General features: G+C 41.8%; 3 protein-coding genes across 4 annotated transcripts in view; all 3 read left to right on the forward strand.

Annotated features, from left to right (window-relative positions):
- POC1A (POC1 centriolar protein A) overlaps nucleotides 1–4,908 on the forward strand; it is a 16,706-nt gene extending 11,798 nt beyond the window's left edge. The window contains exons 9-11 of the mRNA XM_063427500.1: nucleotides 735–884; nucleotides 3,051–3,218; nucleotides 4,735–4,908. Coding sequence (XP_063283570.1) covers nucleotides 735–884; nucleotides 3,051–3,218; nucleotides 4,735–4,848 — 432 coding nt within the window. The 3' untranslated portion in view covers nucleotides 4,849–4,908. The remainder of the gene's footprint in view (nucleotides 1–734; nucleotides 885–3,050; nucleotides 3,219–4,734) is intronic.
- A 16,393-nt stretch (nucleotides 4,909–21,301) lies between these two features.
- DUSP7 (dual specificity phosphatase 7) lies at nucleotides 21,302–41,684 on the forward strand. Its single transcript, XM_063426651.1, has 3 exons — nucleotides 21,302–21,965; nucleotides 34,604–35,032; nucleotides 40,801–41,684. Exons 1-3 carry the CDS (start codon nucleotides 21,602–21,604, stop codon nucleotides 41,106–41,108), a joined length of 1,101 nt encoding a protein of 366 aa, XP_063282721.1. The 5' UTR covers nucleotides 21,302–21,601; the 3' UTR covers nucleotides 41,109–41,684.
- A 26,277-nt stretch (nucleotides 41,685–67,961) lies between these two features.
- The window catches only part of RPL29 (ribosomal protein L29), a 5,789-nt gene continuing 1,661 nt past the window's right edge, over nucleotides 67,962–72,089 (forward strand). The window contains exons 1-2 of one of the 2 annotated variants that reach the window (XM_063427501.1): nucleotides 67,962–67,995; nucleotides 69,645–69,689. In XM_063427501.1, the coding sequence (XP_063283571.1) occupies nucleotides 69,653–69,689 (37 nt within the window). In that variant the 5' untranslated portion in view covers nucleotides 67,962–67,995; nucleotides 69,645–69,652. The remainder of the gene's footprint in view (nucleotides 67,996–69,644; nucleotides 69,690–72,089) is intronic. The other variant, XM_063427503.1, reaches the window with a different exon arrangement.

Genomic DNA, 72,089 nt, shown 5'->3' on the forward strand with positions numbered 1-72,089 from the left:
GTTTAGTACTGTTGTCCTTGGGCCTAGTGCTCTAGAACATCTCAGACTGACCGTCTTAAATGTATGTGGTATTAAATGTCAATATGCTACATACAACTACACACTTTCTAACAAGCTCAAGCATATATTACCGGTACTTACTGGAAAATGCTTGCTGAGAACTCTCAGCCACTTCCTAGTTTTATATTCAAACTTTTTTTTTATGCTTTTTTGTAAAAAAAAAAAAAATATATTTTCTTTTCTATATGAGTGACTTGTCCACAAAACATGTGGATGAACAGGTAATCTTGAGGTAGCTTTACAAATCAGTAACTATTTGTGCAGATACAAAGTCAACAAATTTTAAAGACCAAGAAAAAAAAGTTTCCTGCGCTCTCTCCTTAATCCCTATGTATATTTAAACAAATGAAGGTCATTTAGTTACTCCAATGGCCACTGAATGGGATGCCGGCCTGCCAAAGTCAAGGCAGACCCCCCTAGACGGGTCCTACTCTGACCCTTCACCTTGCTTCCTTGAGCAAAGATATCTCTAATGAGACAGAGAGGGGTATTTTTATGAATCGCGTGTCGGTCGAAAATGTTAGAATTTCTTTCTTTTTTTAAATATATTATTTTGCCTTTATTTGCTTTTATAAGGATGTTTTAACATTGAAACCAACACAATATCTAGTTATAGGATATTTGTGCATAATTGTATATCCTGTATAATGTGGTGTTTGCTTTGTTACAAATAGGTAATGGTTTGGAAAACAAATTTTGACTCTGCCAGTTACACTGATGTGATTGCACATAAACAACGGACGTTTGCTAATGAGACACATGTCAAACCATCTGGCCAACTAAAAGACTTCCTTCAATCCGTTGCAAATGAACAAATTGATGAGGTTGTATTCTCTGATATTCTATATTTACTGGTTTTGGTGCTAAATATATGTTTGATATATTAAAACTAAAATGGTTTCCATGTGCCAATTGTGTAGTTTTTATAATTGTACTAATTTATTAAATTGCATCTCATTTAGTAGAATATATTATATTTTCCGATATGTGAGGGGATATATGTACAGATGTACAGTGAGCTGTATGTTGAATATAATCCATATTCAACAGGTGGGTATAGTGCAGTTAGAACAGGGGTCCTCAAACTCCGGCCCCCCAGATGTTGCTGAACTACAGCTCCCATGATTCTCTGGCTATCTATGTAATTCAAAGAATCATGGGAGTTGTAGTTCAGCAACATCTGGGGGGGCGGAGTTTGAGGACCCCTGGGTTAGAATGATTCCACTGTATCACCTGCCATGTGTAGGATAATTATGCTGAACTCTCCCTTATGTTCTTGTACATCATGCCATGTAGTATCTGATACACTTTTTGCCTTGCAGTAATTTAGCACTAGCCCCTAAACTGGCCATTCCAATTCATATATATATATATATATATATATATATATATATATATATATATATATAACACCACCAGCTGTTGTAGAACTACACCAGGGGCCCTCAAACTCTTTAAACAGGAGGCCAGTTCATGGTCCCTCAGACACTGTTGGGGGCCGGACTCTAAAAAATCCTATGCACATTGTGCACATGCATGCATAAACAGACACGGACATAGACATGCATACATATATACGGACATACATACTGAAATAAATATGCACACACTGACAGACACACATAGCTAATTTAGCTTACTTTTTTTTTCAGGAGGGTGGCTGGGGCTGATGGGAGTCGGCGTGGCTCCCGTGGCCTGGCTCTCTTCCCTCCCGGGCGAAGGGAGCTGAGAGAAAGTGGCAGTCACTTCCTCCCAGCACTACAATGCGGTTGAATTTTTTTTAAAGGGGCCTGGTCGCGCTATTGCACGTACACCGCACTGACCGGGCCCCTGAAGATACAGGGCCTGGCGGGCCGTAGTTTGAGAACCCCTGAACTACACAATCGGTTTACACTTTCCAAGCATCCTGGTGGTGTTAGTTCTTCAACACTGGGGTGGGGTCCGTCTTGAGTTTCATAGTGTATACACCATGATGGAATCACAACTTTGGCCTCAGTAATGATATTTTAGGAGCTCAGTACTATTCAGTACTGTGTATAAAAAAAACCAAAATGAGTTTAAAAAAAAAAGATATATTTAAACAAATTAATGGACATGGTTTTTTGTTTTTTTTTAGTGTATGTATATGTATATATGTGTGTATAATTTTATTTTTTTCCCCCCACTTGTTCAGTCTTTCCCTGTACATTTATTATCCCAACTATACTTTATTTCCCATGAAAATAGTCTTGTCTGTATATAGCTATACCTTCAGCTTTAAAAAAAAAAAAAAAAAATTGTTGTTGCTGATTTACAGATAAAAATACTATATATGAGTGTTAGAGAATTCTAATATGACATACCGGTAATACTTAATAAAGATATTAAATATTACTTATTATGCTCAGTCAACTTTATCGGTAGATTTGGCACTGCAACCATTTCCTATCTTTGAATTGTATTTAGTCAATGGAGTCCCCTGGTACTGTCCCTCCATTCATTGTTAAACAGTGTTTGAGCAGTTGGAACATGGATGAGGGTCTGTGGCCACTCAGTCTGACACCTACAGGAGGTATGGCGAAGACCGAGATTACATTCATCCTTAAAATTCATACTAAAAATGGGTGGCTGTGATGGGCTGAAAGCGGTCAGCTGGCACTCTCAGCCAGTCACCATTTGCTACTACATGTTAATTTTTCCTCGTAATCCCCAGCACAACACATTGGGTGGGCTGCTAGGGGCTTTTGTTAATGTTGAGCCATTCAAAGCTTTTTAACACTAAATTTGGGCGATTTGGGCACAGCAGTCACTAACCACTTCAATGAGATGAGGCAGGTACATTGTCCCTTTAAGGCATGTCTCAGTTAGTCATCACTAAACTTCAAGTTTCCAGCCAGCATGTATAGTCCTTAAAAAAGCCGATTTGAATTGTTTTCTAAACGAACATCTCTAAAAATGTTGTATTAAATCATGTTTTACTGAAATTACAATGAATGTATTTTACTCATCAGCCTGCAGAAATGGATCCGGTCAGTACACCTGTCCACGTCAAACAAATGAATCCTACTATAAAGCTGTACCCCACTGAGCAGCAGGAATCCCCAGAAAATGCAGCCAATCTACACAATGTGGCAAACACACTGGAGCATATAGTAGGGCAGCTAGATATCCTTACTCAGGTGAGAATCACATAAAGTGCTGAAACTTATAATGACCTCTGATGAAATAAGTATTACTGGAGTTTTTAATCTGTATAGTAGCAGTGTTTATAGTAACACAATATGCTTAATAATTTTGATTATCCTGTTAGTTGTTGCCAATCTGTTATAACAAGTGATTTTTATTTTTTAAGATAATGTTATTTGTAAAAATGTAACAAACCGTGTGAAACAAAGTGGCCCCAATAATTGACTTGCATCTAGTTTGCATGAAATGTTCTAAAAAAAAAAAAAAAACAACCCCAACTTCTTGTGAGATCTCATTTAAATTTAAATGGCTGCTGCAATTAATTGAACCCTCTAGGATGGGCATAACATAAATGTTGTACAAAAAATGTACAATTATGTGAATTTTTTTTTTTTTAATCAAATTTATATATTCTTGTATATGGTTTGTCCTGTTTATTAATGTCTAGCACTATTTTGAAAAATAGCTGATGTAATGTGCTAATCATACCAACATGATTGATGCTTCATTTCCATGCTGCTTGTAAAGAACAAGATCAAGCTGATGTATAAGTATTAATGATTAGGTAGGACATCTGTAGCCATTGTGGACCTGTCGTGTGCATATTTTAGAGAGATCTTATATTAATATGGACCTGTCACCTGCAAACATGTAGATGACTGTCTGCATCAAGAAATCACAAAATGTAGATGTTTGTTTACCGAATGATTGCAAATGGAAAACCACCTTACAAAAATAACTTATTTGGAAGGAATTCACTAATACAGCTAGTCTATTTTAGTTTACATTTTGCAAATAGGCTTTTAGTTTACTACAATTTTTGGTGTTTAGTGAACAAAATTCTAAAGTGCTTTGAATTAAATATTAAATAAACTTATTTTAAAGTTCAATTTTGAGTGTTATATGTGGGTTGAGTGTACACCCATAATTTTCCTCAACGCCAAACACTGCATCCCACAATGCCTAGCATATGACCGCACCCTAAGCATTATGGGAGAGCATTGATGCACATGCCCAGTCATGCAGTTTGTGGTTGAACTCTTTGCCAAAGTTACATGCTAAAGTTCAAATTGTAAAAATGATACATTTATCTTTTAATAGGGATTTAGCGGCTATCATTATATACTGCTCAAACTTATGTGTATAAGCTGCTACCCTATCATTAGCTTGACATTTGTGCTATAAAATATTGAGCTTCACGCACAGCAGTATAGTACGAGAGTCTGTCCGTTATTGAAGTTGGTGGTTTTTTATAGTTTTTATGCTTTTAAAGTTTGGAGACTTAAATAAAAAAATAACTATAAAAAAACATTATTTTTTTTTTTTTAAATATTCCACATATTAGCTGTATAAATCTAAAAATGTATTCTTAATCTAGCTTTTAATGTATTAAACAGAACTATATGTTATGGTTCTAAACCACTTGTTTCCTTGCTAAAGTTAATTAATGCTTTGTGGTTTGGTTTAGAAAAAGAAAAACAAATAGTTTGCTTTGTTTTTTCCTTTCAGACTGTAGCTATTTTGGAGCAGAGACTTTCTTTGACAGAAGACAAAGTGAGGGAGTGTATATCAAAAAAGCAAGTTACGTTTCCATTTGTGGACTCTGATTCACAGAAGTCTTAATTTCAACTGTGTGATATATTTTTTATTTTTTAATAGTGTTGTATTGCTGTATATTTAAAAGAAATAATAAAACGCAAATCTTTTTATTTTTTATTTTAAAGGCTGGTTTTTCTCCTTCCCTCTCTTCTAATTGTGCTTTAGGTAAGAATAGCCATATTGGTAATTGATGCTAAGATAACAAAATAGTTTTTACAAGCTCTCGTAATACTTTTTAATTTATTAATGTTATTTGATCAGAATGCTTTTGGGATTTTGAAAGCTATTCTTTAGGTCATTAACACCTAATGGGAGATTTATTTGCACATTACCTGAAGAGTTCCTGCCTTCCTTTATTTTTGAGTGCAGGGTTAAAGACACATTTTATTGAAGATGCAGAAGCATGAAACAAAATAACAAGTTATAGAAATAGTAAATCATAGTATGCTACACTTCTTTTTTTACGGGGGGGAAAAAAGAGATGTATAAATTGCTGAAAATCCACTGAGCGTAAGAACATAGAAGAAAATATATAAGACTTTGCGTAACACTACTGCTATGTTTGAAATTTTGTGAACCTCCACCCGATGCCTTCAACCAATGCCGCACACGGGCAACAGCAAAGCATCCCTGTCTGTAAGGGGTCAGAATGGTTGGGCTCCAGATAGTTGTAAGGGAGGCCCAGATTGTGCTTTGGGTCAATGCCTCATGTCCACCGATCTCCAGTTTTGTTTTGGAGGGATAATAGGTGCATGGGCACTTCAGATCATAGAGAACAGCTTGAGTGTCTGGACGTCGTGGTGGAGTCTGCTCCATGAGGGCCCTTAGCCCAGGGGCGGAACAGAGAGCATGATTCTGCTCCGGAGTTGCTTGAACGATGCGCTCAGGTCTGCAGCTTAAACTGAGCCAAAACTTCTGACAATCTTTGTTGAACCTGGCCTCACAGTCCTCCATGCATGCACTAGTCTCTGGGCTCACCTGGCACATGAGTATCTGCGGCTCAGTGGCCATCTTAAATGCTTCACAGCACTGGATTCGTGAGGAGCACAACTGTGGCAGACCGGGATAACACCCACCGATCCGGAGGGGCCAGTAGCGGGGTTGAAAACTGGTCACTTCAGGCTTTGTGGCACTAGCCAGGAGATCAGCTTGCTTCCCCAGCCAGCAATCCATAAGCTTCAGTAGGCGAAGAGCCCGGGTGTGCTATCCACGCATCCTAGCTGCCACTGAGATTGTACGTGTGGGCCTTCATTGCAGAGGTAAGTCTGCATATCTGTCGTTTTTGACAGCTTTAGTAGCGTGATATTTAGATTATTGCTCAGATCAGCAGGAGCTGCATGAAAATGCTTCTGGCCATGTTAGTGGTCAGTCCCCGTCCCAGAGTTCCTGCCTTCCTAATATTTGTCCAAAAGAATAAAGGATATTTGTTGAGTTTTTTGTTTTTTGTCTTTGTTTTTTTTATTTTGTATTATGTAAAGAGTAGACATTCTTTACTAATTTATAGTAGTTTGCTTGAGTTTTACTTTAGCGGGATTTGCTTAGAAAAACAAGCATCAGTACTATGTAAAGGGGCACTCTAAGCACCATAATCACTATGGCATGGTTCAGTGATTATGGTGCATGGAGTTCCTTGGAGGCGTTCTATTGTAAAATTCAGAGCATTTTTAAAACATATTTTAACACAAATAAGGTGGACTTATTTTTTTAAGTGTCACCCAGGCTTCCACAGTGCTTCACAAATCTTGCCAAAGGGAACGTTTCTACTTCCACATTAGCAATATAAATTTTATCTGAAGATGGACAGTGTTCTTCCTTAAACAGAAATGGGGATTAATGCTTTAAAGGTATCTGTGAAGAGCGACAAAACCGCAGACTCCTTGAGTAGCTAGCGAAGTGTCAGACCATTCAAAAAAAACTAAACATTTTAGTAATGGGAAACAGCCGGGGACACCTGACATAACTTCTACAGGCTGTATTGGTAATGATGCTTAACATGCATCTTTAAAAGAACACTATAGGCATCCCTACTACTTGATGTCAATGAAGTGCTCTGGGTGCCATGTGCATCTCTGTTTTAACCATGCAGCTGAAAACATTGCCATTCTGCCGTTAATTGTTGGGAGAGAGGAAAAAATAGCAACAATTGCCATGGAAACCAGTAGAATCAACAGGAACATTCCGTTGGTTTCCATAGTGGTTTCCCCAATTTAAGAACCACTACTTTTAGCAAGACTTCTTAAATCTACTCCAGGCAACATCTCAGAATTTCGTTCCTGAACAAACTTCAAGGTTGTGCCAGTGGATGGAATTGATTTTGCTCATGTACATGGACTATCCTGCAACACATGTGCATTTCATGGTTTGGTAATCTGCATCTGTTCATAAACCTTAGGAAAGCCCAGTACCACCCATGATATGGAGGGTGAATTCACATATGTGGAAATTAGTGTTTTGTATTGCCAAGTCTGACTCACACCAAGTCTACAAAACCTCCCTTATATGCTGCTTCCACCCACCATGCCCTAGTGACCCAGATCAGTAAACACAAGACCAACCTTTTCACATGTTCAGACATGAATCTTAGCCTTGTTTCAAATCCTTTATTGAAGATCTTGTATAGTGACAGTTTGGCAGTTTTGTCAGTAGTGTCCCAATGCGGAAATCAAGGTTTAGGCATTTCTATATCAATAAAACCTGTTGCTTTGTTCACAGTTCATTTTAGTTTGAAAATTCCCAAGAATATCAAAGCTAAAGTGTCTTGTCTAACAAGGAGGCCATGGTTACAGACAAGTGGGGAAAATTCAAGTGGTTTAAGCATGAGCTGGCCCTCCACTGCAGAGTTTAGCTTAGAGCTAAACAAAAGCTTTATGGATGAGCTTCCAGCTCTCAATAGTGGAAGGGACTGGTGTCGAACTGGCTCCAAGTTGCTTGTCAAACCTTTAGCAAATGAGTTGACTACTTACATTATTGGGGTTATGTAGTTGATGTAATTTTTTTTAAGTAATATTAGTACAGGAAAGTTGTTGTTTTTTGGTAAATAAATCTCTACACTCAAAAATCAACTAGAAATTTATTTAAGAACTTTATTATTTTCATTTATTCATTTCAATTAATAGGATCCGAAAGGAGGGACATCTAGGGGATTTGTAGTGAGCTTCTCTCTTCCCTAAAAATATCTTGGTTTGGAATCCTTTACTTATATTTGCATAATTATCTGCTCTTCTAATTTAGCTTTTAATGTGTTGGTTTTTTTTTTTGTGTTTTTTTTTTTTCCCCACACCCTATTTGTGTATCTCTACTACAAACCCCCAAATGTTGTATTCTCGTCTGTCATACATTGTTTATTAAATTGGCATCTAGGCTGAGTGATAACTGTGAAAGCCAATCTGTGTTCACATTTGACAAAACAATATATAAAGTTACTTGCACTCTATCCAAATATATATATATATATAGATATATATATATATTATTTTTTTTTCTTTCTTTCTTGGTACCACTGAAATGGCCATAAAAGCTCACCTGCCACGTACACGAACATGATCACCTTGCTGCTTTCAGCTAAAAGGCAAAATGTTTGAGAGATAAATGGGTATTCTTAAGAACAAACTAATTGCCCATATCAACAACTCCACACACCATAACCTCTACACACTGCCCTGTGTTTATGGTGCTTAGTGTGCCCCAGACAAACTAATTAACCCTTAATCGGGTACACCACCTAAGTGGTTTGTCTTCACATGGCCAATTGCGGTGATTATAAAATCTCCTTTTTAAATGTGATTTGGGAAAGTGTTCAAGTAGGTTGTTTGTTTTTTGGTTTTGTTTTGTTATATGTATTTGGGGCTGATGATTACTATAGCTGCCACCATAGAGTAGTAGAAGTTTGAGCGCAGGAATCACTTTGCTGTAACGAACAGCTTAGGAAAAAATTTAATGTTATGGCTGAACTGCCTCATTGCTAAGACAGCCATTAGTAGCCTACTATTGGATCAACGGCAAAAACCGGTGTGAGAATGGCTGAACTTGATGGACGCATGTCTTTTTTACAGCTTATATAACTATTGATCTATGCATCTCTGGTAGGCTGCTGGGCTTAGCTCATTGGCTGAGAGCGACCCTCTGACTAAGCCAATAAACTAGCCCTGCAGTTCAGGGCTTTACTCAGAAGAGCTAATGAAACTCCCATCTTTCCATTGGCAGTAGTGGAGGCAGTGAGCACCAGACAAGTAAGAAGTCAATAACTTTAAAATCGGTTAGGGATCGACCGATTATCGGTCTTGCTGATATTCTGTATTTTCAGAAATATCTGTATCGGCCAATAAAGATACCGATATTGCCGATAATGCAGAACAGGGCCGCCATCAGGGCCACCCAGCACACTCTTACTTACTTTCCCTTCAGCTCCTTTGTCTAACTCTCGCGAGTCCCGCGGCCGTCAGAGCACTGCCACAGGTTACCATGACAACATTTCGCGCGGCACGCTGAAGGGAACTGTTGGGAAGGTAAGTAGAAGTGTGCTTGGCACCCCAGAACTGCTGCAGACCCCCAATGAATGCCATATTCCCATGCCCCCCTTGTCGGGTAAGAAGCAGGTAGGGGGGATTAAAACAAAATGTAAATAAAAATGCCCTTCCCCATTTTTACACACATTACATATCTACACAAACACACACTCTGCATTCATTTTAAATATATATATATATATATATATATACACACACACACACACACTTATACACATATTGCATTCACTATATACACACTACTAGCATGTATATTTTGTGCATTTACTTTAATAAAGAAAATTTGCAAAAAAAAATAAACATGTTCAGTTAACAGTAGATTTGGGTAGAAATAGTTTTTTTTTTTTTTAAATGGTAAATATACAGAAGATCGATAAGTTATTGGCTACTGGCCTGAAAGTTCACAGATTATCGTTATTGGCTCTAAAGAAATCTATATCAGTCGATCCCTAAAATCGTGAGGGAGGGGGCTCACCAGGCACCATAACCACTAAGGCAAGTGCTTGTGTTCTGCTATTTGTAAAATAATGGACACATAGTACCAAATATGTGGTGACTGGAATTCCCTTTTAAGTTAAAGCTCAGCATGATGAAAAGGTTTGCACAACATTTACATAAGTGCACTATTGGATAGATATTTTATACAGCTGTATTCCATTGTTAAGGTACCACGTATTTGTGTAAAATAAATGTCAAATTTCAGGCACCTGCATAATGTACAGGATTTAATATTTCGGTTATTGTGAAAAAAATAATAATAATAATAATAATCTGGTTTAAAATTCAGGCTCACAACTGGCCAAATCTCCATCCTTCCCTTAAACTAAATAAAAGTCTTGAGAGTTTGCATTTTCATTTTGTCATCCAAGACAGTGTTGGGTTTTATGTCCTGTTGCGAGGGGTTGTATATAAAGTGTTTCTTGGTAGTATGTAGAATTCAAATGCTGCTATAGGTAATCACTTAATCACAGCTAGGATCAAACGGCAACTGCCATGGTAGTTTTCTTACGGCAGCACGTGAATTTCTTTTATTACTGTCGAAGCTGCCGCCTCTCAGCATGTGGAAATAATTGGCTGGAAAAACATGGCTCATTGAGACAAACTAACCAACGTATATGTTTTCAGAAGATCGTTTTACCTGAAATTGCCTGTAGTTACTAAAACCCACTGCTAAGGACATGTGTGTAAGGACATGTGCTTGTTATATAAAGGCTTCTCAAGTACAGCAGTCATTAAATAATAAAGAGACTACACCCACCTTTTATTTTTGTTTTAAAAACCACCAAGGTGTTGTTTATTTTTTTTCCCCTCTGTGTTTAAAGGCATACTCCAAGCACCATAACTACTTGTGATTTGAAGTTGGTGCCTTAAGTCTGTATGTGCAGCGTTTGGCTTTGAAATGCTGCACATGCATATGTAAACCCTTTACATGTCAGAGCAGTAACCACCTCTGGTAGCTTCATAAGCTGGTCTTGAACAAGTTCCAGTCTGGTTAATGTAAATTCTGTGCAAAAGAGGCACCTGATTCCCGCACAGAGAGCATGCTGGCGCTAGCAGCATGGCAGCCTAGCAGGTTTCCCCTAAGTCTGACCTCCCTCCAGGGAAGGGGAAGGATGTCAGTCGAGGAGAACGTGGACTCTCTGCAATGGAGCGGAGGTACGAGTTTGTTTTTTAACATTGGGAGGGGTGGGCCATCTCCGAAAGGGTTACGCAAACCAAACCAATATGTTGTACCATTTAAAGTTACTTCAGGGAAGCACATTTTTTATTTCCTGTAGCAAATCAATTTGAAACATTGTTGGAGGAAGAATAATCTTTTCTTTCTCACTTCTGGGTAGAACACCTACCTTCTTAGGGCATAGAATGTAATATTCAGTCCTAGAATATTGCTGGCTGTAGACCAGTTCTTGATTTTGAAATCAATTATTTCCTTAGACTGGGCCCTGGCTTTGTCTGATGTATCCACTTTTTTCCCTTTCTGCATGTACCGGTATGACTCTTTCACCACCTGGAACCTGTAGAACAAAACTACAGTTCTGAATTTCTCAATGGAAACTGTTACTGCCTTCTTTGATTAGTGATCAATACCTCAAACCTCTGTCATCAGAAAAGGGCTGAAATTGGTAAGGAAGACCTGGATCATGACTGGTCTGCTGGCCAAGGTTGCAGAAGAGACTCTCTTAAAAGTATGGACACTACACAGCTCTCTAATTCCTGCTGGTTTATACAGAGGAACATGAGATGTGTGTTAGATTTGTATTTATTTATGTCTGGCCTAGTAATATGCCTTCAGTTTTTTGGAGCCTAATCTAGCGTAAACCCTAAATTTCCTGCAGACAATGGGTGCATGCCCTAGAGACCCACAATGTTAAATGAACACTTTAGGCACCATAATTACTACAGTGCATTGGCACCTCCCAAGTGTAAGTAATCAAACCATTTTAGAATAGCTTGACTCTTACCTGGCATACTCTAAGCATCATTCCCCGGCCTCCTCTCTTCAATCTCCAGGAGAGCTTCTTAGCTCTGTCTGAGTTAGGCCTGGTGGTGCTTGGCTTAAGAGACCTAATGGAAGTTCCTCATAGGACCTTTTTGCTCTCATGGAGGTTGGAGAGCAGCTTCTAGCAGACCCCAGATAAGAAGTGAAAGCATTCTAAAATTTATTTGACAACTTTCACTGGGGGTGCCAGATGATTTAAAAAAAAAAAATTACAAAAAATGGAGTGAGTGAGAAGATGAATCAAGCACTGTACACTCTTCATCTTTCCACCTTGTGCATAAGAGCTTCTCTGGGAAGCTCCCACCGTACCAGAGTAGGATGCTCTCCCCAACTGTTCCCACCTCCGATCCAGTACCAGCACGATATTTTGCATACTGCAATACAAAAATAAAGTTGCTCAATCATAATTTTCCTACAGAGAACCCCAACTATGGAATAAGTTCACGGACACAGTCAAATCTTCATTCAATTTAAAGTCTTTTTAAGAGAATTATGGCAATATACCTCAATACAGAATACACCTGTAGTGATGTCCCGAACGGTTCGCTGGCGAGTAGTTCCTGGCGAACATAGCGTGTTCGCGTTCGCCACAGACGGCGAACATATGCGATGTTCGGTCCGCCCCTTATTCGTCATCATTGAGTAAACTTTGACCCTGTACCTCACAGTCAGCAGACACATTCCAGCCAATCAGCAGCAGACCCTCCCACCTCCTAGACAGCATACAATTTAGATTAATTCTGAAGCTGCATTCATTTATTTTGGTATTATTTTGTGTTTATTATACATTATCCTCCATAGCCAGTAACCTGTGTTTATTATACATTATCCCCCACAACCAGTAACCTGTGTTTATTATACATTATCCCCTCACAACCAGTAACCTGTGTCTATTATACATTATCCCCCCATAGCCAGTAACCTGTGTTTATTATACATTATCCTCCCCATAGCCAGTAACCTGTGTCTATTATAGATTATCCCCCCATAGCCAGTAATCTGTGTTTATTATACATTATCCCCCCCATAGCCAGTAACCTGTGTTTATTATACATTATCCCCCATAGTCATTTATCGTTGGACCTAGGCAGCATGATGTCTTAGGCCGGCCCAGAGAGTGAATAATATAATATATATGTTCAGAAACATATTAGTAATATATATAAATTGGGTTCATGCTAAGTGGGTGAAAAGGTATTAAAGAAAAACACACTTATTGCATCAAATTTACAAAGCCAAACTTTTAAAGGTTTTAAAAGCTTTCCTCATTTCTTTCTCGGGATGAGGAATATATCGGTTGTAGACTGAGGATTTCCATCTGCCCAATCTTTTAATAATATGCACTGGAGTGTCAGTGTTGAAGGAGACCGAAGCTGCCCCTATTCTAAATGAAAGACCCGAGACATGGATACAACCCAATCTTAGGAGTAGTGTTCTGATGTAGAAGATGAATTTAGCTGTAGTCAGAGGGATTCAGTGAGAGTAGTGGTGAAATGTGTGTGGCATCACTGAGTGTGGGTAAGTAAGAGTCAAGTATTTTAACTGGGCACTAGTTCTAGGTGGGATAAAGTGGTATATCGGATGGATGAGTAGTTTGGTTCGTTTTAGAGGTTTGTAGAGAAAGTATATAGTGATCATGATTTTTAACGATAGCCAAAATTTTTAAGGTGGTCCCAGTGCCACCACTCATATCTGGTGTCACAATAGCTTGCGTTTAATATAATAGCAGTCAGTTTCCTTCATACGTGTGCATTTCAGGGCCTGCCAGGGCACAGTATCACACCAGTGCAACTCATATCTGGTGTAACAGTAGTGTACATTTAAAAAAAAAAAATTGTCACCTTTCGGGGACCCTTGGTGTTGTACGTGGCTGGGTGGAGGAAGAGACCTTCAATGACATCAGTGAGGACAAGGAACGGGACATGGCTAGCTTGGTATCCAACCTTGTGCAAATGGGGAGTTTGCGGTTGTGCAAATGGACTGTTTGCGGTGCGTTAAACGGGGAGTTTGGTCTGTCACTGTGAAGCGGGCGTAACCCTTACACTACCTGATCAATACAACATCATACCTGATGTTTTAAAGCACGTTATTCCAAACAATTTAGGAATGTTAGGTGATTTATGCCCTTTATGGATTAAAACCAGACTCTGCATCAACTATGTAATTTTCCATGGGAGTTTTGCCATGGATCCCCCTCCGGCATGCCACAGTCCAGGTGTTAGTCCCCTTGAAACAACTTTTCCATCACTATTGTGGCCAGAAAGAGTCCCTGTGGGTTTTAAAATTTGCCTGCCTATTGAAGTCTATGGCGGTTCGCCGGGTTCGCCCGTTCGCGAACATTTGCGGAAGTTCGCTGTTTGCGAACGGAAAATTTTATGTTCGCGACATCACTATACACCTGTCATGGTTGACTTTATTTATTACCTATTATCTGTTAAAGTTTTATTTATATAATATATATATATATATATATATATATATATATATATATATATATATATGTACTTTTATTTGTTGTAATGTTGTATCCTATTGTAACTAATGCAGTGTTTTTTGGACCCAGGCCATACTTGAAAACAAGGGAAATCTCAATGTATCCTTCCTGGTAAGATATTTTATAAATAAATGTTACAATCTTGTTTCTCACAAATTCTCTATTACAAGGCAGATTGTACAATGGTCAATACTACTACCCTTATTTGGCAGATATGATCATTACTATAAGAATCTATTTTTTAGCCAGCTACACGATAATTCCACTGTAAATATGAGGTACACTATTCAGAAACCCGATTCATAAGATCATTTCCAAATAAACCCAAGAGTACTTCACATTTTCCTGTAGATGCAGTGTTTGTGTTTTGCAGTTTTGAGAGAGAAGTTCTTATTTTGCATTTACTGCTGATATTAAAAAAATTACGAACTTCCCCTGTTGAATGATACCATAAATGAAGCATAGAAGAAATAAGTACAATTTAAACTACAGTCTTGGTTATGATAAATGCTCTATTACGACAATATTGTTACTATTAGAACCAGAACAATATGTAGTTTTGTGTCTTTAATTTTTACCTACACGATATTTTACCTGTAAATGTGATGCATAATATCGAGAAAACATACAGATTTATATGATAATTTCCAAGTAATCTTACTCATACTACATATTTTCCTGTATATGCTATTTGTGTTTCACAATCGGGAGAGAAGTAAGCTCACATTGCGTTAATTCTGACTAAAATGACTAACTTCCTCCCCCATTGAGTGATACCATAAAGGAAGCACAGCAAGCACTTCTCTTAACCCCTTAAGGACACATGACGTGTGACATGTCATGATTCCCTTTTATTCCAGATGTTTGGTCCTTAACCCCTTAAGGACCAAACTTCTGGAATAAGAGGGAATCATGACATGTCACACATGTCATGTGTCCTTAAGGGGTTAAGGGGTTGATGAGAGATGACAGATATTTGATTGCAAGACAAAAAGAAAAAAAAGAGCTAATTTTAGATCACAGAACAAGAATTAAACATATAAAACCTTGGCCCTACATTATACTAAATGACAAAAGCAGCCTAGTTTTGAAACATACTAAAGATTGTGCCTATAAAGACCTCATACATTTTAAAAGCAGAACTATCACATTTAAGATTTTTGCACAACTTGACAGCTAACTAAAATTAAGCAATGGGTTGTGCAATTAAAAAAAAAAAAAAAAAAGAATAAAAAAAAATGAATGTGTGTACGTCACTTTGACCACTCATGCACATGTACTGTACTGAGAAATAACTGTTCCATTTTACAACTGAAAAGTCAAAACAATAAACATGTTTAAAGCAAATTTAAATTTATTCACTTAACCAGGAGTTTTGGAAAACCGATAGGACGAAATAGTCCTATTTGATCTAGAAGTTGGCTATCTGTCCAATTTTGTTATTTTAGTCTAAAATGTACCATTTCTTTATTAGTTTGCTCTAATTACTGATTTAGTAAGTAAACCACAATGCTAATATTACAGACATTATTAACAATGAGTGCAAGAGAAAAACAAGTCCATCCACATAAAACATTCAGCAAATAAGTCTACTGACTTACTGTTAGAGCCAGACATATTTGGAGATAGACAAGTTTTGTTATTTCGAGTGTTTACTAAAATAAATTCAAGTTACAGTTAAATAATGAATGGGCTTAAAGTACAATTTCTCAGCTTTAATTTGAGGGTATTGACATCCATATTGGAGGAAGGGTTTAGAAATGATGTAGTGATGTAGTCCCCTCTTCTTCAAGGGACCAAAAGTAATTTCACGATTAACTCGAAAGCTGTTTCCTGGACAGGTGTTGGCTATTCCTTTGATATTTATTCATCAATCAAGCAGGTAAAGGGTCTGACGTTGATTCCAGGTGTGGAATTCGCATTTGGAAGCTGTTGCTGTGAACCCACAATATGCAGTCAAAGGATTTCTCAATGTAAGTGAAACAGGCCATCCTTAAGCTGCAAAAAAAAAATTAAAAAAAAATCCATCAGACTGATAGCAGGAACATTAGGAGTGTACAAATGTACAGTTTGATATATTCTGAAAACAAAATAACACACTTGTGAGCTCTGCAACACAAAAAGATTTGGATGTCCACAGACAACAACAGTGGTAGTTGATCGTAGGATCCTTTCCATGGTAAAGAAAAAAAGTTTCACAACATCGAACCAAGTGAAGAACACTCTCCAGGATGTAGGCATATCATTATCCAAGTCTACCATAACGAGAAGACTCTACAACAGCAAATACATAGGGTTCATCACAATGTCGAAACCATTCATCAGCCTCAAGAAAAGAGAGGCCAGATTAAAAAAGAGAGGCAAATGTGCAAACCATTTCTGAGCCTCAAAAATAGAAAGGCAAAAAATCTTAAAAAAAAAAATAAGTCAGCCTTGTTCTGGAGCAGCAATATTTGGTCAGATGAAACTAAGATCAACTTGTATCAAAATGATGGGAAGAAAAAAGTATGGAGAAGGTTTGGAACGGCTCATGATCCGAAGCATACCATATCATCTGTAAAACACATGGGCATGCATGGCTTCCAATGGCACTGGGCCACTAGTGTTTATTGATGATGTGACAGAAGCTAGAAGCTAAAATACATATGTAGTTGATGCAGCTGTGGATCTACAAAAAGAACAACATCAATAGATCAGCATAGTTTAAAACAGTATAGAATAATAAAAACTGTCCTGATATACTCACCACACATTCTATGAGTGGATTTCTATCTCTTATGTGTCTCTCCCTTTAGATGTGTGTGGGACATTTCAGTTTCATATCCACTCCTGGCTGCGGTCTCCACATCAGCAACGATAAGCAAGACTCAGGATAGGTATCCAAAAACTGCAACATAACCAATCGGGCAAAAACTAAAATGGGCAACCCCTATATTTGACCATATAACTTTCAAAAACACCATAAAACATGTACATGGTGGTTACTGTTGTACATATGAGACTTCCCTGAACACAAATATAAGTATTTTAAAATAATCATATAAAATGATGATATCATCAGTAAAATGGCAGTTTATATGTGAAAAATGCACACACAAAAAAATAAGTGGCTACTGACAAAGATTGGACATACCCCATTTTGAATACCCTGGGTGGTCTACATTTGCAAATGGTATGCCTTGATGGGGGTAATTCACATTCCTGGGCTGCAATACGGTTTTAATGTGTAAAAACTGAAATGGGCAAGCTCTTTATTTGACCCTGTAACTTTCCAAAACACCATGAAACCTGCACATGAGGGGGCATTGTTGTACTCGTGGGACTTTACAGCATAATTCCCATATATGGGTTATATGAAATAGTTTAAAGAGACACTGTAGGTACTCAGACCACTTAAGCTCATTGAAGTGGTCTGTGTGCAGTGGTAATTATTGCAGTTTCTAAGAAACTGAAATAATTACCTCTGAGGGTTAACGCCAGCTCTAGTGGCTGTCTACCAGACAGCCTCTAGAGGGACTCTCTGAATTAAAATGGACCTTTGGTCCGGTATCTGATGCTGGACGTCCTCACACTCTGCATGAGGACTTCCAGTGTCAGATTTTTCCCCATAGGAAAGCATTGACCAATGCTTTCCTATGGGGGAAATCCTTATGCGAGTGGGGCCATTGACGCGCATGCACATTAGGTCTCCCCCACTGGCTTACGTTGGCAGGGGAGGAGCGTGGGCGAAGCCTGACCCAGCGCCAAGGGACATCAGCACTGGATTCAGGTAAGTGACTGAAAGGGTTTTAACCTCTTCAGCGCTGCAGGAGTGGGGACGCGAGGGAGATGGGCACTGCAGGAGCCTATAGTGCCAGGAAAACAGCTTGTTTTCCTGGCTCTATACAATCCCTTTAAGTGCAGACACATTTCTATCAAACAGAAGCAGAATCAAAAAATTTAAAGTTCTTATTGCCTGCTCTCTAAAGTGACCATACACAGAATGCTTCTGTGACGTCTAGCAAGCTATCAACAGTGAAGGGGATAATACATTTTAAATGAAATATAATTTGCAATGAAGGAAATATAAACATTAGCTGACTCTTTACAGGAAATGTTTAGGAAGGCTGCACACGTCACATGCAGGGAGGTGTGACTAGGGTTCATAAATAAAGTTATTTAACTCCTAAATGGCAGATAATTGAGCACTGACACTGCAGGGAAATGATCTATACACCAAAACTGCTTCAATAATGACCAATGTACTATGTCGAAAGTGTCTCAGACAAGCTAACACACAAGTAAAACGTATATCATAGCACCGATGTAATGCAAACGTTAGCGATGTATAAATGTACGTGTTATATTGCAAATTAAATATGCTAAACTTGGTCAATAAGCTGCTGCGTCAGCAAATGTATTATGCACTGGAGTACTACCCAAAACCAATAAAAAGGATATATGCAAACAAAAACAAAAAAAACTGCTTCAATAAGCTACAGTTGTTTTGGTGACTTTTAAGTGTGTAGCACTGACATTCAGTGTCTCCACTCTTTACATGGAGATGCTGAACTCTACCCCACCCCCACCTGCTTGGCCTAGGTCAGTGATGGCTTACCTTGACACCATAAATTGTTCCTGGACTACATTTCCCACGATGCTCAGCTAGCTTTTAGACTCTAAAAGCTAGCTGAGCATCATGGGAAATGTAGTCCAGAAGCAATTTATGGTGTCAAGGTTGGCCATCACTGGCCTAGATCAACACTTCTCATGACATCAGCCAAGGAGGCGGATCTCCGCGGCGCTGGAAATTAGGACAAATATTACTATATTTAGGGGGCCAGGTGAGTTAGATAGTGGTTTTAACATTATAAGGTCAGGAATACATGTTTGTGTTTCTGAACCTATAGTGTTCCTTTAAGGATGTTGGGTGGACCTCACTGTTAAATACTATTAATAATGACAATAAAATGAAAAAGGGGGGGTATGTATGATGTCAGTATGTGTGTACATTAGTCTTTGTGTGTGTATGTGTCTATGAACATGAATGTCTGTCTATGAGTCAGTGTGTGTATATGAAAGTGTGTATGAGTCTGTAATTCATATTAAAGGGACATTATAGCCACCAGATTCACTATACCTTAATGTAGTGGTTCTGGTGTCTATAGCCTGTCCCTGCTGGATTTTAAATGTAAACACTGCGTTTTCCGAAAAAAGGCATGGTTAACATTGCTGGCTGGTAATACCTCTAGTGGCAGTCACTCATACATCCACTAGAAGTGCTTCCTATCTCAGTGTGCAGCACCCACGCTCTGCATGGAGACGCTCAACATTCCCCATAGAGATGCTAATTGGCGCAACACAGCGTTTTGATGCACAATCAACTCCTAATGCTTTCTTATGGGAAAGCATTGGATTGTCAGTGATCATCTAGAACCAGACTGGTCCCCAGAGAGAGAAAAGGTTCGTAAAAAAAAACCTTTCCTGTGCGATCATACAAGGGCTGTGAAGCTCAACAACTAGACTATAGTGTCAGGAATGCATCTTTGTATTCCTGACACTATACTTTTGCTTTAATCAGGAAGTGAATGCTACATATTGCTGAACAGCTCTGTTAAAGGGACACTCCAGGCACCCAGACCACTTCTGCTCATTGGAGTGGTCTGGGTGCCAACTCCCACTACTCCTAACCCTGCAAGTGTAATTATTGCAGTTTTTATATAGTGCAATAATTACGGATCGTTTTCCTGGCACTGGAGTTTCCCTTTAATGTACCACCCTTCAGCAGGGGGAAGTTCTATATGTCCAAGATAATAACATGGTAAATCTGGCAATCCTATTCCAACTTCTCCACTGTGACCTTTTGTTGTGGGTTTATTCACTAAAGTCAAAGTTGTAGTGCATGAAAACCTAGCAATTTTTAACGTAAAATAGCTGATTCTGGACAAATTCGCAAATTCAGTTATAGTCAAAGTTTTGCTATTTTAGCCTATATTTTGTCAAATGGGTTTCAATTCAGAGTTTAGTGGAAAAAACCCTCTTTGAACCCCCTGGTTTAACCCCTTAAGGACACGTGTGACATGTCATGATTCCCTTTTATTCCAGAAGTTTGGTCCTTAAGGGGTTAAATAATGCAGTTTTACAGGGAGAGACATGAGTGATTAAGGTAACCAGGGAAAGAGTTACCAGTACCACATGTAATTTGGTATTTTAGAAAAACTGAAGGCAGGGAATGAGTTAAAACCACAGTACACACACTTATTTATATCTGGGGTAATTTCATGTTTTAGCAGAGCTATAGGTAAGGAAATAGTTAACAGTAGGTCATGGGCTTATATGAAGTAATTTGCCATTTTCTTTTTGCAGAGTTAAAGGAAGGAAATGGTTAACTGCACATATAATGGAGTAATAGGAGGTATTGCAACACTGCTGTAGAAGAGGAAAGCAGGAAAGGGTTAACAGCAGAGGGCACACACAAATTTATAGGAGGTATTTTGTCATTTCCCCAGAGCTGGACGCAGGGAAACTGTACAGCACAGAGTATGAGCTAGTGGGAGTCAATTAGGGACCAGTTTGACATTTTGGTAGACATTAAGGCAGAGAAAAGGTTAACAGCCCATGGCTGGGGCTGATAGCAAGCAGGAAATGTGGTTATATGAGCAGGACTATGCTCTGTGCTTTGGTAATGCCCTGTGCTGCCTGATTACATTGTATGTATGTAGCAACATTGTATCTGTCAATATAGAGCAGCTGCGTAAAACGTACTAAAATACCACATATGCCAGCTGATGTTAATAAACTACACTAAAACAAGATATTGCTGCTTCAAGCAACTCATGAATAACCAAGCTTTGGATAATGTGTCCTCTAGACCAGGAAGTACAAGTGTGTTTATTAAAGTCAAAGAATGGCATGTGATCTTCTCCTGGCTGTCCTGCCTTCCAGGCGCGCTCCCGAGGCTCACTGTGCACTCTCTCTGGTTATAATCACTTCCACTCCTTGTCTGCACCGCCTCCAGGAACTGGAGCAGAAGGAGGCACCAGAAAAAGAGAGGGGAAATAGTCTCTATGAGAGTCTATAAAGTGTAGAGGAATGTCCTGGGGACCCACAATAATTAGGGTATAACATCTGCAACCCCCAACTCTTGACAATACAGCTTCATCTGGGGTGAAAGACTGGACTTTGCTCCCCCTCTCCCTCCCTTAGTCTGTGAGTTTTGCTGGCAGTGCCAAGCAGGGTGCTGGGTCCGTCATCACTGTCACCCATGCCTGGGGCAGCATGGCTATGCCGAGTAAAAGCGCAAGGTGGTTGCAGGAGGAGCTGCTGTCCGGAGGTAGATCTTTGCTGCTGCTGGACTGTCGCCCCCAGGAGCGGTACCAAGTGTCCCATATTGAGATGGCCATCAGTGTGACTATCCCGAGCCTCATGCTGAGAAGACTGAAAAAGGGCAACTTGTCCATCCGTTCAGTCATCCCTAATGACCGGGACAAGGAGCGATTTGCCCGGCGCTGCCCGGCCGATACGGTGCTGCTCTACGATGAGGCCACGCTGGATTGGCAGGAGAAGCACGTGTCCGGCTCGGTACTGGGCTTACTCCTTCACAAGCTACGAGAGGATGGCTGCCAAGCCTACTATCTGAGAGGTAAAGGGGGAACACTAAGGCACTCGGTAACTGAATCGAATAACCCATTATCACCACTTTCTCTCTCTCTTTCACATTGCATTCGACACAGCTATTCTTTTATCTTTAAACAAAAACAAAAAAAAAAGGAGTGTGATCTTAGGATAAGGAATGTCACGGACAGACATTGAGATGACTTCAGAGTTATCTGTTGAAAAAAAGAGTCTGTCAAGGCATTGTACAGAGCATTGATGGTCTATGTTTGGCACGTCAGCTATTGTAGATTATGCTCCTCATCAGGCTTAGCCAGACAGAGATGACCATGAGGCTCAGTAGCACAACTAGCTACCATCGCTAGCATTGGTCTGTCTGGTATAGAGAGATATGGTACATGTTACCTAATATAGAATGTTTGCAGTTTATATTACAATTTAACACTTTTATAAGTGTCTCTGGCACCTGAAGGGTTAAGATTTTCTGTCCCTGGCACTAAGAGGGTTAAAACGGTTACTTTGGTGACCGTGACATGAATGGACGACTAATGACAGTTGTTTGGGTATGATTATCTTGTTTTCAGTAACTACAGTACAATTTAAATCCCCAGGATGTCACCCATTGAAATATATATGAATACACTACTTCTTATACTGATGGTGGGTACAAATATTTTTGTTTGCAGTGTGTTGCAGTACTTAATGTGTTGAGGAGGCTTCAAATAATCTATATTGTGGTGTACTAAAATTACTAAGAAACAAAAACACAAAACCAAAGAAACTATGCATGGGTGTTCGATCCTCTCCGTAGGCTCAATCCACCAACAATATCTCCTAAAGAAATGATCAATAACGTTAGGTAAAAGATATGAAAATGTATAAAGAACAATTAATGGGCAATGTTCTAAAAGCGAAAAAAAATTTACCATGGAAACCAATGCAATATTCCTGCTTTTTGCTCTAGTTTTCGTACCTTGCCCCAGAATTGCTCTCTATAAATAACTTACAGTGTAAGTCAGACATCAAGGAATTTCTGCATCTCTCCTGTTTAATACATAACATACACAGAACTGGCAACCTGCCTAACTACTGCTACATTATCCATCAACACTGTGACTGCAAACATTATTTTTAAAAATTATATTTAAGTTCTTTATTGTCAATAGTTTCCAATGATTTTGTAGTTTAAGAGTTAATAGCTACTGCCCACACATTTTGCGTGGGAGACTCATTTCATATGGAAATTCGGGGCATACACTAACAAGAAGGTGGAGTTGATGGCTTACATTTTTGTCCACAGCTCATCTGCCTCTTAACTTGTCAGATCATGTTCTTCTAGAGTAAAACTCTCACTGAGAGTTCCTATTAAATGCCTTTTTATTTGCATCAACCAGCTTCAACGTAGACTAAATGATAAATTGTTATCATAAACATTCAGTGGATCAAAACTGATTAATACTTCTCAAACCATAATGATTTACAATTGATTTACTATCTATCTATCTATCTATCTGTCTATCTATCTCAAACACAAAAGGACATGTTTTTTACATCTGGTTTCATATGTTTGTTGCAATAATTTAAACCCTCCTCTTGAAATTCCTGTTCTGTTCTCGAGAGGAAACACTGTTCCGGATTAAGCTATGTCCAGAGCTACAAATTTGGACTATTTCCAGCCAAATGTATTTTGTATCGAAAAGCAAAGGCCTTTTCCCCAGTGTCACTTAAACTTTGTATGTGGATGGGCATTGAACAGGCCTTCTCTCAGACTCAAATATATAGTATAGAAACTGTTGGAGTAAACAGGAAATTGAGCTAACACATATTTATAAGTACATAATCTAAATAGCAGCGTTAAAGGGTGTTAACTGGTAGAATAGATGCATTTTTGTGGTTAACAATTCTTAAAGGACCACTATAGTGCCAGGAAAACAAACTCGTTTTCCTGGCACTATAGGGTCTTTAGGTCCCCTCCACCCTCAGGGTCCCACTCCCGCCGGGCTGAAGGGGTTAAACACTTACCTTTCTCCAGCTGGGCTCCCTCAGCGCCGCATTCAAACAGTCCATAGGAAAGCATTTCTCAATGCTTTCCTATGGACGTCCAGTGTCTTCTCACTGTGATTTTCACAGTGAGAAGCGCGGATGCGCCTCTAGCGGCTGTCAGTGAGACAGCCACTAGAGGCTGGATTAACCCTAGTGTAAACATAGCAGCAGTGGCGTACACATGACCCATGGGGCCCCGGTGCGAAAATTGATCCGTGGGCCCCACCTCTCCCCCCCCCCCCCTCGCGCTTACTCTGCGCGGGTGGGGGCAGCAACACATGGCGGCGGGCACCTGGTCGCAGGGCTGCGACCGCGGTATGTACGCCAGTGCATGCAGATGCACACACACTTAAAGGACCACTACAGACACCCAGATCACATCAGCTCAATGAAGTGGTCTGGGTGTCAGGTCCCTCTAGTTTTAACCCTGCAGCTGAAAGCATAGCAGTTTCAGAGAAACTGTTATGTTTCACTGAGGGTTAATCCAGCCTCTATCTGGTGGCTGGCTCACTGACAGCCGCTAGAGGCGCTTCCACCATTTTAAGACACTGAACGTCCATAGGAAAGCATTGAGTAATGTTTTCCTATGGGCGGTTTGAATGCGTGCGCGGCTCTTGCCGTGCATGCGCATTCGGAGCTGAGAGGCGGAGGGATCCCCAGCGCCATGGGAGTCCGGCGCTGGAGAAAGGTAAGTGCTGAAGACACACACACACTCTCACGAACAAATGCATACACACTAACTAACGGACACACATTTACTGACAGAGACACACTCAGCGGCAGACATACACACTCACTTACAAAACATACACTCTCACTGACAAACACACACTCACTAACAGACATCAAACAGACTCACTAACACACACACACAAACACACTCAGTAACAGACACACACAGTAACACACTCACTGACACTCACTAGCAGACACACACACTCTAACACAAACACCAACACTCACACTAACACACACACACACACACACACACACACACTCTAACACACACACTCTAACACACACACTCTAACACACACACACACACTAACACACACACACTAACACACACACACACACTAACACTCTCACACACACTAACACTCTCACACACACTAACACTCACACTCACACTAACATACACACACACACACACTCTAACACTCTCACACACACTAACACTCACTCACACACTTACACTCACACTAACACACACACTAACACTCACACTCACTCACACACACTAACACTCACTCACACACACACTAACACTCACACACACACTAACACTCACTCACACACACTAACACTCACACACACTTACACATGTTTTTTTTTAAATTTAATCCCCCCAGCCTCCCTACCTTTTGGAGTGCTGAGGGGATTCCCTGGGGTCCAGTGGTGCTGCTGGGCTCCTGGGGGGGCCGGTCACCCGGCGGGCTGGCTGGTCCTGCGGGCGCGCGAGGGAGCACTCTCCCCTGAGTGCTTCCTCTTCAGCTCCCTCGCGCGCCGCGTAGGGATGCCGGCGCCGGAAGATGACGTCATCTTCCGGCTCCGGTATCATTGCGGTGCGCGAGGGAGCTGAAGAGGAAGCACTCAGGGGAGAGTGCTCCCTCGCGCACCGGCCAGCCTGACTGCCCGCCGGGTGTAAGCAGGGCCAGCCTCGGGGGGCCCGGAGGTGGCCGGCTCCTGGGCCCCCCAGGAGAAGAGGCTGGCCCAGTGAGTACATACCGGGTCGCAGGGACGGCAGGGCACCCTGGTGGGCCGGGCCCGGTCGCAGCCGCGACCCCTGCGACCCTGGTATGTACGCCACTGCATAGCAGTTAGGTGCCTATATAGGTGCCTATAGTGGTCCTTTAAATGTTAGGTAGGGCTGGCGCGTCCTATAGGCGACTTAGGCAGTCGCCTAGGGCGCACCGGCCCGGGGGGGCTAGATTAAGTTGACCTGTGTGCGCTTCCCTCCTGCCGATCACTCAATGTAGCGTGGCCGGGCGGCGCAGACCGTGGTACAGAAACTTCTATTTCCTGTACCAAGCCGCGAGCGAACTGACAGGAAGTGCTCACTCAGTGAGCGCTTCCCTTCAGTCCGCCAGCAGCCTGGTACAGGAAGTTCCTGAACTGCGGTCCGTGCCGCCCGGCCACACTACATAGGTAGGACAAAAGGGGGAAAGGACCACTGAGGGGGTGGAGGGGAGGAGGGGGAAAGGACCACTAAAGGGGTGGGGGGGAGGAGGAGGGGGAAATGACCACTAAGGGGGTGGGGGAGAGAAGGGGGAAAGGACCACTAAGGAGGAGGGGGAAAGGACCACTACGGGACTGGGGGGAGGAGGGGAAAGGACCACTAAAGGGGTGGGGGGGAGGAGGAGGGGGAAATGACCACTAAGGGGGTGGGGGAGAGAAGGGGGAAAGGACCACTAAGGAGGAGGGGGAAAGGACCACTAAGGGCCTGGGGGGAGGAGGGGAAAGGACCACTAAAGAGGTGGGGGGAAATGAACACTAAGGGGGGAAGGACCATTGGGGGGGGGGAAGAGGGTAAGGACCACTGAGAGGGGGAAGAGGGGAAGGACCACTAAGAGGGGGGGAGGAGGAGGGGAAGGACCACTAAGGGGGGGGGGAGGAAGAGGAGGGGAAGGACCACTAAGGGGATTGGGAGAGTGGGGGGAGATGGAGGACCACGTAGGGGGGAGGAGGGGGAAAGGACCACTAGGGAGGTGGGGTGCGGGGAGAAGGGGAAAGGATCACTAAGGAGGTGGGGGGAGGAGGGGGAAAGGACCACTAAATGGTTGGGTTAAAAGGACCACTAAGGGTAGGAAGAGGGTAAGGACCACTGAGTGTGGGAAGAAGGGAAGGACCACTAAGGGGGGGGGGGGGAGGAGGAGGGGAAGGACCACTAAGGGGTTTGGGAGAGTGGGGGAGAGGATGACCACTAGGGGGGGGGGGGCGGGGGGGAGAGTGAGGACCACTAAGGGGGGGGGGTAAGAGGGGGTAGTGAAAAGACCACCAAGAGGGTACTGCAGAGGGGCAGGGGGCCAAGGGAGAGCACCAAGGGACAGAAGGGGAGAGCACTATTAAAAATAAAGAGCTGCTCCCCTCTTAGTCCCTATCCTACACCACAAACCCTCTCTTTTACACTACACACATATACAATGCATCCCTACTCACACACAGACACACCGAAACACACACTGCATCCCTTACGCACACAAACAAACACTACATCCCTTACACAAATTGGTATCCCTATACACACATATTACATCCTCTACAGTAACACATAACACATCCCCTACACACATACACTCCACTCTCCCTGTGAGAAAACTCATGCGTGGGCCTTGTAGGCCTACTCATAGTCAGGCCCTGGGGGGCCCAGACCTTGAGCTGTGTAAGGGGCCCCAAAAAATGGAGCTGCTTCCTGTTCATTAATTGTTGTGAGCACTGTTACAAACAGTCTCCAGAGAGCCTCTTCTACAACAGACCTGTGGAGCCAGACTGCAACCTGAGCCCATCATCATCCTCTTGTCATCATCTGGTGGTAGGCAATCCAATATATTATTAGTGGCACTAATCTCTAATTTACCCCTTTTAAAGGGCCACTATAGTCACCAGAAGCACTACAGCTTAATGTAGTGGTTCTGGTCTTTATATCCTGTGCCTGCAGGCTTTTAAATGTAAGCACACTGCCTTTTCAGATAAAAGACACTTTGTGCAGAACTGGCATTGGCCCATATGGCAGAGCATATGGGCGGGGCATTGTGATGTCACATGGTGGGCAAGACATATTGGGGGGCAGCAAATTTGTTTTTGCCTAGGGAGGCAAAAGTCCTTGCACCGGCCCGGATTATAGGCAAAGGTTAGAATTTTTTATGGGTAACAATGAGTAAATGCAAGTTTTCAGGACTCATGGCATTATTTAACAAATCAAGCAGATATAGCATATTACGCGGTGTGCATCATTAAGTTAACCTCAGCTGAATAAACTATTGATTTCAAAGGCCAGTTTCTTGTTTATTAAAGGAACACTGTAGGGTCAGGAACACAAACGTAATTCTGACCCTATAGTGTTAAAAACACTATCTGGCCCCCAATTCCCCCAAAATATAGCACTATCTTATATTTATTCCAGCCTGCTGCTGTTGACTCTGCCAAAAATGGCTTCCTTGGCTGACATCATCTGAAGTGATTATCTCAGCCAATCACAAATCTTTCCCATAGGAAAGCATTAGATTTTCAATTCTGATGATCTCAGTGAAAGAGGCGGTCCAGGCGCAGAGCGAAACGCTGCCCTGGCCAGTTAGCATCCAATGCAGCCAATGCATCTCTATGAGGAAAGTTCAGTGTCTCCATGCAAAAGGTGGAGACACTGAATGCTAGTTCTGCTACACCAGGAACCACCTCTAGTAGCCATCTGAGGAGTGGCCATGGGAGGTGTCCCTAGGCAGTAATGTAAACACTGCCTTTTCTCTGAAAACACAGTGTTTACAGCCAAAAGTCTGCAGGGACTGACTATACTCACAAGAACAAATAGTGTAAAACACAGTTAACACTCCAAGGTTCTTGATGGTGAATTTATTAAAGGGTAAGTCTCCTCACATTAAGCTTTTGTTCTGGTGACTATAGTGTCCTTTTAATGGTACTCTTTTGAGTTTTGAGTTTAGGATTTGCAGGCAAATGCTGCATCTTTTTTCTGTTAATTGTAGATTATATAATTTCTTTGTGGACATTTTGTCATTCTAGTTAATAGGATACTAAAGGTAAAGGTTTACCCCACCCTATAGTTTGGATCATTTTGCCAATCCAGCCTTCTTACCAGTAGTGGGCATATTCAATAAGCTTCACACCAATGGTTTATGGGATATGTAGCACTCCTTTCTTTTAAGAGCCTACATTATGGTAGACCTGTCTGAGAGTAGATTGCTTCATGAAAGGCATGAATTAGGCTTTTCTTTTAACATTGCTTTATTAAGTGTGTGAGTCGCGTTATTCATAAATAGAACTCAAGTCTGCCATTGATGCACATGGCTAGCTGTCTCATGGAAATTGATAGGAAAGTTCTAAATATCTCATAAATCTCTGCATATGGAAGTAGGTGACAACACAGGGGTGCTATTTTGGTTCTTTGCCTAAGCTCTCTAAGGGACTTTCTCTCAGCTTTGTAGAGAACAAGAGAATACTGAGAAATGTAAACAATTCAAATAGCTTGGTGTTTGGTAGGCCTCGCTTAGTTCTCAAATTAGTTTTAGCTCAATTTATGTAATTGCCAAGAGTATTTGCACCATTTACATCAGATTGACCTCCCCCTGAAGGGCAGGCCAGATCCAAAATGCTCGCAGGCTATATCTGTGCTAGAAATACAGCAACCCCAGATGATTGTTTCAACCTAGTTGGGACTTGTCACTGAGATGTGACTGAAGACAATGTAGTCCAGGCACTCAGGGTCTTTTTCAAACAGCAGTTTTATTGGAGAAGCACAGCAAACCCAGCAACGTTTCAATACACACTTCGATCGAAACGTTGCTGTGTTTGCCGTGCTTTTCCATGGCCTTCACTATATGGAATAGAGATTTTCCAGCCCATGGTACAGTGCACCGAGGTGAACAAGTGATGAGAGTGCGGATCCCTCCTTTGTTTGCAATCTGAGATGTGACTGAGGCCCCTTTACTTGACAGAGATCATAGGCAGTTTACAAATAACAAAACAGAGTTAACAGAATCCTGAGGAAGGACAACAACTCAACTAACTTGCCCATTCAGTGAGTCCCTAGTTATTTCTTAAGCTAGTTTAGCTTAACTTCTTACAGAGAGAGAACCTGAACTATTTCAATATCAGGCTGATTCCACCCACTCTTGACTTAGCTTGGCAATATAAAATTAGTTACCTGCTCTACCTGCTAGGTATTGAACTCAAAGCAGTGTAAATGTTAAGAAATCTTTTATTGAGTGCAGGTGAGTCAATCAGTGGATTTTACTTTTGTTGACTCATGTTTGCTCAAGTGTATGGGTCAATAAAACCTCACCTGTACCCTAGTAGGAAGAAATCTTACACCTCCTTTCACTTCATTTGATGTGAGTACTTACAGCACTGCAGGATATCCTTCCTTGCTTCATTGTTTTTCTTATGCTAAATTAAGCACAGGTGTCATCACAGCCTTTAATAAGTTGTACCTGGTATAAATGGACGCGCATGTGTACTGGGACAGCAAACGCTCAGCCTAAGCATTCTGCTGCATTTATGTTTCTATTTATTGATATCAGTTATACGCATGCATGAGCAGCACTAATCATGTACCACCCAATAAACTGTGGAGACCTTTGTAGTCCAGGAAAACATCCCTAAGTTGACATTTCAAACCTAGCAGGGCAGAGACTATTACAAAATAGCCTATCTTGCCAATTAACACAATAACCTTGTTCAAAGATATCTACTCATTGTTAGATAACACAAGCCATCTCATAGGCGTGCGCAGCCTATTGCATTAGGGTGTGCACCCTAAAGCACAAACACACGCCGCATGTGTATATATATATATATATATATATATACACACACACACATACATACACTGCTGTGTGTGTGTATTTTGTTAGTGTGTGGTGTGAGGGTGCTGTGTGTGTGAGGGTGCTGTTAGTGTGATGTGTGAGGGTGCTGGTAGTGTGCTATGTGGGTGAGGGTGTTTGTGTGTGTGTGTGTGTGTGTGTGTGTTTGTGAGGGTACCGTGTGTGAGGGTGCAGGTAGTGTGCTGTGTGTGAGGGTGTTTGTGTGTGTGTTTGTTAGGGTCCTGTTAGTGTGCTGTGTGGGGGTGCTGTGTGTGTGATGGTGCTGTGTGTGTGAGGGTGCTGTTTGTGTGCTGTGTGTGGATGTTGTGTATTTGTGAGGGTGCTGTTAGTGTGCTGTGTGTGAGGGTGCTGTGTGTGTGTGTTTGTGAGGGTGCTGTTAGTGTGCTGTGTGTGAGGGTGTCGTGTGTTTGTAAGGGTGCTGTGTGTGAGGGTGCAGGTAGTGTGCTGTGTGTGAGGGTGTTTGTGTGTGTGTGTGTTTGTTAGGGTCCTGTTAGTGTGCTGTGTGAGGGGGCTGTGTGATGTGTGTGTGTGTGATGGTGCTGTGTGTGTGAGGGTGCTGTTTGTGTGCTATGTGTGGATGTTGTGTATTTGTGAGGGTGCTGTTAGTGTGCTGTGTGTGAGGGTGCTGTGTGTGTGTGTTTGTGAGGGTGCTGTTAGTGTGCTGTGTGTGAGGGTGTCGTGTGTTTGTAAGGGTGTTGTGTGTATGTGAGGGTGCTGTTAGTGTGCTCTGTGTGTGAGGATGCTGTGTGTGCGTGTGTGCTGTTTGTGTGTGGGTGCTGTTTGTGTGAGGGTGCTGTGTGTGTGTGTGTGATGTTTGTGTGAGGGTGCTGTATGTATGTAGGTGCTGTGTGTGTGTGCTGTGTGTGGGTGCTGTATGTTTGGAGGGATTGTGGAGGTGGGGGCAGATAAGTAAATATCCCCCCTTCTTACCTTATGTAGGGAGGGGGGATCCTTGCTGCCATGCGCCATCTCTGGTGGTCCAGTGGAGAGTGAACTCTAGCCTGCGGGGCTAGAGTTCACTCTCGCGAGATCTGAGCGTTGCCGCTGCAACGCTCAGATCATGTGAGAGGAACCTGGTGGAGCTGCTGTCTAGAGCTCCCCGGGTCCTCTCCTGCCTCCCTCCATGCTGCTGTGGGCCGGTGAGGCAGGGACGTTTTAGCCGCCCCCAAATGCCCAGGGCAAATGCCTTGTTAGCCTTGTGGCTAACTGACATGCTGGGCTGGCGGGTCGCGCTGGTGAGGGAGCACTTTCTTCTGAGCTGTCTGCTCAGCTCCCTCGCGCGCCGCAGAGTGAGGCTAGGAGCCGAAATATGACGTCATATTCCGGCTCCCAGCCTCACTCTGCGGCGCGCGAGGGAGCTGAGCAGAGTGCTCAGGGGAAGTGCTCCCTCGCCAGCCGCCCGCCAGCGCCGCACGCCCGCCCAGCACTGGACCCCCAGGGAGAAAGAGAACCCCCACAGCATTCCCAAAGGTAAGGAGGCTGGGGAGGGGGGGTTAAATAAAAAAAAAAAAACGTGTTAATGTGAGTGAGTGTGTGTGTATGTATGTTAGTGTGTGTGTGTGTTTCTGTTAGTGTGAGTGTGTTTGCCTGTGAGTGTGTGTGTGTGTGTCTGCTAGTGTGTGTCTGTTAGTGTGTGTGTTTCTGTCAGTGAATGTGTGTGTGTGTGTGTATTTAGAATGCGGGGCGGGGGGAAGGGTTGGGTGGGGGTGGTGTGGGGGGGTGAAGTGGGGCGCCTGAGTTTTGTCCTGGATGCACCACTGCGGTGAGGTAGATCTTTGATCTCCCCACCGGCCCATGGAAGCTTAGAGCAGAGCCGGCACGCAGATAGCGCCGGCTCTGCATGAGCCGACAGGGGATATCCGGAGATCTCCCCTGACGGCAAGGGTCAAGTACTGGGGAATCTCCCAAGATTCCCACCCCCCAAAAAAAATAATATACACGTGTGTGTGTGTGTGTATATGTACGTCCCCAGGACGTACTTGGAAACCAGAGTAATCTGAATGTACCTTTCCTGGTTAAATACTTTGTTATTGTTATTATTATATGTATATATGTATATATATATATATATATATATATATATATATATACGCGTGCACACACATACACAGACACACACACATATATATATATATATATACGCACACACTGACACACATACTCAGACACACACATACACTGGCACACATACACCCACAGACACACACATACTCAGACACAGACACACACACACTCACAAATTATTATTTTTTTATTAAAAAATGTCCACCCAGCCACCCTACCTGGAGAGGCATGGCATGGACCTGGCATGGACCTGTCCCTGGGGTCCAGTGGGTTGGGCGCCTGTCTCCATATCAGACGCGGCGAGGGAGCTGTGTCCTCTCTGCTCCCTCTCGCCGCACGGGCTGTGTACTGTAGCTGGGAGCCGGAATATGACATCATATTCCGGTTCCCGGCATCAGCAAACGGTGCGCGGTGAGAGGGAGCAGAGAGGACACAGCTTCCTCGCTGCGTCTGATATGCAGACAGGCGCCCGACAGGGGGGTCCATCATTTGCCGCCCCCTGAGTGCCTGCAGGAACAGCGGGAACGGCGTTCCTGCAGGACTCAATCCATAGGCGTGCCGCGGTGATTAGCCCAGGCACACCCGGCACACCCCCGTGCGCACGCCTATGAGCCCTCTATATTGGTTATGGCGCCAGAGTTACCTAGTGATGTCCCATGGACAGCAGTCAAACTGTCTATAAACGGTTTGACATATATCTGCACCAGTGGTGTATTTCAGTTTTGTGCTGCCCTAGGCATGACTAAACTCGGGCACCCCCACCCTAATTAAAATTTTCCCCATCCATTCCTATCAAGGCTGCACCTCTTCCTGTTTAAAACCAACACTCACTTTGACTGACAGACACACACACTCACTGATACATGCACTGACTTACACTGAAAGATAAACAGTGGCTGGCACACAGACTGTTTAACTAACACGCACCTTCACTGACAGATGCATTGACACACCTACTCACTGACAGGCACACACATACTCAACGATACAATCAGTGACAGACCCATACTGACATACACACACACCCTCACTGATTTGACCCGCTCTGACTGACACACACATTCACTGACAGACACACCCATTTACTGACAGACAAACACTCACAAAATATTTTATTTTAAAATTTTACTTTAAGTCCACCCAGCTTCCTGACCTTTGGTAGAGCTGGAGTGGCTTCTTTCCCTGGGGTCCAGTGTGGCTGCTGGGCAGGCTACTGGTGTGCTGGGCAGGCAGGCACGCACGCAATGGAGGTGGTGAAGGAGCTGCATTCTACTTGCTCTGCTCCCTCGCACATTGTTTAGTAATGCCGGGGCCGGAGTAACATCATATTCTGACTCCCAGCATCACAGGAGGGAGCAGAGTAAGAAGGGCACAGACGCCTGCCTGCAATATAAATGGCTGCCCACCTTGGGGAGGGCCCTAAGGTTGCCAGACGGCCAGCTGTTGGGCCCCTTATGACACGAGGCTAACAAGGCATCCAGTTCCGCATTAGCATTATTAGCAAAGGTTCTTGTTCCGCATTAGCAATATTAGTTTGCTCTATTAGGATATAATTTACATAGTGTCAGCTGAAGCTTTCAGCCATAATATTGCTAAAGCTGAATGAGAACTTCCTCTTTACTGATATCTAGAAGACTGAAAAGTCTGCAGATGTCCAATGGATCCAGATATGCTCAAAACCATTTTAAACCAGTTTGACTCCTTACAATGGACATGGGCCAGGAACTCTTGGCATCAAAACCACCACAGTGGGCTGTATTATTGTGTATAGAGCGCCGCTTTACTGTTATAACTGTAAATTGACAACTCTTTTACATAGAATAGTAAATAAATAAGAGAAAAACATGTTATGCTTTTCTGGTGCATATTTCCACAGATAAATTAAACTCTTTAAAAATTCTATATTATTTTTTGTTTCAAAATTTTTGTGTATGTAATTTATTTATCATGTTTTTTTTTCTCTTCGCTTTTATTTGCATTTATTTTTTTCTTTTCCATTCTGTAGGTGGTTATAATAAATTTCAGTTGGAATATCCAGAACATTGTGAGCCCGGCCTTGACAATGCTAGCCCCAGTGAAACGTTACCAGCACCAGTTCTTGGATTAGGAGGGCTAAGGATTAGTTCTGATTGTTCTGATGGCGAATCAGACAGAGAACCAAGCAGTGCTACTGAACCGGAAGAGAGTCCCATCCTCATGAACCATTCAACTTTCCCAGTCCAGATACTGCCTTATTTGTACCTTGGCTGCGCAAAAGATTCCTCAAACTTGGACACATTGGCTAAATATAATATCAAATACATCCTCAATGTGACTCCTAACTTGCCAAACATGTTTGAACATAACGGAGAATTCAAATACAAACAGATCCCCATCTCTGATCACTGGAGTCAAAATCTTTCACAATTTTTTCCCGAGGCAATTTCATTTATTGGTAGGTATTACAATTCAACAAATTAGCAGTTTGTGTAAATGGCAGGTTTTGTGTGATAAAGACCAATTTTTATCTGGTAGTGGTTGGGGCAAGGTGGAACAGGGGAATAAGGCATAGGAAGATCAAAATAAAGTTTTCCTTTTTTTTTTCTCTTCCATATACATAGATACTGAATGGATATAATTCCTGCCCTGCAGGATGAAACCTATATAAATGTCTCTAGCAAAATATGTTACTCAATTCCCCTTCCCCATGTTATGCAACAGTCTTGTTCAAACAAAACAACTTAATATTCCTAGAAATACAGGAAAATAGAACATCAGTGGGAGATTGCTTGAGGCTAAATCATGAAATGGCATAATAATCTGAGTACTTGTGGTGTAGTGTGACTAGAATCATGCGTCCGTGAGCTCCTACAATCTTTGTTCCTTGTGCCACCAGGAGAACACTCCAAGCACCTTAGCCGCTTCAGCCCACTGTAATGGTTATGGTGTCAGGATTGTCCTGGTGTCATCCCATGGTGAATAGTCAAACTGTTTTCGTATGGTTTGACAGACTACCTGGGCAATCTTTATGCCCACGCCACATGTGGCCGCCTTCTTGTGGAGACAATGGATGTCTCTATAGAATAAAGCTTTTTTTGACTACTTACCTTGGGATTGCTCCAGACCACACCTGGTATCATGACCACTAGAGCTGGATGTAGTGGTTTAGGTGGCTGGAGTGTTCCTTTATGACATATTCCAGTGTATTCTATAACAGTAAAAAGCTGAGAAGAGATGTCTGGGCTGATAAACGCCCCACTCAAAAAAAATGCAACCATGAGAGTCGATTACTAGCTGGTGTCGAGATGTAGAGTGACCAGTACTATAGGCCCATGACCTGCACATCCTTTCTATTGTTACTCCATTTTTTCCTCGGTGGCCTATCCATGAACGTTGTGCCCCAGGTGTATTTTTTTTTTGCATGAGTCTCAGAGTTAGAACATATCTCAGTAAAGTATATAGTATTATATAACTCGGAAGAGAGATCTGTGCTTGTGGTGGGAAGATCTCACTAGACTTTGAAAGATTGAATTAAAGACCTCAGGGTGACTCCACACCCAAAATGTTTGTAATTGCGAGGGTAAGTCAGCAGCTTAGGTGAAGATACACAAAATATTTTTTCTTTACCTTCCCACCCACCTTGTTTGATTATTTGACTGCATGAGAGGATAGACCAGTGAAATTCTTTGAAAGTTATTGTTTGTCGCTCTGGCATTCTTTAAAAGTTGAAGGTTGCCTTAGGTTGCCTAAGGTTTCTTTTGTGAATGCTGGTAAAACAAGTTTTTACTGGTACACATTTTAGCCATTGGTACCACTGCTTTATGAGCCAGGTTTCTCAGACTCAGATCTCTAGAATCTTAGGTTATAATGGTGCTCATATGCACAGTCCTGGCAAAAACCAAATGCACTCAATTGCCATAAAATTTGTGGACTCAGAAGCAGAACATCAGCAGTTTGAAAATTGTGACTGTCCCTCCATATTTAGGCCTGTTGGTACGTATGTACCATAGAATAACTCCTTTCTAGCTTGAAAGTATTTCTTTCCATAATCACATACAAGTCAGATGTGGAAATGTTAGTAGCCCAACCAGTGTTATGTATATGAAAAAGAGAATGGTCTGCTTATCTGCGAGATGCTATTTGTCATAGTTGAGTAAAGTAATGGAAATTTCCATGCTTCTGTTGATTCCTGCTATTACCTTTGTACAAGGACAATGTGCAATGTGACATATACTATATATATATATATATATATATATATATTGTCAATGATAAACAAACATTGTCAGGTGTTTTACTAAAGTGTGAATTCAAAGTGGATTTCGAATTTAAGGTCAAAATTACTGAAGTAGAAAAAGTCATGCTTTCACTTTGGCTATTTGGACCTCAAGTTCGAAATTCACTTTGAGTTCTTACTTTTGTAAGTAACCCTGTAAATCTTATCTAAGTTGTTAAAGTTCTAGGAAACTAAGGCAGCAGACCATCCAGTTTTTTTGTGTGAGACAAAAACAGCTGCTAATCATTACTTAAAAGGGAAATTTGCAACTTTCAAGGAACTCTTTAAATTAAGTTGTTATGGTGTTATAGGCCTCCGACACTCTCTTATCTTAAGGGGTTAAACGATTCTCGACTGTCTCCAGAGCAATCTCCAGGTTCCCCAGGCGGCATCAGCTTTGTATTCCTGGCACTATAGTATCCCTTTAATAAATACTACACACATTTTCCCATGTGATATGTTTTTTATGATTCTATTTCCTTCAGTTTACTTGCAACTACTGTATTATACACAGCCTTTTAGCACACACAAGGTTAAGCTTTTTTGGCGTAAGAAAAACTGAAATATTCCAAGAGGGTGTGTTTTTTGTTTTGTTTTTTTTGAATGGCGTGGCATATTTTTTTTCATGAAGTAGAGAAGTGTCAATAGTAATTGTTAAATACAGAAAGCATCTAAGAGTAAGGGCCCTGAGGCGAGTTTTGCAATCTATATGAGTCATCAGAATAAAGCAACAGTAAAGGCAAGATTTCTGTTTCCTTGACTTTTAACTTATTAATTGCCATGGTGAATATATCTGTATAGATGTAAAATAGCCTGTATATAGTTTGCCAAGTGGTTTAGTGCTGTGTCTTTAAATACTATAAGATAAAACGTAAAGGTCATTTTATTGATACTGACATTACTTTTTTATTCCGTTTTTTTTTTTTTTTCTCTTACAACCCACAGGGGATAGGAAAGGGTTAGAAAGATACACAAAAAAGGAGCTGGAGGGAAAGAGACACACAGAGTGGCTGGGGAGAGGAAAAATACGGAGGATATGGGGAAAGTGACACATACAGGGGAAGGGGAGAAAAGAAACACACAGGGGCTTGTGAAGGAGAAATAGACACACAGAGGGGCTGGAGGGGAAGTGACACACACAGGACTGGGAGAGAAAGAGACACACAAAGATGCTGGGGAGAAGAGAGAGCCACACATAGGGGCTGAGGGAAAGTAACAGACATACAAAATTGGGGTTTGTAAGAGACACAACAGGGGCTGTTAGACATACAAGGTGAAACATGGGGGATATGATCCACTAATGGGGGTGTTAGACACGAAAGAGGGGATAAAAAACACAAAAAGGGGTATAAAAAACACAAAAGGGGGTAAGAAATTCAAGAGGGGTGTTACAAATACAAGTAATAAGGGGTTTCTCAAACTTCCCTAGTCCATTAGCCCAATAATAACTAGACCAGGAGATGCCAGTCATTTGATCCTAATACCCATAGAACTATAGTATACCCTATATAACCCTAATACCAATATAATCTGTCTGATCCTAACACCAAAACAGCCCCCTTGTGTCTCTATTTTCCCCTTTTCGCAGCCCCTCTGTGTGTCTTTCTTCCCCACAGCCCTCTTTGTATGTCTCTTCACCCACAGCCCCATTTGTATGTCTCTTCACCCACAGCCCCATTTGTATGTCTCTTTCTCCTTCTCCAGGCCCTGTGTGTGTATCTTTCTCCCCTTCCTCAGCCCCAGTGTGTGTGTACATGTGTATCTTCCCCCACAGCCCCTGTTTCTGTCTCTTCCCCCACCAGCTGCTGTGCATGTCTCTTTCTCCCCTTCCCCTATGTATGTCTCTCTCCCCAGCCTCTCTGTGTGTTTCTTTCTCCCCTTCTTCAGCTTTTGTGTGTGTCTCTTGCCTACAACATTCCCTATAACAAAACTAGCCAATGGCCAGTCATCTTGTCCTAAATAGTTAAGACATAAACCTGCTACATAAACTCATGCCATGCTGGTTTAATCCCACGCTGCGCTGCGCCTACTGTATTTACCTCCAACTTGCAAAATTAAATCTGGACCCACTGTCTTAAAACAATGCACCCACAGCAATGCCTCCTCGAGATGTTTTGCTGTTTGGTGCCGGAATTTGCCACTGTGAATATGTTTCCAGTCACTAGGAATAAACATTCACTGGAAATAGAGTTACAATCAGAAAGGATTCTGTCTGTGAGTAGAAGCAGGAAAAAGCACATATGGTTTCTGGCTTCCAAGAATAATTCATTACGTTTCCTACCTAGGTTTTTATTGACATGTCTGAATTTATTATGATAAATAAAGATGGTTCTCATAACTTTATAAAAAAAAATAACACTTCTTTTTTCGTAAAGTTGTTCCTTTACCGTGACCTTCGGAAAAAACATCTATTACGAAGTAAATATAGACTGAGCAGTAATGTTTTATTAGGGATTAACATATTGCAAAGTGTGTTCACAGATGTCAAATTTCCCATGGAACAGCAAAATAACTAGTTTATCTGTCACTTTAACCCCTTAAGGACCAAACTTCTGTAATAAAAGGGAATCATGACATGTCTCACACGTCATGTGTCCTTAAGGGGTTAAACTTTACTGCCGTGTGGAATTTTTAAAGTTATTACAAATGCAGGGTGTAGCTATGTCGCAATACATGCTTTGTATGTGTACATAGAAAATACTACATGACACGTGAAGGGCAGTGAAATTGTTTGAATAGATTATTGCGATCAAATCAGACATTTTGTGCTTTTGTCCTTCCTCTTAAGATGACAACAGAGTTTTCTCAATCAATATTATGTAAGCTTTTTTAACGGAAGTTGTTTTGCAAGCGATGTGGGCAGTAGTTGTTTAATGTAGTTCTGATTGTTGATTGGTCACCATTTTGTCCCTTGAGTTTACTTCAAACAACATCCAGTGATTATTTTAATTGCAAACAGACTGAAACTGATTGTAAGGGAATCAGAATTAAAGAGCTTTCTACATTTTAAAAAGAACCTTTGCATCTTTAATGGTGCACCTCGAGCTGTCTGCTTGCGGTGTTATGAACCAGACTTGTTACCGACTTTTATGTCCGTAAATTAACTCCAGAATTTCTGGACTGAAAACCCAATCCCAATAATGACATGAAACCAATATTTCAATTATATGGTAATATGTTTGGCCACAGTTTTATTAACATTTTTAATATCACATAACCAGCAAAATATAACCAAAATCTACTTCAAGATTAAAGTACTTGTCATCTAAAGACGCTGTTATTACCATAAAAATCCCAGAATTTGGTTTCTGTGACACCATAGGCTAATACCGTACCGGAAACCATTTCTCTCGGTCTTGAGGATCTAATAGTGTTCTATTCTAAAAAGACAAAGTTATTTTGGCTATGATAATGCAGACTCTACAAAACATGTCAATGATGATATGCATGTTGCTGGAAGCATGTAACAAAAAAGAAGACTGCCAGCCTGGTGCAAATACAGACATACATACAGACATACCAGCTAGACTTGGGCATTCGTTTTCAGACGAACATGTTAGTGGATTTAAAATTTATGGCAAAATAAACAAACTGGAACAAAATCTCCGAGTCAGCTATGTTGCCAGTTCAGCTAAGTTGGTTAAAAGTGTGAAATTCACTTTGAATTCCCAACAACTCTCACTTTAGTGAATACGTCTGTTACCGTGGTCGCTAATTGGTGTTACACATATTTTATGCTAAGTTTTTACTTAGTTGTTGTCAAACAGTTGGAGATCCTTAAACAAGGCAATTCCCAGCAGAATCAAGCTAATTACTATTATTACAGTGTCATCGGCTCAATAAATTAGCAATATACCCTTGGGATGTTTGGTGTGGAAATGAATTGCATGGTAAAGTTGATACTCTAAAAGCTTTCTGTGTTAACATTTTTTTTTTTTCTCTTACAGACGAGGCTCGTTCAAATAAATGTGGAATTTTGGTTCATTGTTTAGCAGGCATCAGTAGATCTGTAACGGTCACTGTTGCTTATCTTATGCAGAAGCTTAACCTGTCCCTCAATGATGCCTATGATTTTGTGAAAAGGAAAAAGTCAAATATTTCTCCTAATTTTAACTTCATGGGACAACTGTTAGATTTTGAAAGAACTCTTGGATTAAAAAGTCCTTGTGAGATCCGATCTCCAGCCAACCAGCTGTACTTTACCACGCCAACCAGTCATAACCTATTTCAACTCGATAGCTTGGAATTAACATGATCTGAGGTGTAGGTATTAAAACAGTGAATCAAGTGTTTTATTGTAAATTCTGAACCTATGAAAGATGAATGATACTTTGCAATCATGAATGAAATGCCTGAATGGAAGGTATATTATTTGCCACTATGAAAATGTTTCCTCAATAATGGATCAAAGACCTGTTTCAGATATTGCAATGGACATATCTACAATTGCCAAAAAAAAAAAACATTCTACCTTCAGCTGAAATCAAGTCTAATAATCATAAATCCATACCAGCTTATTATTTTATTCATGATGGCTTATTTACTAGAGCAGAATCGCAGTATTTTTTTCAAGAGATAGTTTTGGCTTCTGCATAGACAATAAAAATCAGGCACGTCTCCAAACAGCAAAAATACATGATGAATTTTAAACAGAAAGTTGAACAGCAGAGCATAGAGAACTGTCTTTATGCTGCATTAACATTTTTTAAAAGCAGATAAGCGGTTATTTTTATAATAATATTTTCTTATAATTCTTCACTTTGCTCTATTTGTTGCATTGAGTCAGGGAAAGTAAAAAAAATAGAATGGTGCAAGGTTTACACCACTAAAACAGAGATTTGGAAATGGTTATGAGAGTACTCTGTAGATAAATTGTTTCAACAAAATCTGGAAATATATGTCAGAAAAAGAGAATTCCAATGACAAGAGGCCATAGCCTATAAAGGCGCGCATATATATATATATATATATATAAAACAACCTGCAAAAGTATTTTTTATTTTTTTTTTTAAATCATTAGCTTAGGATGCAAAAGTAAGGAATCCCCCAGATAATCAAGTGGGGAGGATGAGAGGAGTAAGATCACGATGGTGTAACTTTTAAAATCAAATGTTTAAGAAAAAACAACAGACAAAACACATTTTAGCCCTTTAAGGACCAATGCTTTTTTGTGATGCAACGCATTTGTGACCAAGGTCTTTTTGTCACTTTTACATGCATTCCTTCTACCACAATTCTCTTTTGCACCTATACATATTATATATAATTTTTAAAAAAAGAGAAATAGGGCTTTCTTTTGATATCCTATCTGTACACATAACACAATATTAAATAGGAATAAAATATTAACAATGGGAAAAAAGTTTAAAAAACAATTTTTTTTCCTCAGTTTTACATTTAATAATTTCTCCGCACCAAGTGCAAATAAAGAAAACTAACTCAAAATAGATTCACTAGTTAGTCCTGATTGTTAAAACGCCTAATATGTCTAGGATTTCAATACATTTTTAGAAGTTATAAAACTAATACTGCAAGGACTGAATTATGGTTTTAAAGCTAAATCTTTGCAAAATGTGGCATCATGAGATTACAATTATAATTGTAGTCTCACAATCCAAAACTACTATACCAAAGTATATATTTATAGAAAGTACACCCCCCACAGGCTACGTAACTAAGGGCATTTTTACACATTTAATTTAATCATTTTATCACAAACCTAGATCAATTTAGTTATTTTTTGTGTTTTTTTTCCCATACAGGTATTTTGAGGAAATTCACAGATATTCGTATTCTTCTACTGTTTTTGAATATGATACCCTATATCTATATCGTTTACCCTAATCCTGTCCCTAATTCTATCTCTTATACTATCCCTGATCCAACCCTTAATAGAACCCTAAATCCAACCCACAATCAAATTTTACCCTATAATCCTACCCATAATCTAATTGCTTTTCCTACCCATAATCTATCCCGAATCCAACACTGATGGTCATGACATCAGCAGAGGGAATTCCTAGCGCACACAGTACAGATGAACCAGTATTTAAAAGGGCTATAAGTCTGGGGTTCTTTTGTACCAGCATGGCTTTAACCCCTGCTGTTACTTCTACTGCATGATAGTCTATGCCATCACAAAGCATTAAGGCCCTGCCCTACATGACAGCATAAGCGTCATGTAGTTATCAAGTGGTTAAAGTAGTTGGTTATCATCTCCACTAAGATTTAAAACATTTTTAGTTTCAACAAGAAGATGCTCACGTTTTTAATGTAAAGACCTTTATTGAATAATTGTGTTGTTTTTTTTTTTTGCGAAATTGCATATTGATATATATTAATAGGTGAAGTCATGCAACTTAAATAGATCTATAGCCCATTCTACTTATAACCTCCCCAGTGCTAGTGTTTCATTTTACTCCCAGATTTCCTTCGGTTTCTTTTCCAACAAAAGTGAAATTTAAACATGCGTTGGATAGACATAGGGATATTCAAGTCATCAGACAAGGTGAAAGGTCAAATACGATTTGCAGTTTTATAGTAGAAATTATTTTGGACAGATTAGATGGATAAGCAGATCTTGCCATTTGCCTTTGATTACATGTGCATACAGTTGCCAGAGGTACATGTAAAATGATGCCCTGCAGTGCGTAGAATTCATTCGGGGTGGGAAGGAAATCACTTTATCAGTCATAGTGAAATTCCTGAGTATTTGCCTTACCTAGTTAAAGGGACACCCCAGACACCTAAAGCACTTTCACTTGCTAGAAAAACTTTATGTGTAAAGAGTGTGTTCTCTCTTTTTTTTCATTTTGCAAAAAGTGCCTATTTCAGTAGAAATTGACACTTTTATAAATGATCCTGGTTACACCTTCTTGGCTTTCAAGCAGACAATAGGTCCTGTAACTTCCTGGTTTGGTTAGCTCAGTGGAATTAAAACCAAGAGGCGCCAATTGCTTAGACTTAGAGCATCAGCCTTGCAAAGGCTTCTCATTGAGCTGTAGTGGGAAGTCTGTGATTGGACAGCCACATAAGTCTGGCTGTGGTTAGAAGGTGAGGGCTGGCAAAAGCAGCAGACAAGAAATGAATACAGGCATAATTAAATGCATACATGTCATTTGGGGTATACCTACGAAACAGTGATTTTTGTATATTTTTTTATTTGGTCAGTGGAGTGTCCCTTTAACTGAATTCCCTCTTGTACATGCCAAACATACACACAAGGGTGCTCTTTTCATGTAATGCCCATTAGCAGGTAGAAATGATATGAGACAAGTAAATGTAGTGGTTCTGGTAATACTTCATATATACCTTCCTATAGGTTCCTATAGGTGTATATGAAGGGCTTTTCCTCCACACATTTTGTGTATAAATAATACACTTTAACAGATAACAAACATTGAGAAACTGCTCTGCACATAGTTTCTGTTAATACAGAGATATCAGAATATTTTTTTTTAGACTTAAGGACACATGACATGTGTGACATGTCATGATTCCCTTTTATTCCAGAAGTTTGGTCCTTAAGGGGTTAACCTAGAGATAAGATAAATCATTAAAAAAAAGTTTATTTTCTTTCTTTTACATGGTACTTCAATGTTTTCAATATACATTTATTATTACATTTTCTTTTAATATTTTATATAAAAACTAATCTTGGACAATGTCCATTAAAAACAGAAAATACAAATATTAATTAAATATTAAATGCATGGAAAAATGCATGAAAAAAATATTTTTTTTAATCTATTGCTCTGAAACAAAAAGGTGTGCTGGTGCTTTATAATGTAAGATAGCCACCAAAATGCATTTCAGGGTGACACAGCAAATTTCTCCAAATATATCAGAAATGTACAGTTAAATCCTACATGCCTGTGCCTTATCAGAGTATTGTTCAACTTTTTTTTTCTTTTTTTCCTAATCTTGAAGCATTAATAATATATATTTCCAGTCAATTACTACCCATAGGTGGTGTGACTGTGACTAAGGCTACAGAAAAAAATGAATAGCATGTGCTATCAATTTTGCTAATTCGTGGGTAATATTGTATTTCCCATAAAGTGACACTTACAGGGTTATTTACTAAAGAGAGAATTCATGTAAATTCAAAGAGAATTTCAAATTCCGGGCACTATAGTTCCCTCTGCTTCCCCCCTCCCTCGTGCCTCCCCACTTCTGTAAAACCCTTTATTTACTTACCTTACCCAGTGCCAATTTCCCTCGGCGCTGGGTCGTGGATCCACCTCCTCCGAATTCCCGGGATGAGCTGGCGCTAACGCGCAAGCGGGGAAAATGCCGCAAGCGCATTAGACCTCCTCATAGGAAAGCATTGAATCAATTCTTTCCTATGGGGAACAATCTGATGCTGGATGTCCTTATGCAGAGCGTGAGGACATCCAATGTCAGTTACCAGACCAAAGGTCTGTTTGGATGTCGGAAGCGCCTCCAGTGGCTGTCAGACAGCCACTGTGTGCAGTTCTCTGGAACTGCAATGTTTAACATTGTATCACTAAGGGCAATAGGGACATTTGTATCCAAACCACTTCAATGAGCTGAAGTGGTCTGGGTGCCTATAGTCTCCCTTTAAGACCAGAGTCCTCCCCATAGGAAAGCAATGACTCAATGCTTTCCTGCAGGAGTTTTTAAAATACTGGATGTCTTCATACAAAGCGTGAGTACATCCAGCGTCGTTTTACTTAGTCAAACTGCATAAAGTGCTTCTAGTGACTGTCTGATAGACTGCCACTTGTGGCAGTCTTAACACTGCAATGTAAACATCGTAGTTTCTATAAAACTGCAATGTTTTACTTTGCAGGGTTCAGATTACAGGGCCACTGCACCCAGACCACTTTAATGAGATGAAGTGGTCTGGGTGCCTACCGTGTCCCTATAAATGTGAAATTCACTTTAATTCTCACTTTAGTGATTAACCTACTAGTCATGTATGGCATGACACTTTAATTGTAATGTAAATGGCTATGTGAGAAGTGTTTGATTCATCTTGCAAATGTTTGAGTTAATGTTATGCCCCGTGTAGGATATTTGTGTATCAGAGAAGTGTGAATGATTTGCCCATATATAAAGCACTTAAAGGTTTAACTACATAATTTAAAGTAAGTATATTTTCGTCTAAAGACCACTTTGTAAAATACACTTTATTGTAGTTATTTACTTTATTTAGAGAAATTTATATTTTTTCATATGTTTACTGCATTAGGGTGATGGGAACAGATAATCATTAGATGCTATTTTGGTGGGATAGAGTGTGATGATCATGTGTTAAATTTGAAAAAGTTTGTTTTGTCAACATGATATTTAAATATATATATATATATATAAAGTAGGATGAATTACCACCCACATGAATGCATTAAGTAATACCAATAATAAAATAATTAAGAAACGTCTACCCCTGTATGTGACTTCTGATAGTCATCCATGGACCAGGAACTGGCTGCCATACTCCTGGCCTCTAGCTGCTTTCTATAGGAGAACATATCTTGCAGTAGAACTGAATATAGGAGTGCAGTCTCAATTTGGCACCTCTTTTCTGCTCTGGGTGATTTTCCTGGTGTCCTGCTTCCGGGAACACCAAAGAAAGTCCCCAAATAACGCAGAAGGCATGATTTTTTGTGCAGGTGACTGGATGTTTCTCTTTATAAGACAATGCTTCTGCAGCACACTGTTCATGTTCAGTCTTAGTTGGCAGGCTGGAAAAGCTGCTTAAAATAAACACCCCCACTGTAACTATAGTGCTGGGAATACAAAGTTGTATTCCTAGCATTATAGTGCCCCCTCTACCTTGCACCCCCCGCAGCTCTGAATGAGTTAAAAACCCATTTGTCACTTTCATGATTCCAGCACTGATGTCCATCGGCACTGGGTGAGTCTGCGCCTCCTTTCCTCCTCAGCCGTCAGCCGACGGGGGTAACCTAAAGCGCACGCGCTGTGAGTGCTGCAATCGCATTAGGACTTCCCCGATAGAAAAGCATTAATTCAGTGACTTCCTAAGGGGTTTTAGCTGACACTGGGTGACCTCATGCAAAGCGTGGTTCTGCTTGGTCTTCTTTCTAAGAAATCTAAGATTGTGGCCATTAAAATTCTTCTCTTCTGTCCTTTCTAGGGCATGTGTGTGAAATCACGTGCATATTCAGGACACTTATAGACCTGTGTTGACTCTTGACTCTTCAAACGAAAGTCAACACAGAGGATCCATGAGGCAGGTGGGAAGTGGGTAAAGAACTGGACCGCCAATGACCAAGTTGACAGAGGATGTAGAAGAGTTCCATCCGTTCTCAACTTTTGACAACCTGCAGGTTATACCTAAGGAACAGTTGTCCCTACTTTTCCTTATGCATAACTTTAAAAATAAACATGATTCAAAACAAAAAAAAGGGTAGCCCAGTGACAGAGCCACAGTAAGTACCAGTTACATTATTAGCATAACCCCTCATTGATCATACAACTCCTGCATACTGGGCATGTGTGTGTGTGTGTATAAGATCACACTCATATATGTCAGCAATCCACAAATTAATAAAATCCACTCTACAATATTTAGTACAGCCAACAGCTAATGCCATTCCAGGACAGCTTGCATCCACTTAGGATAAATAAATCCATTAAATAAATAAATGGGAAACTGCTCATAGCGGTAGAGTGTTTAAAAGGTGGTAAAGCTATACTAGTTGCCTCATCACTGCCTGTTAGAAGACAGGGATTAGACTAGGACATCATACAAAAATGTGGATACCTACACAAATCAGGCTTTGACGTATGCTTATTTTCCACCTTTGGTGCCTGAAATTTGCCTTCAAATGTTAAATGTTTCTATTGACCAAATGCATTTTGCACACGTTTTGAAGATACTTAAGTGATTTTGTAAAAAACATTTCTTTTGCGTATTGTATAACACATGGTTTAAAGTTAGTTGTATATTTTTTCAAATGTCTTTTTTTATAGGGCTCATAAAATTTTGTTATTCCTGGAAAAAAAGAGCATTTGTACAGTTTGTCTTTCTGAATGTAAATTTCACTTTTTCTTTACAGCATTTTTCATAAAAATTCTATAAATACTTCTAAAATTATTGCACACTCCACATATGGTGAACTAAACTTCAGGTCCCCATTTTAAGTTTTACTAGCTTGCCACGCAACATTTATCAATCTAGGAATTGATCATATGTTTTTGTGTTAGCAGAGGTAGAAGCTTTATATACACACCGGGTTATTCTCTAAAGTGACATTTGTTGTGAATTCAAAGTTCCAGTTATGTTCTTTTAGTTTTACATTTTGGGAAATCACTGTTGTGCATCACCTGCATTCCTCATGTTGGACTTTGGATAGTCCTCCTTGGGTACAGAAACTCGACAAATCATGTTTCCACAACTATCCCAGAGTTCTTAGATTGACAGACAAATGAGTACTGCAAGCATTGTGCTGTGTCTGCAGGGCCCCCTGTGCTGGTAGCTCCAGTAAGGGAGCTGAAGGTCTGCATCTTTAGTGAGTGCAGATTAGTGCCAATGCTCCCTTGCTGTCACAGATCAGAAGGGAGCATTGCCAGTGGTCTTCATGCACAGAATGTGCAGACCTGCAGCTCTGCCCACTAGGAGCAAGGTTTGATCACCTCTCTCGGGTAAGAAGTAGGGGGACTGCAGAAAAAGTAACTAAATAAAAATATATAGAGAAAGTGTGTAGGGAGACTGGACAGAAAAACACAGCCTCTCCCCACACCTGGTGAGCTCTACACACTCGCCCCCTTACAGAAACACCTCGCACTGTCATCCTGTTACACTCAACCTGCCACAGCCACCCAGTCATACACACTCTGCCACATATCAACAGTCACCCTGGCACAGCCACATTCACTATTATACACAGGCACACCCCCCACAGACAGTCACACTTACAACACAGCCTTTCCATCAACCACAACGCACACATCAAAACCACAGACACACATAGACACAATCACGGATACACACAGAAATAAAGTCAGATGCACACACACCCAATGAGACGCCAGAAATGCATACATAGGTACCGATACACACAGCCAGACACACTCTATCACAAATATACACCACTAGCTACACACTGTGAGTTTGTATCTGTCAATGTGTGTATGTCTGTGTGTCATTGTGTGTCTCTGTTCATCAGTATGTATATGTTTGTGCATGTATGTTTGCATGTATTTAAATACATGCCATGTATCAACATGGCTGCATGTTTGTGGACTGAAAAAAATAAAAGCTTTTATCCGGTGCTCAGACCCAACAGTTATGTAAATAGAGAAAAACATAAAAATGGAAAGCACTCTATGACTTTGTTATAAAAATAAAACATAACTTTTGTTTATCGATATTTAAGTTTTCCATTTAAAACCTTTATCTGGTCCTGACTGCTATTCATTTTTTTGTATATATATGAAAAATGGGCAAGCGAAAAGATCTAAGTGACTTTGAAAACGGTCAAATAGTGATGGCTAGATGACTGGGTCAGAGCATGTCCATAATGGCAAGTCTTGTGGGATGTTTCCAGTATACAGTGGTTACTACCTTCCAAAAGTGGTGCAGAGTGCCATGAGTGACCAAATTGCCATGATGACCACTGTCGGTCTCCGAAAGTACTTTTAATGGTGATGTGAGTGTCAGAACTAAACCATGGAGCAACCATGGAAGAAACTTGCCTGGTCTGATGAATCACATTTTCATAATTTTAAGATCAGGTGGATGGCGATGTGTGTGCATTGTTTATCTGGGGAAAAGATAGCCGCAGGATGTACTATGGGACAAAGGCAGTCTTATGCTCTGGGCAGTATTAGCACTTCAGAGTGCTCTAAATACATATAATTACCAAACATACCAAAAGTGGTAAATGTTCATTAATACCTTGATTAATAGTGTTAAATTAAGGACTAGGATTGGTGTTGACAAGATACACTATTCCCAATGTTTGTCTTTTAAAGTTTAATTCTTTTTTTTTGGTCTACAGTTTGCAATTAACAAGATGATATCTCTTCTAAAAATGTGTTCATGTTAATGAATTGCAATTACTTATTTAATGGCAACATATTCCACAGTGCTGTACAATAGGTAAACAAAACAAACACAACATTTCCATGATTGACATAATGGAACATAGGTGAAGAAGGCCTTGCCCAAATGGACTTAAACACATGACATCTCGAACAAGCTCATCAACATCAATGTCACCCATTATAACAGTTGCATAAACGTATATATGCATATACAGGTGAAATATAAGTAAGATAATGAAAATAAAAAATAATTTTGAAAAAATTGTTGCAAAGAGTTAAAAAACCCTATGAGGTAATAGTAGTCCAAATGAACTTAAAGCAGATCTGTCACTTGCATTTTTTTTTTTTTAAAGAAGCACAAAAGTGATACATCTGGTGTAGGTCTAGGTCTGGTGGCCGTGGGGTGCAAGGGGAGATAGGTTTTACTTCCCTCAAGCTGTCCGCCTGTCCATGTTTGGACAAATGCTGACGTCGGAGCTCCACCTTTTCACAAATTTTGACAACATTTGTGTCCATAAGACAAAGTATTCCATTCCTTTCTTTGGATTGCGTTGGAAGTTCAGTGAAAGGGACAGATTTGCTTTAAAGTACTGCTTCATACACATAAAGAACTGCAGCTTCCCATCTTAAAGGGACTCTCCAGTGCCAGGAAAACAATCCGATTTCCTGGCACTGCAGGTCCCCTCTCCCTCCCACCTCCCATCCCCGGTTGCTGAAGGGGTGAAAACCCCTTCAGTGACTTACCAGAGGCAGCGACGATGTCCCTCGCCGCTGCTTCTTGGTCCGCCAACGCTCCTCCCCGTCCTCGCGTCATCCGGCGGGGAGACAGATCACGCCCGCCGGCGGGGGAGACCTTATGCGCATGCGCAAAAATGCCGCGCACGCGCATTAGACCTCCCCTTAGGAAAGCATTGAAAATGCTTTCAATGCTTTCTTATGGGGATTTTAGCGACAGCCACTAGAGGAGGAGTAAACCCTGCAAGGTTATTATTGCAGTTTATAAAAACTGCAATACGTACACTTGCAGGGTTAAGGGTAGTGGGGGTTGGCACCCAGACCACTCCAATGTGCAGAAGTGGTCTGGGTGCCTGGAGTGTCTCTTTAAGTACAGAGTTGTACCTCCAGAACTGTGTCTCTTCCAGTTACTGGAGGGAAGGGAGATTTAACCCCTGTGTCTGCTGTTCCAGCTTGCAGGGGATGCAGCTGGGAAAGTCCTTGTAAGGACTAAGAGAGCTAGTTCCCCTTTCCGTTTCCTGGTTTCAGCCAGGAAGCAGCCCTTTGGTGGAGGCACCCAGCCGGGGTACAGGGAGCTCCGCTACAAGTGGTGACAGCCCTTTGGCCAAGGTACCCAGCCAGAGTACAGGGAGCTCCGCTACACCTAAAAATTAAAAGTTGAATGTTTTCTATAGAGGAAGTTCTGTCCCATTCTATTTCGGTCTTTCAAGTATTAATATTATCTTAATTAATATTACTCTTCATGTCTGTTCTTGCAACCAGGGCCAGATTAGGAGCCCAGTGGGCCTGGTGCTGACAATTATGAGGGGCTTAAGTACAGAATCTTATCGACCAAAAACACTAAAACAGTCATACCTCTCAAGCGTTATGTATCTGGTGGAGATATTGCCGGAGGGAAACTCTATAAACGCAGCTATAAGAAAACTCAGATTCTCTTAAAATATGCTAATCTCTCTTTAATTCATGCTTTCATCTTTCAAGTAAAATCATACCCCTAACAGCAGTGTCCAGTGAAGGAAGAAGTCAATGGGCGGTGTAAAAGGGTGGGCCACTGACGCGGATCATGTAACCAGAACTCCCGAAAGGGACGAACATGTCCAAAAAGGAGGCATGTCTGCCCAAAGAATTGGAAGGCTAGCCTGGCATGAATGCATTTCAGGCTGCCTGCCAATCATGCATGCTGGCCAACAGCATCCTGAGCTTAGTATAAATGCGTCTAATGATGCACTTGCTCCATGCTTTCTAAGGACTGCTCCCTAGCACTCAGATGTCCACTGTTACTAGGGGACATTGAGATACTTGGGGACACTGAGACACTTGGGGACACTGGGAGAATATCTACATGAGTTTGTCATAGTTTCTCTAGATGACATATTGATATATTACTCTTGTATCGAGGAACATCATAAACATGTAAGATTGGTACTCCAAACATTGTTAAAGAATGGATTATATTGCAAACTAGAGAAATGTCTCTTTGATCAAGAAAAGGGGAATTTCCTAGGTTATGTTATTGTGAAGAAAAAGGGACCTCCTCCGACCTTTTCTTCTATTTTTATGTATTTTGTTTCATTTTTCTGCCTATAGTGGATTATTCGTTCGGCAGTTTGTAACTACCGAACCCCGACCTCCCTCCTGGCTTGTTATGATCTAAAGCACTGGCAATTAAGTGTTCCCTGGGTGGCCGCTGTTCGTATAGCTGAACGCCACGTGGAAAGGAAAACGGCGGCCATCTTGTTCGCACGAGGCGAGTCAGCGGGACTTGGTCGTCGAGTGTCTGGAACTAAAATCGGACACTCGACCGCACGAAGTACCGCTGAGAACTACCGAACGCACGCTTCTCCTACTTAAACCACCAGAAGAGCGGCATTCGGTAGTTATGTTCGTACGGACCAGGGGAACAATCGCTACTATGGGCCAGGAGGGTATATTCTGTATTTTGGCCGCTTTCGCCCTTTTTCCCAATTGACCGACCACACACACTGAATTCGTGGAACTGTTTTGGGCAGGAGCCTCGTGTGTGGTCGGTAAAACAAGACTTCCACACTTTTTGAGAACCCCTGAACCGATCTGGGTGAAATTTGGATATGTTCACCTCCCAGATCGGGGCTATCAGGGGATATGTATTTTGTGGGGATACCTTGTGGGGAAAGGGGTGTTCCAACGTTTGGGTAAAATGTGTGCCCTCTGTCTGGAGATAATTGATTTACTCCTTAACTTATCTCAATATCTCCCAGGCAGAGGGAGGGCGTGTATTAAGAAAATACTGTACAGTGATTGGTGATATGTTTGTTTGTTTTGGGAGGTCCTCTTGCAGGAGGATCCCCCATAAAAGCCAGCCTGTTTCAATAAAGCTTTAGTTCTGTTACACCCTTCATGAAGTCTTGGCTCATGTTTGGGGAAAGAATATTCTATCTACTGGGAAGAATTGTCTGGGAAGCTGTATTCATCTCTACCCCCTGCTGGAGCTATAATCACTTGTACTCAGCAGCTGGAAAGGAAACAGGAGACCGCAGCACCATTACCCCTGCAGGTCTTAACAACTGGTGGCAAGCGACGGGATTGAATGGAACACAGAGAGACAACTGGTGAATGGCCCAGCAGTACGAGAAACTAAAAAGGACGACGCTACAAGATCTACTGGAAGCCCGAGGCCAGGTGGCAAGCAACAAGAGAAAAGCTACCCTCATAGCAGAACTGATGGAGGGCGACCAAACCAGCAGCAGGGCGGACGTCAGCCGGGAGGAAGTGGAATTCCAACAGAAGGTGATGTGGAGGCTAAGTTTATATGGGCCGAACCCCCCACCTGAGGCGATAACGCAAATCCTGGCACAAGTGAACGCAGAACGCAGTGCCCTACAGGCAAGCTTGAACCAAGCAGACAGCGCGTCCCTAACAGGATCTATAAATGGAGGGCAGCGAAAAAAAATTAACTATGCTGCATTTAAAAGCTTTGCGGACGGAGAAACAGAGATTTACGCATATCTACAGGATTTTGAACGTCAATGCGCTTTGGAGGGTCTGGAATCGGAGCAGTGGGCATCGATCTTAAGCAGCAAGCTCACAGGCCGAGCAGCCGAGGCCTACAGAGCAGTTCCTGACACAGCCATACATGACTATGCCAAGGTAAAGGAAATTCTGCTAGCGAGATATGCCTTGACCCCAGAGACTTACAGAAAGAAATTTCGGGCATTACGGAAAGGGGGCCGAGACTCCTACACTGAGTGGGCTTTTAGGCTGTATCGGGCAGCCCAAAACTGGATACAGGGCTGCCTGGCCACCACATTGGAAGAGGTACTACAACTCTTCTTACTTGAACATTTTTTTGAGCACACCCCGACCGACACCAGGGATTGGGTCAGAGATCGAAAGCCGGCTACAATCGAAGCCGCAGCCAAGCTGGCGGACGAGCATCATGAGGGCCGAAAAGGGGAAGCTAGTGGGAACCGTCCTCTGGTAAGATCCAGTGCTCCACCACCAGGACCTGTGACCAACCCCAGACCACCCACAGTGGCCCCCACAACCCAGCCTGGTTTTGCCCGGAGACCTCCACCGGTATGTCACCAGTGCAATCAGCCCGGGCACTACAAAATCCATTGCCCTCAGCGGAGCCGAACCAGCTGGGAGCGGCCCCCACAAACCCTGAGGGCTGCCGTTTACCACTATCAGCACATCCCGGTGGAAGAGCCATCGCCCGACTCAGAACAGTGGGCCGTGCTTCATGAGGTAGACCTATCCCAAGCCGAAGTCGACAACCGGGTCCACCACAGACAGCTGGTCACCATAGACGGTAAAGAAGCAGAGGCGCTCCGAGACACGGGTGCCACCCTTACACTAGTACAACCCCACACCGTAGCTGCCAAGGCCCGCACCCACAGGACTGTAGCCGTACGAGTGGCCGGGGGTGCCATCCACAAGATACCCACCGCCCGGGTACAGCTAAATTGGGGCAATGGCACAAAGCCGATGGAAGTAGGCATTATGGCGGGACTACCAGCGGAAGTTTTGTTGGGGAATGATTTGGGGTGCCTGACTTCACAGCTGGTGCAATCCGAACCTGCTGGAGCCTGCGCAGTGACTACCAGGACGCAAGCCCGCCGAGCTGGACCGACACACTCCGAGGAACCACAGGTAGGAACGGAAAACCCCGTAGCCGCCCCTAACCCTATCCCCTTCTGGGGTACCCCCCAAGACTTTGGCCAAACCCAACAAGCAGACCCCACCGTAGCTGGTTACAGGAAGGCAGTAGGGACACCCAGGGAAGGTAATACCCACGAGGAATTCCAATGGGATAAGGGGTTGCTGTACAGGGTTACAGGGGGAGTGGGGAGAGGGGCAGCGCAAGTTATAAAAAGGCAGCTGGTAGTACCCCGGAAATACAGGGCAGAACTTCTAAGGCTCAGCCATGATATCCCGCTAGCCGGACATCTGGGTATCAAGAAAACTAAGGACCGCCTTACCCAGACGTTCTTCTGGCCAGGGGTATCCAACGATGTGCAGTCCTACTGTAGAACATGTGATACCTGTCAAAGAGTAGGGAAAAGGGGGGATCACCCTAGGGCCAAGTTAAGACCCCTCCCTATAATTGACGAGCCTTTCTACCGGGTAGCAGTGGATCTGGTGGGGCCTCTCAGCAAACCCAGCTCCTCCGGGAAGCGCTACATCCTCACGGTGGTGGACTATGCCACCAGATACCCTGAGGCGGTGGCGCTCTCCAACATTGAGGCGGAGACGGTCGCAGAGGCTCTGGTTAAGATCTTTTCCCGAGTAGGGTTTCCCCGGGAAATACTTTCCGACCAAGGGACCCAGTTCACGGCAACTGTCACTCAACAGTTGTGGTAGAGCTGCGGGGTCAAGCCCTTATTTAGCTCCCCCTACCACCCCCAGACGAATGGACTCTGTGAACGGTTTACTGGCACGCTTAAACAAATGCTCACAGCGTTCACAGAGTCCTACGGTCAATGGGAGAAGTTTCTGCCTCACCTCCTGTTTGCCTACCGGGAAGTGCCTCAGGCGTCCACTGGGTTCTCCCCCTTCGAACTCCTATACGGGAGAAAAGTTCGGGGACCCTTGGACCTCATACGGGAGCACTGGGAGGGCAACACAGGAGAAGAGGGAGTCCCAGTCCTGCCATACGTGCTGGAGTTTCGGGACCGCCTGCAGGCCCTAACCGAGTCAGTTCGGGAGAACTTGCGGGCGGCCCAGAAGCGCCAGAAACAATGGTATGACCAAGGGGCAAGAGATAGGAACCTGGAAGTAGGGCAAAAGGTACTAGCCCTTAGACCTTCCAAAAAGGACAAGCTCCAGGCAGCATGGCAGGGGCTATTTAAAATAGTAGAAAAAATTAGCGACACCACTTATATCGTGGCCAAATGTTCAGATGAAAGGGTATGACGTGCCTTTCATGTGAACATGTTGAAACCCTATCACGGGCGCTCTGAAGATGTGGCTGCCATATGCGCCCCATCCGCGGATGATAGTGAGGGACTCCCCTTACCAGACCTACTAGCAACTAACCCCGGGACGGTAGAACAAGTCGGGTTAGGAGACAAGCTAGACCCCCCCCAGCAGGAATACGGTGGGCTATTCTCCTCTCTACCCGGATACACCTCCGCCGCAGTACACCGGGTAGAGACCCAGGGGGAAACCCCCTTGAGACAGCAGCCCTATCGTATACCGGCAGCAGTACGCACGAGCATGTGGAAGGAGCTCCAAGAAATGCTCGAACTAGGGGTTATTGAGGCTTCCCAAAGTCCCTGGGCGTCTCCGGTAGTGTTAGTACCGAAGCGAGACGGCACGACTCGCTTCTGTATCGACTACCGGAAACTGAACGACAGGACAATCGCGGATGCCTACCCTATGCCACGGATCGACGAATTGCTCGATCGCATGGCCAGCGGACACTTCCTGACTACCCTAGACCTGTGTAAAGGCTATTGGCAAATTCCGCTAGACCCGGCCGCCATCCCTAAGTCAGCATTCGTCACCCCATTCGGGCTATACCAATTTAAGGTTATGCCGTTTGGGATGAAGAATGCCCCGGCTACATTTCAAAGGATGGTGGACCGACTTCTGGAAGGAATACAGGACTTCGCATGTGCCTACTTGGATGACATCGCCATCTACAGCGGCACATGGGAAGCTCACCTGGGACACTTGGCTTTGGTGTTTGACAAGTTACAGGAAGCCGGCCTTACCCTGAAACCCGAGAAGTGCCATGTGGGCATGGCAGAAGTCCAGTACTTAGGGCATCGGGTAGGGTCGGGTAAGCAGCGGCCCGAGCCCGCCAAAATAGAGGCCATAGCAAATTGGCCCCAACCCCGCACTAAGACCCAGGTATTAGCTTTCTTAGGCACAGCAGGGTACTACCGCAAGTTTGTCCCCGAGTATAGCACCCTAGCCAAGCCCCTCACCGATCTAACCAAAAAAGCCCTACCCAAGCAGGTATCGTGGTCCCCGGAGTGTGCAGCAGCGTTTCAAAGCCTTAAGGCAGCTCTGAGCAAAGCTCCAGTATTGGCGGCCCCAGACCCTAATAAGACATTTCTCGTTCACACAGATGCCTCCATGTTTGGGCTGGGAGCCGTGCTGAGCCAGGTGGGGGAAGATGGCATGGAACACCCGGTGGCATACCTCAGTCGGAAGTTACTACCTCGGGAGGTCAGCTTTGCCACCGTGGAAAAAGAATGCTTGGCGTTGGTATGGGCCTTAAAGAAACTCCAACCGTACCTCTATGGCTGTGCTTTTACGTTACTGACTGATCACAACCCCCTCATTTGGCTCAACCGAGTCTCTGGAGACAATCCCCGATTGCTACGCTGGAGTTTAGCGTTGCAACCATACAATTTTACACTACAGTACCATCCGGGCAAACAGAACGGTAACGCTGATGGACTTTCCTGTCAGACAGACTTGGACTCTTATCCCCTAGCCAACCCGGCAGGGTCTAGGCGGGTATGCCGACCCATGGAACTAAGGGGGAGTAATGTGAAGAAAAAGGGACCTCCTCCGACCTTTTCTTCTATTTTTATGTATTTCGTTTCATTTTTCTGCCTATAGTGGATTATTCGTTCGGCAGTTTGCAACTACCGAACCCCGACATCCCTCCTGGCTTGTTATGATCTAAAGCACCGGCAATTAAGTGTTCCCTGGGTGGCCGCTGTTCGTATAGCCGAACGCCACGTGGAAAGGAAAACGGCGGCCATCTTGTTCGCACGAGGCGAGTCAGCGGGACTTGGTCGTCGAGTGTCTGGAACTAAAATCGGACACTCGACCGCACGAAGTACCGCTGAGAACTACCGAACGCACGCTTCTCCTACTTACCAAACCACCAGAAGAGCGACATTCGGTAGTTATGTTCGTACGGACCAGGGGAACAATCGCTACTATGGGCCAGGAGGGTATATTCTGTATTTTGGCCGCTTTTGCCCTTTTTCCCAATTGACCGACCACACACACTGAATTCGTGGAACTGTTTTGGGCAGGAGCCTCGTGTGTGGTCGGTAAAACAAGACTTCCACACTTTTTGAGAACCCCTGAACCGATCTGGGTGAAATTTGGATATGTTCACCTCCCAGATCGGGGCTATCAGGGGATATGTATTTTGTGGGGATACCTTGTGGGGAAAGGGGTGTTCCAACGTTTGGGTAAAATGTGTGCCCTCTGTCTGGAGATAATTGATTTACTCCTTAACTTATCTCAATATCTCCCAGGCAGAGGGAGGGCGTGTATTAAGAAAATACTGTACAGTGATTGGTGATATGTTTGTTTGTTTTGGGAGGTCCTCTTGCAGGAGGATCCCCCATAAAAGCCAGCCTGTTTCAATAAAGCTTTAGTTCTGTTACACCCTTCATGAAGTCTTGGCTCATGTTTGGGGAAAGAATATTCTATCTACTGGGAAGAATTGTCTGGGAAGCTGTATTCATCTCTACCCCCTGCTGGAGCTATAATCACTTGTACTCAGCAGCTGGAAAGGAAACAGGAGACCGCAGCACCATTACCCCTGCAGGTCTTAACAGTTATATCTGAATCTGGGTTCCAAATGGATCCACAGAAGTCAAAAGCCATTAGAGATTGGCCTACTCCTAATGGGTTAATGGCTATTCAGAGATATATAGGATTCTCCAATTATCATAGGAGATTCATTAAGGGGTTTTCCTCTATACTTTTTCCTATTACCAACATGACTAGAAAAGGAAAGACAAATTAAGTATGGACCCCAGAAACATTGGCTGCCCTTAGAAAGGGCATTTGCTTCTAGTCCCATCCTGATTCATGCAGATCCTTCTTTTCCATTTCTTTTGGAAGTAGATGCTTCTGACTCAGGTCATCCTTCATCCTTGTGGTTTCTTTTCTAAAAAGTTGTCTAATATGGAAAGAAATTATGAGATCGGGGATAGAGAATTGTTAGCCATTGTGCTAGCCTTTAAGGAACGGCATCATCTGCTTGAGGGTTCAAATCACTCCTATTACTATTATTACTGATCATACGAATCTGTCGTATATAGGGGAGAGTAAGAGACTGACTGCTAGTCAGGCCTGTTGGTTTTTATTCTTTTTGCATTTCAACTTCTTACTAACCTACAGACCAGGTACAAAAAATACCAAGGCACATGCTTTGTAACGTCAATTTGAGCCTATGCTACCCACCGAAGTGGAAGTGTCTCATTCCTAAGGATAAAATAATAGCAGCTACCCAGTATGCTCATAACTGCAATCAGAGAGAATCCACTAAACACAGTCCATTTTATCTCAATTATGGGTTTCATCCTACTATTCTTCCGGCTTCATTTCCTTCATTGAAAATGCCTGCTGTAGAGAATTATTTGGAGAACCTACAAGAGAAATGGAATCAAATCCAGCACATCCTGACACGTCAATTTTCTTTACAGAAGCACTACGCTGATAAATGTAGACAAGCAGCTCCTACTTATCAAGTCGGTGACAAGGTTGGGTTGAGTACCAAGCAGATTCATTTGAAAGTACCATCTATGAAATTCACTCCCCGTTCATTGGTCCTTACAAAGTTTTACGTCGTTTGAACCCTGTTTCTTACAAGTTACAGTTGCCTCCTGCATTATGTATCTATAATTCCTTTCATGTTTCTTTGTTAAAATCTCTTGTTTGTAACAAATACACTAGGCATGCCCAGTCTCCATCGGGATTTACAGACACCCTCTTATGTTTTGGGGGCTTGACTACATCAATCACGCCCCAGAGCATATAAATGCACATTTAGCCAGTGTTTTAGTGCCCTGTTGTGGTTCCTAGCTTGCTAGTGTCCCAAGAGAGCTTTTATATCTGGTTTGGTGCTATTTTGATATTGACTCGGCTTTTTTGCTGACTACTCTGATTTCTGGTTCCCTTATCTCGGCTCTGGTATTTCGTTTTGGTTGTTCTCTGGTTCCCTTTGACTTATGCCTGTTTTTGACTATTCTCTATATATTACTTTCAATCCAGCCATTCTAAGGACTGGTTTAGGTATGTTTACCTTTTTATTTTTTTTTATTTTTTATTTTTTGGAAGGTTATTATTCTGTGTGTTGCATCACTCCTTTTCGTGACACAGACAGTCACACACACACACACACACACACACACAGGCAAAGTTACAGTCTCTCAGGATCCTATCCTGACAAGCAAGACTTTTTTTTCCGTTGATACTGTTTCTTTAAAAACTAAGTTCCTGCACGGATTATGTAATTATATCCATATATGTAATTATAATGTAATTATATCCATATATATATACAGACACCTTTTTTTATATATATTTATTTCCTATATCCTCACCCTTTAATATACATTGGTGGTTCTAGTGTTATCACACCAATTTGGATTTTTTTACCGAACAGACATTCAGGCGCTTTTGCCATACACTTTGTGTCCCTCGCAGGTTGCGGTACTCTCTACCCACGCATGCGCGCGATACGCGCATGCGCTCACAAAATCCGGAACTACGAACTTAGAATCCCGGACATTCGGCGCCTCTTTTGCGTTCCACAAATGGAACGCAAGCGGATTCATCAGCTGTCCGGATGATCTGAAAGATTACATCAGCTATAAAAACTCACAAGGACGAACCCCAAAACATCCCTGAAGAAGTCCAGCATCTCACCGGACGAAACGCGTTGGAATTATTCCTTGTGAACTTTTTTTTTATGTGTGTTTATTTTATGTTCTGCTATTACTTATTGCTGCTCCCAAACTCCTGCTGTGGTTACTTTGGAGGAAACATCCACCCAGGAGTCCACATTTACTTGGAGATACGCTGTTTTTATACTACTCAAGTGTAAGTGCGACCAATAAATTTGTTATATACTATTTTAAACGTACTTCACTATATCTGATTTTCTTATTTTACATATCTGGTTGGAAGATATTACATCTCATATTCATCACAGTACCCCTGAGTGGGTGAAAGGCCTGATTATCTCATCCGTTTGTGAGTGCATTCATATCACATTTATTCACATCTTTATAATATACTATTTTACGCTATGTTAGCTATTTGATTTATTTACACAGAGCATATGCCTGGAGAGTCTACTTAAATACAGGTCATTCTACTATATATTATATCTATACGTATTCTGGGTGATTTCCACTTCTTTGCATACCTGCACGGATTATGTTTTACCAATAGGGGCCTCCCTTGCCTCTAGTTCTGGAAACTCACATTATCATCCTCACCTGCCTGGACTAATTGGGTTCCTACAAAAGGTAACACCCAACTCACCTCATCGCCTTTGCATTAAAGTTGTTGATCTGACTGAAACACTTCATATCTTGGCTCCTGTGAACTTCTTATTTACTTCAGAACTGCTTGTTTCCAAACCTGCTCAATACCAGCCTGAAATACTGTGCATTCTTGTTTGACTTCTAACCTGTAAAATACCAACCTGAACTTAACAACTAACCAGCTTTATCCAACTATCCAGATTTTTACCTACTCAAATCCAAACAACCTCTCTGCTCTATACCTGCCTCATAACACCACTCTGGACTCTGCATCAAAATAATTACATGGTGTTATTTTCCTGTTTAAGCAATACTTATACCTAAAGGGGGTTTATTAACTTAACTTCTCCTTTTCCTGCAACATTTTTATTCTGTATTTTCTGTCCTTCTATGTAACCTATACATTTAACTATAAGTTTTCTTATAATATACTTCCATTCCTTATTGTATTCTATTTGGGGCAAATTGCCTAACTCCTGTTTTTCAGTTTACCTTCAACTTACTTGCCTATAATTTCTCTTATAGGTTATTCTTAATTCTCCAAACTATAACTTCATTTATAGGTTTACCTGTTACCTTATTTCCACTTTGACCTTTTGGTCTAAACCCTTTATTTTCATAACCTGGTTATCTTTACCTGTAATTTAAGTTATTCAGATCTGTTTGCGCTCTCTTTCCTATTATTTAAATATATTGTTTATTTTATAATGTCCAAATCCAACAATAAAGATCCTGATGTTAACCCTGGCAGTCGTCTTCTACCTTACCTGCACAAGATCATGACACAGTCACACACAGGCAAACAGTCAAGCACACACAGGCAGTTACACACAGTTACAGGCAGACAGTCACAAACACTCAGTAACAGGCAGAAAGACACACACACAGACACGTAGTCACACAAAGAGGCAAAATTACAGTGGTAGTCATACACACAGGCAAACAGTCACACATACACACAAAGGCAGACTGTTACACAGGCAGTCACACACACACACACAGACAGACAGTCAAACACACACAGGCAGTTACACACAGTTACAGGCAGACAGTCACAAACACTCAGTAACAGGCAGAAAGACACACACACACGCAAACAGTCACACACACAGAGAAAGGCAGACTGTTACACAGGCAGTCACACACGCACACACACACAGGCAGACAGTCACACACGGGCAGACAGTCACACACACGTACTTTAAAAAAAAATATTTCAGACATGTACCTGCCTTGTATTATTTTTGCTGATGTTTCTATGATTCAGGCCTTGGTACTCTTGTCATCATAAATATCTCCTGGTTAATTTATTAAATGTTTCCATGTTTCTTATAAAACTCCCCATATCTCCCGCTACCCTATTTATTAAATCCTATTGTGAGTTCCTATCTATCAACCTTCTTTCCCTGCTTACTTTTGGAGAGAGAGAGCACATCTTGTATCCATTATATTACAATTAATTTTTTTATTCTATTTATCTGCCCATTTTGGGGAGTTCTACACGTTCATCCCATTTCCTCCTCTCCTCTTTCCTGTCACCTCCCCTCTCTGAAACTGAATATCAGTTATGCCCAACTTGATTGTTACATACTAAGGTCAGAAGAGAGAAGAAATACGATACTACTACCAGCTCCAGTTTGTAGTTATTTAAGCCACCCCCCTAAAAAAAAAAAAAAAGAATCAGAGGGTAAGAGGGGTCACTTTTTAACTCTATGGAATTTTATTTGTTTGGCTGACGTTTCCATTTTGTTTATCCATGTATCCCAGTCTTCTGTTTGAGTATACAGTGGAACCTCGGTTAACGAACGCCTCGGTAAACGAAAAATTCGGTTTACGAATGAAAATTCGTAAAAAAAAATGCCTCGTTTTTTTTTCGCAATACGAAACAAGTGTCCCGGTTTATAGCTCCGCCCCCTGCATACTGAAGTGTGGGTAGCCCGTGAGAGTGTAGTGTGGAGGTGTTGGAGAGGTTTTGGAGCCAATTGCAGCAAGTTGTGGAGCCTTTTGGAGCCATTTGCAGCAAGTTGTGGAGCCTTTTGGAGACATTTGCAGCAGGTTTTGAGCCTTTTTGGTGCATCTCAAGAAGTGGAAAGGTAGGGAGCTGAGCTTAGTTGTTTGCATGCCTTTTACTGTGTGTTCTGCTTTCTGGGGGTGATTTCCATGCCAGCTCATGTGCTGTGCATGCCTGTTACTGTGTGTTTTGCATTGTGGGGTTGCTTTTCATGCCAGCTCATGTGCTGTGCATGCCTGTTACAGTACTGTACTGTGTGTTTTGCAATGTGGGGTTGTTTTCCATGCCAGCTCATGTGGGTGTAAAGCATTTTTTTTTTTACATACTTAGTGACGGTGGTGTCATGGCAATCAAGAAAGCAGCGGAAGCTGGGAAGAGGAAGAAGGAGATGATTCTGCTTGAGGACAAGAAAGAAATCATCAGGAAGCATGAAGAAGGAATGCGATTGACTGACCTTGCCAAAGAGTATGGAAGGAGTGCATCCACAATCGGTACAATCCTAAAAATGAAAGAGAAGATTACTGGGAGAGATGCAGCCAAGGGAGTCACCAGGGTCTCCAAGCAACGGCCACCTGTTCTGGAGGAGGTCGAGAAGTTGCTCCTGCTCTGGATTGAACAGAAGCAGTGTGCAGGGGACTCAGTGACCAAGGCGATCATCTGCGAAAAAGCCAAGGCCTTGCACACTGACCTCCTCAAACAACAGCCAGGAACGTCAGCAGATGCAGAAGGCTTCAAGGCCAGCAGGGGGTGGTTCGAAAGGTTCAAGACCAGATCTGGCATCCACAGTGTGGTCAGGCATGGAGAAGCTGCAAGTTCCTGTTCCTGCTCTCTGGAATTCGGAGAGGTCGACCTACTGGAAGCTGGACCCTAGTCTTGGGTCCAGAGTGGGTGGAGACGGCGAGACCCCAACCAAGCTGCGGTGGTTTGTGGGAGTCTACAGTGGGTATGGTGTCTGGAGGAGTGCTTAGAGCCCACAGGAAGCACTAGGAGCATCCATCAACGGAAGGTACCAGCAGTTCCGTTACAGAGGTGTAGTCCAAAACATCTTGAATGATGGAGTGCAAAAGGTTGCCTACCCCTGATTCTAGTGCTAGTGTTCCTTCAAGGTGAAAGAAATCGCACAGAATGAATCCTTACACTGTTTGCTTATAGTCCATAAGGGATGGTTGACTAAATAGTGGAAAAAATTACAGGAGAGAATTGATGCCATCGATCCATGAAATCTAAAACAAAATAGGCAAAAACATAGTGCTCACCATGATCTGGTTGCTTATGGGGAAATTCAACCCCTTGGTACCGCTTTACACCCTCCTTCAGTGTTCCTACATGCTTCTCAAATCGGGAAGACTGCGGTGCTCTGTATAGCGTTCTCCACTATCTCGCTAGTAGCCCCAACCTCATTTTTTGTCTCAAGACCTTGTTCCCGGTCCTAACAATATAAGCTGCCTGAACTTGGACTAACTGAAGGGAAAGCTATTGACGTCTCTCTAAGCTTTTGCCTATTCTCATATTCTCTGTTTTTGTTGCAATGTATTTACTTAGGTTCTCCCTAAGTTAAAAGGGTAATGCACAAGTTCATATGGTAATCCAGACATATTGATAAAGCGTCTGTCAGGAGACGCAAAACGCGTTCAGTGTTTCTCTGAGGTTTATGGATTATGATTAGTTCTTGATGTACATAATTCAGCTTACCAAAATGTAGAACGTTATATTGTGTGGGAACTGAATTAACCAACTCACAGTTGGAACAATTTCTGTAGACCTGTGTTTTCGGCTCCTGTCCTGGCAAAAATGGATCCTCACTGGGCCACTGGCTGTTCCTCTACATGGCTGCTATGCTGGAAGGAAGTGATTACACTTAACTTCCTCCACGTATATTTACACAGAGAGCTGTGGCGTGGATATAGAGAGAATAGAAGGAGGGGGGAAACTAACCTAGACCAACAGCTACCTTCTCTGATCAGCCACATCCAGACCAACAGCTACCTTCTCTGATCAGCCAAAAGGCATGATAGTGACTAAAAATGTGTTTTCTGTATGTGTGTACCGGCTGTGAGTGTGTATCAGTGTTTGTATCTGTGTCTCATTGTGTGTGCTAGCAAATGTATAGAGTGGGAGAAAAACCTGTTCTTGCTATGAAAAAACCTAAGCTGGTGCTGCTAGCACTGGCTAGGGCAGGGGTAGGCAACCTTTTAGCAGCACTGTGCCGCTATAGGATTGTGATGTCCCGTAGCGTGCCGGTCCTATTTTTTTAAATTGAGGTCTGTATGCTGCCGTATTCTGCTTGTGTTATTTATACTGTAATTGCTTTGTATCGTTGTATTTGTGCATATATGAGCTATTATATTGTATATGTTATTTAGTAGTTTGTGGTATCATGTATGATACCTATGGATGTGGGCTGTGTATGGGGGCTGCTTGTGGAATTGTGTGTGGATGGATATGTCACATTGTGTGTTTGGTGTGTGTGTGTGGGCTGTTTGGAGTATTGCATGTGAGAGACTGCATGTGAGGTGCATGTATGTGGATTGTTAGTGGTGTTACGTTTGTGTAGATTGTGTGTATGTTTGTGTGCTGTTGGTATTATTTGTATGATGGTGGGTTATTCTGCATTTCTGTGTATAATTAGCAGTGTGTGTGGCTTCCCTGGGTTCCAGTGGGGACCAGGCTGGCCATACACAGGTCAAGGACAGGAGCTGCAACAGCAGTGTGCTACTACAGTGTGGATTTCCATTCACAATTGCTAGGAGGAAGTGATTTGAGATCACTTCCTCTACATGCTGCAATGCATAAAATGAGGATTGTCTTTCACCACGTTTTCGTATTAGCAGATATCTGACGTTTCACTGGGACTCCAGATAGGACAGAGCCTGTTTTGGCTCTAGCAGCCTTGAGTGCCGTGCAAAGACACCTCGAGTGCCGTGCATGGCACTTGTGCCGTAGGATGCCTACCCCTGGGCTAGGGAGTATACGACAAATCAACTGCGGGAGGAATGCATGCAGACCCAAAGAGTAACACCCAAGAAGTTCAGAACATAGTGGTGCGTTAATGGAGATAAGGTGAGCATATCTTGATATTTACATTGAATACAACATGTACCACTGTGACATATGATGTATTCAATGTATTTGGAAACTATTGAAAGGAATTCTCTAGTGCCAGGAAAACAAACCCGTTTTCCTGGCACTGTAGAATCCTGTGGTGTCCCCCTCCTGCCCCCATCCCACGTCGCTGAAGGGTTTAAACCCCTTCAGTCATTCACCTGAATCCAGCGCCGATGTCCCTCAGCCCTGAGTCTGGCTCCGCCTATGCTCCTCCCCCGCCGACGTCAGCTGGCAATGGCCACACTCGCATTAGGATTTCCCCACAGGAAAGCATGAATTAATGCTTTCCCTTGGGAATTTCTGTGACGTTGGAGGTCCTCATGCATAGCATGAGGACGTCCAGCGTCGTTTAGATGACTAAAAATCGTCTAAGCACCCAGAATTCCCTCTAGTGGCTGTTTCGTAGATAGCCACTAGAGACGGACTTAAAGGGACACTGTAGGCACCCAGACCACGTCAGCTCATTGAGTGGTCTGGGTGCCAACTCCCATCACCCTTAACCCTACAGTTGTAATTATTGCTTTCCTGTGGGGAAATCCGGCAGACGTTGGTGAACGAGGAGCGTGGGCGGGGCTGAGCCATCGCCGAGGGACATCGGCGCTGGACCGAGATAAGTGACCGAGGGGTTTATTAACCCCTTCAGCACCGCGGGAGGGGGCCTTGACAGAAGGGGAAATCTATAGTGCCAGGAAAACGAGTTTGTTTTCTCGGCACTATAGTTTCCCTTTAACCATGCAAGGTAATTATGGCAGTTTCTCAGAAAATTACATAATTACCCCTGTAGGGTAAGTGACATGGGATATTGCACCCAGACCACTTAAATGAACTGAAGTGGTCTGGGTGCCTACAGTGTCCCTTTAAGTTAAAAGTTAGATTACAGGTTCACTTGAAGATCCAGCTGTGGGGAGGGAAATACTGAGGGGAAAAGTTGCATATATTCAGCATGATGGTTAGGATGCAAGGCATGCGACAGAAAAAAAACCAACTTGACAGATTTAATAAATTGCACCAAATGTTCACATATAATTAGATGTAAATGTGTCAGCGACATGTTCATATACCACCAATAAATTGCAAAAAAAAAAAAACAACAACAAAAAAACAACCCCAAATAAAACCAATAACAGTGCAATAGTTTTGTGATACCCTCGAAGGCCCATTGATACATAACACTTAAAAACAAATATTACAATATCAACAAAGATTGAGTCCGTTGCTGCAAATTTATACCATATGATTTAATTTTTATGTGACATGGGATATTAATATCGTTGATATTGGTGGGTAACTACAACCCATTTAGTGTGTTATCACCTGTAGAAAACATATTAAGTTATACAATTTATTTCACCAAACTATAAAAAATTGCTGCTTATGTATAAACTCCCCGGAACCTTCTTTCAGAGTGCTTAGTTGTAAAGGGGAATGCGTGCGTTGCACCAAATCCAGTAACATCCCGGCGTGCATTGGGGCCGTTCTTTCTCTTCCGGTTTGTGAATCTCGCTGCTGGAGTAGTGGTGAGTGTTCGAAGCCATGGATGATTTATTTTATCCGATTCCATCCTCATTTAATGAGGGATATATCGGCACGAACTGGGCTCGGTTACCACGTAGAGCGCCAGAGGGTCATTGAGAGTGGTGTATTTATGGCTTTTAATCTGTATAAACGGTTGAAATAGTAATCTTCGTCTCTGCTTAGAAAACATATGAAGCAGTATCTCTGATACAGTACTGATGATACTTAATACTAAGTTTATTATACAGGAGACTTCTGGTGGGGCTATCTATGTATTATTATTTTTTTTACAAAGTTGAAGTTCTTGTGATCTTGCTGATCAGATGTAGTTATATGAGAATGTCTGCAATACCCCGACTAGTTTTAAATGGAAGGAAAATAAACCACTTTCTGCCACAGCCAGTTTTATCTTGACATCATGCTTGCACTTCTTGCTCATAGATACATGCCTTGATCCTCATTTTAAACAGATTAAGTAATGGAGAACAAGCACTTATACATTCAGTGTAAGTTGGCATTCACTTGGTACCCATGATTTGGAAGTGTAATGGGTGCTACTTACTACTAATTTCAGGAATTTTACAATGACATGTCGTGTGTGTGTGTGTGTGTGTGTGTATGTATATATGTGTGTGTATGTATGTATGTATGTATATGTGTGTGTGTATGTATATGTTTGTGTGTATGTATATGTGTGTGTGTGTGTGTGTGTTTGTATATTTGTTTACAGTTGAGGCAAGGTGTATATGGGATTTCTGGATGTGAAAGAATAAGCTCAAGAACCAAAATTGTAGAAAAAGTACAAATCGGGTTGTTTATTAAACTTTGAATTGCAGCAAAATCCAAATAGCAAAATCTATAATCTAAAAGTGTGTGTGTGTATATGTGTGTGTGTGTGTATATATATATAAATATATATATATATATATATATATATATATATATATATAAAATCTTTGTTGAGCTCATTTGCATACACCTACCCAGAATCCCTTGCAGTAGTGAGACCACTGTTAAAGTGAGATTTCTATGGGAAAAGTCTTATAGCGTATAGTCTTATAATGTATTTGTGTTTAGCATTGTATTAACTATCCACTTCAGGTGGAAGGGGTTTTCAGCCACACTTTTTTCCCCACCACAACTATATTGTATGGAGAATATATATCTATATCAGACACACTAAACTTCATGTATGTAACTTATAAGTCTTGAGCTCTATATTTATTTAGAGCTCATATTGATACAAATGAAGGGCTGGGATTGGCTTTTTTTTTTTTTTTTTTTAAATGCTTTAACTGCATAATATGGAATAAGTGCATCTATGCTATAGAATACTCCTTTTAATAGAAACATAGAATGTGACGGCAGATAAGAACCATTCGGCCCATCTAGTCTGCCCAATTTTCTAAATACTTTCATTAGTCCCTGGCCTTATCTTATAGTTGGGATAGCATTATGCCTATCCCAAGCATGCTTAAACTCCTTCACTGTGTTAATCTCTACCACTTTAGCTGGAAGACTAAGCAGTATTCTGAAAATATTTCAACTTTCTCATATGACAGTTTGTGATAAGCATGTAATAGAAGAACATTATGTGGCTTATTGTATACTTTCACTGTGCATTATTAAGGCTTTTCTTCTTTCTTAACAGGATTGATCATGGCAAAGTCCAAGAATCACACCACCCACAACCAATGTGAGTATGTTTATTATGCACAATAATTGATGAAAAGCTGAGTTTTAAAAATATTGTGATAGATTACTCTGCATAAATGTATCATTTAAAGGGACACTATAGGCATCCAGACCACTTCAGCTCATTGAAGTGGTCTGGTTGCACTGTCCCATTCCCCTTAAAGGACCACTCTAGTGCCAGGAAAACATACTCGTTTTCCTGGCACTAGAGTGCCCTGAGGGTGCCCCCACCCTCAGGGACCCCCTCCTGCCGGGCTCTGGAAAGGGGAAAGTGTTTAAAACTTACCTTTTTCCAGCGGTGGGCGGAGAGCTCTCCTCCTCCGATCCTCCTCTTCTCCTCCCCGTTGGCTGAATGCGCACGCACGGCAAGAGCTGCGCGCGCATTCAGCCGGTCACATAGGAAAGCATTCATAATGCTTTCCTATGGACGCTTGCGTGCTCTCACTGATTTTCACAGTGAGAATCACGCAAGCGCCTCTAGCGGCTGTCAATGAGACAGCCACTAGAGGAAATAGGGGAAGGCTTAACCCATTCACAAACATAGCAGTTTCTCTAAAACTGCTATGTTTATGAAAAAATGGGTTTTAACCCTAAAAGGACCTGGCACCCAGACCACTTCATTAAGCTGAAGTGGTCTGGGTGCCTAGAGTGGTCCTTTAACCTTACAATTGTAATTATTGCAGTGTTTTTTTTTTTTTTTATTGCATTTTTCTCATATACAAAAACACAAAATAATTGCAAGTGACCTTTTATGTCCTATATAACAGTAACTTCCATACTTGTTCCCTTTTTTCTTTTCTTTCCCCTTTCTTAACTTTTCCCCTTAACTTTCCTCTCTTTTTTACCCTTTTGCTTTCAGAATTATAAACTATAGAGTCACCTAACACAGTCACCTAAATATCCTTTGAGAGAGTCACAACGAGAACTATCTTTATTAACCGTATCTGAATTTTAATTATACATGATTCAAATTTTTTTTTTTTTTTTTTAAGCCAAAACTCCCATATCTTTTTCTTTGTTTGTTCTATTTCTTGGCAGCCCTTTTCCATTTTGCATTGCCAGATTATTTGTTCGGTTAATGTCTCCAGTTTAGGAATGTTACTTGTTTTCCAGTTTTTTGCAATCATTAGTTTTACCCCAGTTAGTATATGTAAAATTACATGAAGGATATCTTTCAGTATTATTCATCTTTAAATGTAGTTGGGCCAGTTCTGGGCTTCTTTCTAGTTTCTTATTACTTAAATCGTCTATAACTGTGAACACATTTTCCCTCAGCTTCCTTATTAATGGACAACTCCACCACATGTGCATCATACTTACTTTGCCTTTTCCGCATCTCCAACAGTAAATATCTGAATCTCCGCTACTATCTTTCAATTTCTCCGTTCTTGCTGGTACCCAGTACAATCTGTTGTGTACCTTATATTGCGTTTCTCTTAAATTAATACCCAATGTATTTATTTGTATGTGGTGTCAAAGGATCTTTCACATTCATATTGATCTTAAGGTCTTTTTTTTATGGCTGTGGGTTCAGTTCTAGAAGACCTTTTATATACAATTGGGGCACACTTAGACATAAAACCTTTTAAAGGTATCTTGTTGCAGTAAAATTTTTCAATCTTTAATTGTTTCTGAACATCCTTTGTACAGATATTTCGAGATAAAGCCTCCCGATCTTAAGTAGTTAAAAATTTATTTATTCGGAATGTTATACTCTGAAACAAGTCTGGGAAAAGGTTTTATTTTATTTTGGTCTGCCGTTTCTTTTAATTTTGTAATACCGTTACAAAATACAAAAATGATTGCAGTTTTTGATCAAATACAATAATTACATTATAGGGTTAACTCCACCTCTAGTGGTTGTATACCAGACACCCACTAGCGGAACTTCCGGGTTGTTAAGCAACTTTTGGTAACCCAAGACAGCATAGGAAAACATTATACAATGCTTTCCTGTTTGTGAAGTCCTAATGCGAGCATGGCATTTTACAAGGGACATAGTTTTTGGAGTTTTTAACTTTGTTTTCCTAGCACTATAGGTTCCCTTTTAAAGGTATACTTGAAGCACAATCACTATTGCAGATTATTGTAGTGGTAATGGTGCAAGATGACCATGTCATAGTAGTTTTCAAGCTGGAGTCTGTGTCAATTTGGCATTGCTGAAAAGGTTAATGGTGACTTGTTGTTACCAGAGCTTGCTTACTCTTTTGGATATTTCACTTCCTCATTACTGCACTACAAATAGGATGTGCTTTGGTCCTCCAGTATTAGACAAATTGATATGATTAAAACCAGGTGGAACCTCATATCCAGCCTATACTATAAGCATTTCAATAAGTTGTTATGGTGATTGGAGTGTACCTTTTAAAATTCAGGTGAGTAAAGTATGTAAGAATGAGGA

Source organism: Pelobates fuscus, chromosome 7 (genome assembly GCF_036172605.1).
Source record: "Pelobates fuscus isolate aPelFus1 chromosome 7, aPelFus1.pri, whole genome shotgun sequence".
NCBI classification, from domain to species: domain Eukaryota; kingdom Metazoa; phylum Chordata; class Amphibia; order Anura; family Pelobatidae; genus Pelobates; species Pelobates fuscus.

Coding starts and splice junctions, on each gene's coding strand:
- DUSP7 (XM_063426651.1), top strand. CDS start 21,602: ATGGCTATGCCGAGTAAAAGCGCAAGGTGGTTGCAGGAGGAGCTGCTG. Junction 21,966..34,603: donor CCAAGCCTACTATCTGAGAG/GTAAAGGGGGAA, acceptor TCCATTCTGTAG/GTGGTTATAATAAATTTCAG. Junction 35,033..40,800: donor CGAGGCAATTTCATTTATTG/GTAGGTATTACA, acceptor TTTCTCTTACAG/ACGAGGCTCGTTCAAATAAA.